Source organism: Palaemon carinicauda, unplaced genomic scaffold (assembly GCF_036898095.1).
Source record: "Palaemon carinicauda isolate YSFRI2023 unplaced genomic scaffold, ASM3689809v2 scaffold9, whole genome shotgun sequence".
Taxonomy (NCBI): Eukaryota; Metazoa; Arthropoda; class Malacostraca; order Decapoda; family Palaemonidae; genus Palaemon; species Palaemon carinicauda.
Genome location: NW_027172203.1, coordinates 732200 through 804288, shown reverse-complemented (window position 1 = coordinate 804288; position 72089 = coordinate 732200). Strand labels below are relative to the sequence as shown.

Below are 72089 nucleotides of genomic sequence, written 5' to 3'. Positions count from 1 at the left end.
CCATTATCGTCTAGCCCACGATTCCTCCGTTCTTATCTATCCCCCTCTCTGTCTTCCTGAACTCCCATCCAGTCTAGCTAGATCTCCTATTTACTCCATGATTTTTAGGCCTCTATAAAGGTCTTTGTATTCCTGCCATGGCTGACACCACTCTTCTGACCAATCATATCTCATCTATTCACTTTTCACAGGTCAAAACCAACTCCATCTTTTATTTTATCAAATGCCGTAATTTCATTTTATTATTTTTTTCAGCCCATTTTGGCTTCCATGGCTTTTTCTTTTTTAAAAGATCCCATCTTGGTCATGTACACTTCAATACAAGTTTCAACCATATTGGAAAGAGACGTCAAAAGTTTTCCACCTCAACATTCTCATCTATGTTCTCTTAAGCTTTCCTTCCTCTTAAAACATCTAAATTGAGTTACTGTACAGTACCTGTATTGTTACAATGTGTAATCACTTACAGTACTGTACATGGAAGTTAAACAAGCTCTTGTGTCCCTATTATTCTGATTAGGGTAATTATAATGTTGAAGACTCCAGCCTTACTGCCAGTTCAACAAAGCTCTCTACGGGAAACGTTTTGGTAAGGGGTTGAAAGTCTACCCGCAGCGGTTTTGAGACGGGGATCCCTAGAAATTACTTATTCCTACATTGTTTGCCCCTGTATGAGGATACCTGTACGTGTATGTAGTTAGGACCTCCGTAAGCCTGCGTAGCCTCCTTCAATACCTCCGAGTAGATAGTTTGATTCCTTGTGCTGATATCCTAGAGTGAAAAGAAAGACTTAGTGGTGCGTATTGCTTCTTATATTTGACTCCAGAGTTTTCGTGGTAACGTCCCTCATGTTTCATGCTCAGGGCTAAATTTATCAGTCATGAATTCATCAAGTTTTTAAACTTTCATATAATAAAGAAATTTAAAAAGAAATTTCCAGAAATGTTTCGAGCAAATATCTTTGGAATTTTAAGAAATATATATACCAAATATCTTTGGAATTTTAAAAGGTATTTCTAGCAAATATCTTTGGAATTTTTAGAAATATTTCAAGTAAATATCTTTGGAATTTTAAGAAATATTTCAAGTAAATATCTTTGGAATTTTTAGAAATATTTCAAGTAAATATCTTTGGAATTTCAAGAAATATTTCTTGCAAATATCTTTGAAACTTAGCCAAATTTATTTGAAAATAAATTAACAGAGTTGTATTTTGAAGGTTCGTTGCAATAAATTTATTCATTCATCATTGTTCCAACAACATTAGTAGTACAGTCTCCGTGTAGCCTACAGTTCTTGTATTTTCAGTACAGCGTAGTGTATCTGTTTATAATCCACCGTAGGTAGTAAGTAACTATAGTGTGTCTTGCAGGAGTCATTTTGGGTTGTAATATAGTCTGTAGCAGTATTCATCCAGGTCCCTATACCTCTATTAGTAGCTGCCTCTGAGTTTCCATATGTAGCTATTAGTCTTTTAACCTTGTATTATAACTATAGACTCTTCAAGATTAAATCTATGATTTACATAATAATTGTTTCTGACCATTGATCATTAACAGCTGATAAGCTCAAACCTATGATGTACATAATAACCATTTATTATCCTTGACTATTAACAGCTGATAAGTTCAAACCTATAATGTACATAATAACCATTTATTATCCTTGACTATTAACAGCTGATAAGCTCAAACCTATGATGCACATAATAACCATTTATTATCCTTGACTATTAACAGCTGATAAGTTTCAACCTATGATTTACATAATAACCACTGCTTCTCCTTGACAATTAACAACTGACATTCCAGAATAAATTGGCTGTAAACTGTGAGACGGTTATTGGCGGTTAAAGGTGACTCTGTCCGACTGGTCCGAGAGAGTTTTGTTCCTTCGTTCGCTTGACAATCTTAGTTGCTCTCGTTATATCTCGTAGAAGCCAGGGGGCTCATCCGTATTCAGTTCCTTAGGAGTAGTCCCTATCATTTTATCTCTCTGATTAGCTTACGAACTTCTAGATATTACAGCATGTCCAAAATCAGTTGCACCAGAATTGACATTCATTAGTAAACCAACATACGTTGGAATTCCAGTTCCACTGTTAAATCTGGCCCCGTTATTGCTTAGTAAAGACTGTGTAAGGACTCGTATAGCATCGCTACTTTCGTGTTATCGGGTTTATAGTCAAATCATATCTTAGATCGGGAAGTAGCTTATTCTTTTGTTTTCAAATGTGTACACACAACAGGCCAAGAACATAATGTACAGTTGCCTTGGTGCTCAAATTGATCAGAAGAGAGAGAGAGAGAGAGAGAGAGAGAGAGAGAGAGAGAGAGAGAGAGAGAGAGAGAGAGAGAGAGTGTGTGTGTGTGTGTATAATGTTTCTGGGAAATTGATGGATAAAATTGGTACAAATCTGCTCCGCGTGTCTTAGCTATTTTCGTTGTTTTCTTTATTACGATACATTGCATCTACACGAGGTCAAACTTCAATCAAGGCCATGTCCACATAGGTGCTAATTTGGTAGGTGCAGGTGGGACTAAGCTGAAGCTTGAATTTAAAAATGTATTTATCTTAATGTGATCATTAAGATGGAGGGTCAAAGGCACTGGTAGAATCAGTTTTGATGGAATCAAAGCATTTTAGATTTATGCATCTGTCCACTTCTGCCTGCAATATTTGAATCAATTTGTGCCAGTGTGCATAATGGCTCAGATATGGGTCTGCAGATTACATATTCACTCCTGTTTCGTTGTTATGACGACGATCTGAAAAATGATAGAGTACGGAAGTCGCTCGATGGTAAGTTAAAAACGACAACTTATATTCTAACAGGCAGGCAAAGTCTGTTAGATGTAGACTTAATATATAACCTTTGCTTGTTTGAATCATCTCATGGGCTGAAATTCCAGTCGGTTATGGGATGGTTTTTAAAAAGTCTATTCTCTTGACACTGTGCATTTCAGACTGATGAGTATGGAGCAAGAATTTCGTCACGAGCAAGAGATTATGTGGAAGGAGATGCAAGACAAAGATGCCCGAATAGACGCTCAGGCCAAAAAGATCGCTGCTTTAGATTGTGCCAATAGTAAATTAATCAAAACCATTGCCACCCTCGGCACCACCCCTCGGTAAGTGCACGGACGGGGGGGTTGTCGTTTCGGCGACCAGGAAAGTATTGCGGAGGAGTGCATGTACCTAGCTGTTAATATATGTAGGTTAAGGTTTTTAAGGAACTCATTCAAATCGTGTCATCATTACTATGTTTTTAACCCTTTCACCCCCAAAGGACGTACTGGTACGTTCTTGCAAAACACTGTTAATTAGATATTTTTACATATTTTTGATAATTTTATGAGAAACTTCAGGCATTTTCCAAAAGAATGAGACCAACCTGACCTCTCTAGGACAAAAATTAAGCTTTTTAGAGCAATTTAAAAAAATTATATAGCAAAATGTGCTCGAAATTTAACCTTATGGTGGGGGTAAAAGGGTTTTTGGCGTGGAATAATCCTGATGTACTGTATTGAAACATCTTGGCATCTAAAATAAAATAGTCTGTGTCATATAATATAGCAAATAACTGATGTTCAATTAAGATCAGCAATGACCACCAATCATAAACTAACTTGTAAGTGTCCCAGAAACTTTGTCGTGAGAAGCATGTTGGTGTAATCAAGTGTAAACATTGTATAATTCTTCTATTTAACTGATAAGTTGGGTTTATATTGATGAGAAAATATTTCATGGACTCAAAAAGTATGGGAGAATGTCCAGATTTTTTCGGTGGACTTTGTATTGAAATTTGAAGAATTTCGAACTCATAATATTTACACGTTTTCCCATTGCCTGGTTCCCACAGGTCGGAGGAAATGAAAGCCGACAATCACGACGATCTGAACGGCGATTCCTGCAACGCATCCGACACCTCCGACTACAAGAGCTCTTCGTGTTAACTTTTCTCTCTCCGATTCTTTTACTCGTTGTATTAGTGTTAAGTTGACATGTAAAATTCTCTGTGTGGACATCTCCGTATAATTCAGTTGGGCATTTAATTCCGTTCTTGCTTGCATACAGTAGTCGTCTGTCTCAGCCATTGCAGGCTTTTGTCTCTCGAGCCTGTACAGTATTTACCTCATGCACGTCCTAGTCCGGACCACATCTAGAAGACATTTTCTGGCTCACTTTTTGACATTCCTGTATATGAATATATTTTCTAGTCTCGTTGTACAGAATTTTGTCTCTTTTTTTTTTTATTTGAAGTTGATCCTTATATGTTTTGACTTCATTATGTTTAGTATGTTAATTGCAAGGTCCTGTTAGGAAGACAGTCACATTCTGTTCCCTTTTATCCTATATAAAACCAGTGTTTATTTAATCTTTTCTTTTTAACAACTACGTACTGGTTAGTCATTTTTAATCGGTAGATCGTAGGTGAACGAGGTTACGGTCAATTCGAGAAATTTCAAAATCGTTGAACAAATAAACAAATAATGGAAATCCAAAACATAGTAACCGTAGCACAGTATATTTCTGTTGGTATAAAGACATTTGTATGGTCTATATATATATACCGTTTACTGTACTTGGTTGTTCATAACTGTCAGGTTGTTTGATAATATGATGAAACTTTATACAGTTTATTTCTTTCTTTTTTTTTGTATAGTATTGCTGTTAGGTATAAAAACTGCCAACACCAAAGATTAGGTTAGACAAAAAAGTTTACATTTACTATGTGGTATATAACGGCAATTTCATAAACTCTGTGTATATTGACTTAGTTGTAAATACAGGTAGTGCTATTTTCTTTTTCTATTCTAGGCACATGTATACAAAAAAGACTAAATTAGGTACTGATCAATGTGTCAGTTATTTTGGTGCTTGTAAAGTACAGTACTGCAACACATCTATGAATAATAAATAAGCCAAAGGTAATTTTATGTACATTTCTTTGTAGTATTCACATCAAAATGTGGATAGTAACATTTGTACTAAACATGTACTGGATACAAGTCAAAATAAATTTCCAAGTCACTTGTACATTTGGTTTCATTTGCGATAAAACCTTTACGGAAAATGTCCAAGACCTGCTGATTTATACAATACTATTGAATGACTTTAGACGATGAAATGGCCAAGAAATTAAGGAGGGTTCAAATACTGTTTGACTTAATAGTACGTCAGCGAGTTAACCCTTTTACCCCCCAAAGGACGTACTGGTACGTTTCACAAAACTCATCCCTTTACCCCCATGGACGTACCAGTACGTCCTTGCAAAATACTGCTATTTACATTCTTTTTTGCATATTTTTTATAATTTTTTGAGAAACTTCAGGCATTTTCCATGAGAATGAGACCAACCTGACCTCTCTATGATGAAAATTAAGGCTGTTAGAGCAATTTAAAAAAATATATATACTGCAAAATGTGCTTGAAAAAACATAACCCCTCGGGGGTTAAGGGTTGGAAAGTTCCAAATAGCCTGGTGGTAAAAGGGTTAAGGCCAGTTTTGAATCATGAAGAAACCAACTGCTCACAGCCTCCTTAACTGTACCACAGGATCCTTCTATATCCTTGAATTCCAGTAAAAACCCAACGAGGATTCTTTACTTCCAGGTGGCAATTGCCTGAGGACGATTCCCAACTAACGACGTCGGTAATTATCTGATTCTTAACTCCACATTCCTGTGATTACTTGAGAATTCTTAACTTCCAACACTACTTTAACTGGAATCTGTATTACGTTGTTTTTTTCTCCGTTTATCTCACTTTTATCAATCGACTCTTGAGTCTAATGAAGATACAGTACCTTGGAGACTTCTGAAATTAATTGTACACTTTTTAGCCTCTTTTAGATATTCGATACCTTGTTTTCTGACATACAGTATTTATGTTTGGGTTTTATGTTTGACATTAATTTCTATTATTATTATTCTTCTCACTTATTTATTGGGAAGTTTCTTTTAATGATATTTCAAGAAGAAAGTGAAATCTATGTTTCTGTATCATTTGCATTTCATCCCGCATTGTCTCAAAATACCTTCAATGCATCTTTACATCAAGTTTACTCTTTCCCTGAAGGCTTCCATTGCTTAGCCTAGATTAACTGCTCCATTTATGTAAACGGTGCCACAGAAAGTCTACCAATGGGACAGTAAAGCCTGAAGGAGGGTGCATGTCACATACTAATAAGTACTCCCCTCTTTGTACGACTTGATTTAGACGTCTATTAGTACTACACAGTATTCTAGAAGCTTTATTCCAGCTGTGACCAAGCTGTGTATTAGTCTTCCTAATCAGGGAGTTGAATCGGTGAAACTTCAAAAGTTCAAACTCGCAGAAAATGTTTTCATGTTGAACAGGCTGACATAAATCTCTTATAGTTTATGTATAAAAGATGTACAGTATTTTAATTTTACTATTCTTAAAATATCTAATTTCAATTGTTCATTACTTCTCTTGTAGTTTATTTATTTCCTCATTTCCTTTCATAACTGGGTTTTCCTGATGAAGCCCTTGAGCTTATAACATCCTGCTTTTCCAACTAAGGTTGTAGCTTAGCAAGTAGTAATAATAATAATTATGAACATATTGCATTAGGGTTTGTGTTGTATTCTCAGCTTAGGTCATCATGTACAGTAGGACCCCGCCATACGACATTAATCCGTTCCGGAGTTGGTATCGTATGGTGAAAATGTCGTATGGCGGGCAATAGAATAGCTAATGCGTGCAAAACCCCAGGTAAAAACATTGAAAATTAGTATGTAACAAAATAGTATAGTAAACACTGTACTACAGTATACTTATATATAATATACATGTAATGTACAGTATATAATTAAATAACATGTACAGGATAAATAAAAGTTATATACTGTACAGTACTGTAAAGGAAAAATTAAATTTTATTTACCCTTGGAGTGACGTGACTTGAGCTGGTAGTGGGTGGAGGCAGAGGGGGGAGGAGACGGTAGATATAAAAACGTATCAATGCTAATTATGTTATGTACACTTAATAATAAATTTATTCTTACTATTAAACACTTAAAATTAAAAATGCTTTTTTTACTATTTTTGTCTTTTGAAATTTTTTGAAATTTTTTTTTTTAGAACTTAAAAAATTACTTTTTTTAGCTTTTTTGATAGAATCACTATTATCGTGTTTGCTTTCTGACACTTCTCTTTTGGAGAAATATCTATCCAAAGAAGCCTGTTTCTGACGATTCCTCAATATATTTCTAAAATGACTCGTACACTTGTCATTAACACTCTGCATAAGATGACTTGTGTGAAGTTTTTCTGGGTGTTTCTTTTCAATGAAACTCGTAAGGTTTTCATACCAACCGATAGCTTCCCTTATTTCTGCCGATGTCGTTTCTTCAGTCTCCCCAAGTCCTCGCCACCACTAGAGCTGTGCTCTTCTTGAATGATGGTCAACTGCATTGCCTCCAACTCCTTCAAGTCTTCAGTCGTAAGCTCCTCCCTGTGCTCCTCGATAAGGTTATGGACGTCAGCCTCATCGACAACAAGCCCCATGGACCTCCCGATTGAAATTATTTCCTCAACATCACCCTCAGGGGCAGGATCATCAATGGCCTCGTCTTCGGTTGAGGGATCGAAACCTTCAAAGTCTCGTTCTGCCACAACAGCTGGCCACAATTTCTTCCATGAAGAGTTCAAGGTGTGCTGTGAAACCTCATTCCAAGCTTTGTCGATCATCTTTAGGCATTGAACAATGACAAAATGCCCCTTCCAAAATTCACGGAGGGTGAGTTGAGTGCTTTCGGTCACTTCAAAGCATCTTTTGAACAGATGTTTCGTGTAAAGCTTCTTAAAGTTGGCAATCACTTGCTGGTCCATAGGCTGGAGGAGAGGGGGGTGGTGTTTGGTGGCAGATAGAGAACCTTAATGAAGGAGAAGTCAGGATGAATTATGTCCTCGAGGCCAGGAGGGTGAGCAGGGGTATTGTCCAGTACCAGGAGACATTTGAGAGGAAGATCGTTCTCTTCTAAAAAGTTCTTGACAGTAGGACCGAAGCAGACGTTTATCCACTCAATAAATATGGTCCTCGTGACCCAGGCCTTGGCATTAGACTTCCAAAATACCGAGAGCCTATCCTTCGTGATATAAGTGGTATACCAGTAGGGGCTTAATTTTTAAGTCCCCTCTGGCATTGCACAAAATGCGAGCGTAAGTCTGTCCTTCATCGGTTTATGGCCATGAAGTTTCATTTCTTCAGCTGTGATATATGTACGGCGGGGCATTTTCTTCCAGAAAAGGCCAGTTTCATCACAGTTAAACACTTGCTGAGGAATGTAGCCTTCCTTGGAAATTACGTTCTCAAACTTCTTGAGGAATTCTTCTGCTGCTTTCATGTCAGAACTGGCCGCCACTTCATGCCTGACTACTGAGTGAATACCAGTCCTCTTCCTAAAGCGATCAAACCACCCATGAGAAGCCTTGAACTCTTGGGGGGCTTGCTGCGACGTTCCTTTGCCTCCGCCGTCTCTCTGGGCTTCCACGAGATCGGCAAAGATGGCGCTCGCCTTGTGCGAAATTACCGATTGCGTGAGTGTATCACCAGCGATTTCCTTCTCTTTAATCCATAGAAGAAGGAGTCTGTCCATCTCGTCGTTGATTGAGGTCCTTCCACTGGCAAGGACAGTCATGCCTTTAGAAGACTTACTTGCATTAATGGCTTCCTTATTCTTGATAATTGTACCAATCATAGACTGGTTTCGGCCATGCATACTAGCGAGGGTAACGATGCGCATGCCTTCTTCATATTTCTTTATGATCTCCAGCTTCGTTTCCATAGTAATTATCTTCTTACTTCTCCCTTTAACATCACTAGCAATCTTGGGACCCATGGCTAACGAATTAAAAGTTGGAATTAAGCACTAAAATGCACAAAAAATACGATATCGCAAGCACTAACACTAAATCAAGTCTTTATGAAACGTACACGAGATTCTGAACTGAGCGCGCGTATAACAAAGAGAGAGAGAGAGAGAGGCAGCATCTCTCTCAGGCATTGTGGGAGGGATTTCGGCCAATAGCGTATCAGCATCTTAGTGACGCCATGACGCCGACTAATAGCAGACCAGCTTCTTAGTGACGTATGCAGTTACATATGAGCGTGGTGGTAAGCTAGTGACTCGCACAGTCGTACGCGTAGAAACCGCCAAGTTTGAGTTTTGGAATTCGATGCCGTAAGGTGGGGAAAATGTCTCAACGAGGGGACGAAAAAACATCGTATTCCATACCGTAAAGTGAAAAAAACGTAAGCTGGGGACGCCGTACCCCGGGGTACTACTGTTTATCTTTTTCTTGGCATTTTCAGTTAATAGTTTTTGCTATGTAAATAGTTTTTTTTTTTTGGTTATTATGGCCTGAAAAAGGCTTATTGGTTGGATCATTAACACTGTTCTTATATCATGGATGGTATTAAGAGAATTCCACAACTTTCCACAGCACTTTTCCTTACCAGGTATGTAACCTGGCATGTCTCAATGTATACGAGTATGTTAAGCCCATAAAAGAGGCTCTTCGGTAATTATGATCTAACTGGAAATTTGTCTGCTTCTGACTTGCAGAATCGTAGTAGAATGTTCTAACCTGCTTTGGGAGTGTCGGTTTTTCTACGAAGGCTGGAATGAACGGCGTGCAATGCTTTTGCAGTCAGCCCTCATTGTGAAACATGACCAGTACTCCTGGGTGTAGCTCACAGTTTAGCCTTGTTTTGGTCCTGGACGACACCTACTGTTAAGCCCTGATTTTTATTATTATTATTATTATTACTAGCCAAGCTACAACCCTAGTTGGAAAAGCAAGATGCTACAAGCCTAAGGGCTCCAACAGGGAAAAATAGCCCAGTGAGGAAAGGAAATCAGGAAATAAATAAATGAGAACAAATTAACAATAAATCATTCTAAAAACAGTAACAACGTTAAAACAGATATGTCATAAATAAACAATAAAAAGACTTGTCATCCTGGTCAACAGAAATATTTGCTCCAACTTTGAACTTTTGAAGTTCTACTGATTCAACTACCCGATTAGGAAGATCATTCCAAAATCTGATCAAAGATGGAATAAAACTTCTTGAATACTATGTAGTATTGAGCCTCATGATGGAGAAGGCCTGGCTATTAGAATTAACTGCCTGCCTAGTATTACGAACAGGATAGAATTGTCCAGGAAGATCTGAATGTAAAGGATGGTCAGAGTTATGAAAAATCTTATGCAACCTGTATAATGAACTAATTGAACGACGGTGCCAAAGATTAATATCTAGATCAGGAATAAGAAATTTAATGGACCGTAAGTTTCTGTCCAACAAATTAAGATGAGAATCAGCAGCTGAACATCAGACAGGAGAACAAAATTCAAAACAAGGTGGAATAAAAGAATTAAAACACTTCTTCAGAATAGATTGATCACCGAAAATCTTAAAAGACTTTCTCAATAAGCCAATTTTTTGTGCAATTGAAGAAGACACAGACCTAATGTGTTTCTCAAAAGTAAATTTGCTGTCGAGAATCACACCTAAAATTTCACGACTGGTTGGGTTTCATTGGTTAATTGTGAGACGCTATATTGGCTACGAGTGAACCATTCCGTTCCTCAGAACCATTCTGTGACTTTTCATGGTGGCTGTTTAATGTGTTCCGTAATGAACTTCAGAATCCTTATTTTGAGTTGGGGTAAAAAATTAAAATTGTTTTTGAAAAGCATTTTACAGTGATCACCTGCCAGCTGTTGTGATACTGTACTACCTATAGAGAGTTATTGGGTCCTTTGACAGGCCAGATAGAACTACATTGGATCCTTCTCTCTGGTTACGGCTCATTATTTCCTTTGCCTACACATACACCAAATAATCTGGCCTATGATTTACAAATTCTCCTTTTTCTTCACTCAAAGAATTAAAGGATTAACTACTGCAATGTAATTGTTCAGTGGCTACTTTCCTCTTGGTAAGAGTAGAAGAGACTCTTTAGCTATGGTAAGCAGCTCTTCTAGGAGAAGGACACTCCAAAACCAAACCTATGTTCTCTAGTCTTGTGTAGTGCCATAGTCTCTGTATGATAATCTTCCACTGTCTTGGGATAGAGTTCTCTTGCTTGTGTGCTCACTCAGGCACACAATATTCAGTCTTTTCCTTATTTCCTTTCCTCATTGGGCTATTATCCTTGTTGGAGCCCGTAGTATCAGAAGCCTCTGGGCTAAGAAGCTTATTATATAAGATCGCAAACTGATGTATTTGATGTTTAATTCATAGGTGATAATGATAACTCATTTTGGATCTTAAAATGTTTTAATGAAAATAAGAATAGACTCGAAAATACCAAATATGTGAACATTTTTAGCCTTTGAATAGAAAACGATTAAAATAAGATCTAAATGGAAATGAAATGCAATTAGATTATAGAAGAGAACTATTCCTCACAAATACAATTAATAAAATATTTGCAGAAACAAGAATAGAAAATTCAAAGAACGAGTAAGTTCCAATGTGGAGACATTGAAGGAAAGTTGACGACAGTTCTTGTGGTAACTCTAAATGCTGCAATTGACCATAGGGATTGTATTAAAGATACAGGTAAAAGATAGGGTGGAAAGAAGCAGTTATGACAACGAATGAAAAATGTATAACGGTCATTAACTGGCCTCCAGGAACAAAAGAAAACATTAAGATTGAATGAAAGGTAAGATAAGGTGCTATATGTGGACCCAAGTTATGCAGTATAGGGACTGACAAAGTGAATAGCATCAGTAGAAAAAATATGCAGTTGATAAGAAGGAAATATAATTCATATCTATTTTGACGTTGTTACTGTTTTTAAAATGATTTATTGTTAATTTATTCTCATCATTTATTTATTTCCTTATTTCCTTTCCTCACTGGGCTACTTTTTCCCTATTGGAGCCCCTGGGCTTATAGCATCTTGCTTCTCTAACTAGGATTGTAGCTTGGCTAGTAATAATAATAATAATTTGTAGATGATGATATGTTTCCCTCAGGAAGGAAAGATTAGAATGTAAGTAACTTTCATAGTTTGGAGATCCTGAAAAAATTCACCGTTAGTACCTATCCCTAAAAAATCAGATGTACTAATTATCAACAAAAGAGAAGAAAGAAAAGAGATTAAAGCAAAAGCGAAGAATTGTCCAGTAAGTATAGTAAGTAGAGTCGGTTCATAAGCTAAGTATCTGGGAGAATGGTACACAGAGAAAGGAAACAGAGAAATACAGGATAAATATGAAATGCTAAAAGGTCGTGTAAGTGGTCAAAGAAATATGTAAATCTAGAGACACTAAAAGAGTAGGAAAATTTTCATTAGAAGTCAGAATATATATATATATATATATATATATATATATATATATATATATATATATATATATATATATATATATATATATATATATATATGTATATATATATATATATATATATATATATATATATATATATATATATAGGCCTATACATATACATATACCAAGGCACTTCCCCCAATTTTGGGGGGTAGCCGACATCAAACAAATGAAACAAAAAAGGGGACCTCTCCTCTCAACATTCCTCCCAGCTTGACAAGGGACTCAACCGATTTCGGCTGGTACTGCTAGGGTGCCACAGCCCACCCTCCCCCGTTACCCACCACAGATGAAGCTTCATAACCTTAAATCCATATATATATGAAAGATTTGAAAAACCTACAATGAAAAATGATAAGAAATATGTAAGAACAACCATCAAATAGTTCACACTGGGGCATCATAGCAGGAATAAGGAATATGGACTGTAGTGTCTTGCAGAATAGAATATAAAAAATTAACACTCTTCCATAATAACATCATAAATTCTGATGGCAAGAAACTAGGCGCAGTCAGAAAGAAACAAGTCAGAGAGACAATTGAGGGTCAGTTGAAGAACCCTTCATGGAAAGTGTTGGAGTGGCAGCATTGAAGAAATTCGTTGTAGATATAAAATGAAAGTAGGAGAAATGATAATTTGTAAGGAAAATTACCTTTAAAAATATAGGAAATAATTATGGAAAAGATAGAGGAAACAATTTAAAAGAATATGATATATAGAAGAGAGTAACCCACAGCCTTTTATTTGAGAATTATATGTGGATAAGGCACCTACTAGTAATGAAAACCAGGTTAAATGTATTGAAAATAAAAGAAAATTCCAGTGGAATAGACATATAAAATATCTTTTTTACCAATGTATGAAAAGAGAACAGAACGTATCTTTTCATGGTCAAATACAGGAATACTAAAAGAACAAGACATTGAAGAGTGAAAATGTTGCAAGTTCATAGCAGAAAACTGGTAGAATATATGATGATATATTGCAAATGTTGGTTTTCAATTAGGAATATTACTTGAAATACAATTCTTATTGGTGTTTAGTCACCACTTATGGGTGAACATTTTTATCAACCATATATTTCTGTATTTATGAAGCCATTTAGCCTGTTATTTAAATATAATGTGTTGCCTGAATAGCTTTTTTAGACACGAAAAACCATTGAATTTCTTAATTGATATAGAAAGGGCATAAACACAATTGAGCAAAACCTGAAAACTACGGAATTATATAACTGAACAGTCTTAAACACATGAGTATTTAACTATGTAAAGGCTTAAACAGGGAACCATTCAACATATAAAAGTTTAAATATGCACAGAACCATGATTTTACAGTAGTATATCTGACAAAATATATATAAAAAAGTATAATTTATTTCATATAACACCCAAACATTAGCAAAGAAAGGTTCAATAGAATCTACCGAAGTCTGCCATAAAACGTTTTCTTTAAAAGAATCAAAATGTCAAAAATTCATTGTCAGACGTACGATAAAGATAGTTTCAAAATTCTAGATAACAAAATATCAAATTTTATTGATATGAAATTGATAGATATGTATATTTTACATCTTATACAAGAATTATTATTAAAAAACAATTCTAAACCGAGTTTCGTTTTTTATGTTTGACATTTGTACGATAACTTCTAATTTTCTTCAACCTGAAATGTCAAGAATTTATTGTCAGACGTACGGTAACAAAATGTTTCAAAATTCTAAATAACAAAATATCAGATTTTATTGATATAAAATTAATATAATATGAATATTATACATTTTATAAAAGAATTATTATAATTGCAAATCAATTATATACAGATTTTCGTATATTAGTTTTGACATTATACGATATCGAATGTCAAGAATTCATTGTCAGACGTACGATAACTAATAGTTTCAAAATCCTAAATAACACAATATCAGATTTTATCGATGTAGAATTAATATAAAATGTATATTTTACATTTTATAATAAAATTATTATAATTCAAAAGCATTTCTTTACCGAGTTTCGTTTATTAGTTTTGACATTGTATGAATGTACGATAACTTCTCATTTTCTCCAATCAGCTGCTGATGTAAACAAACATGGCGGCCTTCTTGAATCGCCCTCATGTTAATTCTTCGATTTTCGTCAATTCTTCGTTAATTCCTCCTTTATTATCGACAAAAGTAAGTTTACATTGCTAATGAATCTCTTTATTTTTGTTTATAGTTAATTAAATACGTTTTATAATGTACAAGTTCATTTTATGACAGGACCGGCTGAAGCCCTGGTAAATGTGTAGGAAAGCTCCGCGCTCGATTTAAAAGTTTCTAAAAGTAGAAAACGAAAGAAAACAGTAAATTAGAGCTACAGTTACCTTGAAACTGTGAGATAATCCTCCTACAACCACCTAACTCTTACACAGAAAATGTAAGCATAAACCTACTACTACAATTATGGGGGACCCCAGTGGGAAGCGGGGTTTTTGGGTGGGGGGAGGAGGAGAAAAGTGATTTTTCGGGGCACTACCGAACCTAATACAACTACCTACCCTACCCTGGGGGCCATGTACCCCTACCTAGGCCTACCGGGGGGGGGGGCCTCCGCCCCCCTTAAGGCCACATTGAGTTTCAGTTCAAACGAAACAAATTCAAATGAAAACGCCTTTTGCAAAAAAAGGAACACAAACTTCAAATTAGTCTCAATATCTAACTTTGCGTTTCCAAACCATGTACCTTTGAAACAAGACACGAAAAAATTGCACCTCCTCTTCCTTTTCCCACGAGTAACCACACTACAATCACACCGGAATGCTAATTTGTTGTAATCTATACGGCACACATTTTCACAATTAGGGCACTTTTTCTCTGCCAAAATCAAACCATGACGTTGAGCAAATGCAATTAGCAAATCAACTTTCCCTGAATAATGTACACAAAAATCCCCATAAGAAATAAAGCAATTGTCACAAGTGACACAGTCGGAACGGGATGAAGGTCCTGCTAATTGCTCCATACTTCACGGCAAAATGAGCTTTTCAGTTTGAAGGGAGATCCGAGACGTGCAAAAATATTCCTCCGCGGAACTAAACGTAAACTGTGGTAACTGGTGGAAAAATAGCAGGGATAAGTGAAGTAATAAGTGTCAGCATTGGCTAGATTTGTAAAAACCGCCATGATTGGTTTTCAAACAGTGTGACGTCAAGAAAACACCTGTTATTGGTTAGAATAGCATTGAGAACTAGTTTGCCATACGCAGTAAGGCGGTGAAACAGCTCATTTTAGCCAAGACATCACACAGTAAACAAAAACAAACACTTAGAAAAAATCCGAGTGAAACATAACTATACACACGAATATCTTCGTTAAATAGAAGCTGCTCATATATTGACTATTATATAAGCGTTCTATATGATATAATAGTGAATTGTAGGTGTTTAAATTCTTCAAGATCTTCCGCGGAGCTCTCCTACACATTTACCACATTCTATTATTATTATTATTACTATCCAAGCTACAACCCTAATTGGAAAAGCAAGATGGTATAAGCCCAGGGGCTCCAATAGGAAAAAATAGGCCGATGAGGAAAGGAAATAAGGAAATAAATAACTGAAGAGAACAAATTAACAATAAATCATTCAAAAAAAAAAAAGTAAACGTCAAAACAGATATGTCATATATAAACTATTAACAACGTCAAAAACAAATATGTCATAAATAAACTATAAAAAGACTCATGTCCGCCTGGTCAACAAAAAAGCATTTGCTCCAACTTTGAACTTTTGAAGTTCTACTGATTCAACCACCCGATTAGGAAGATCATTCCACAACTTGGTAACAGCTGGAATAAAACTTCTAGAGTACTGCGTAGTATTGAGTCTTATGATGGAGAAGGCCTGGCTATTAGAATTAACTGCCTGCCTAGTATTACGAGATCTGAATGTAAAGGATGGTCAGAGTTATGAAAAATCTTATGCAACATGCATAATGAACTAATTCTAGCAATGAAGTCGTGTTTAACCACTAGCAAAGCGAGCTTGCAGCAGAGTAAAAAACGGTAGAATTATAGATGTGGACGGGACAACATTTTGAACGAAAAATAGATTTTCTTGTTGTGAATAATGTGATTTCAATGAATATGTAATTAATTTCAACATAATTAAACCAAAATCCTGTTAGACTGTCGAAGAAGAAGGATATTTTTTAGAAATTTAATGTTTTTTCTTCGCCGTGCGATTGCTTCGCTCGCGGAAAAAGAATAACATGAAGCTCTTATGTAATGGCAAGCGGTACATGCTGAACTGTGCACGCTAAACCAATTGATTGTTATTTCCTAGGTAATGAAGTATTTATTTGCAATGAAAATAAGTGTCATTTTCAAAGAAAAGACGTTTTGCTATAGGAAACATAAGTTTTTTTGGGTAGAAAAGCATTTTCCATCCGTATCTATAATGAAACCACAAAATCTAATAAATCATTAGCTTGCTCAAGTAAGGAGGTATTTGTAGCACGATGGAGACTCGCGAACGACTCCAATAAAAATGGGATGGAAAGTCACGTTTTCTATGCGTCCAGGAGTCTGGGCGAACAAAAACTCCTGCTTTTCATTAATTTTACTCTGGTTTTGATTATGACGACAGGTGTTTTATGAATACTAAGTTTAAAAGATTGAGATGATCATTGGGTGTGAACTCGAGTGTCCAGATAATATTCTTCCCTTGAGTCAGACTTCTCAGATTTTCCAACACGACGAGTACAAAAAGAAGACTCTATCGGGAGACACAAGGTCTCCCTTCCTAGAAGAGTCCATAGTCCTTCTGTGTATGCTTTATGTCATTGATACTAATTTGTTTAAGCTTGTTAGTTTCCGCAAATTATTGTCATAAAAGACGTTCAAGACAATGGGGCCTTTGTCGGCAATACATTCCAAATGCGAAGAAAATGTGGATATCCATCCCATTTTCTAGACAGTCATTTGAAGCGCTTAAAACAGCCCTTACACGTACACTGAATAGTCTGGTGTGTTCCTTACTCATTCTCCTCTGTCCTCATACACCTGACAACACAGATTACTAAACAATTCTTCTTCACCCAAGGGGTTAACTACTGCACTGTTAATTGTTCAGTGGCTACTTTCCTCTTGGTAAGGGTAAAAGAAACTCTTTAGGTATGGTAAGCAGCTCCTCTAGGAGAAGGACACTCCAGAATTAAACGATTGTTCTCTAGTTTTGGGTAGTGCCTTAGCCTCGGTACCATGGTTAAAAAATATCTTTGGGGTAGAGTGTTCTTGTTTGAGGGTACACTCGGACACACTATTCTATCCTTAAACTTATTTCCTTTCCTCACTGGGCCATTTTCCCTGTTGCATCCCTCATAGGGCTTATTGCATCCCGCTTTTCCGACTGTAGCTTAGCTAGTAATAATAATTGGATAAAAGAACAGTTGAAGAAAAGATTAAAACCTTGAAAATGGAACTGTACCCATTTATATCATGACCTTGGATAACTGAAGATTAAAAATGAAATTGTTAAACATCCAGTAATTTAAACTTTAACATATGATATTTATGGCAATTTATCTTATTACATATGTAGCTAGATTATATTAGTGAATCTTTGGGAACACTGATCTCATTATTTATAGGCATTGCATGTACTGTATGGCTTGTGGTCTAGATTCTGGTCGTTTGACTTTACCCTGGGGATTGGATACGGGATTTTCACACTTTCAGTTTATTTGTATGATTCACAAAGTGATGGTTTTATTACCAGCAGTTTTTAATTTTATTTATCCTTTTTTCAGATATCACAGTAACTTGGATTGTTTAAGTGATTCTCGTCAGGTGATGTTCAAAGGGGAGTTTGAAAGTCTGAAGGCCATGAATGCGATGGGGATGCTGAAGTTCAGCATTCCACACACAGTCATAGACAACCCCACTGGTGGAGCTGTGCTATGCATGGAATACTTTGACATGCGCATTTTGAATTGACGGAGGGGAATGCTCGGAAAAAAGTTAGCCGAGTGAGTACTTTTTTCGTTTGAAACTTTAATTTTTCGTTATTTGTTCCGTGACTGGAATACAAACCTTGGCTTTTTATTTAGGGGCATTACTTTCTGCATAGCTGAAATGACAAGTCATTAAAATTTAGCGAGGGTTAACTACCCGTACCGCTAGTTAGTTGGGGCAGGGGGATGGTAGCTTGCTACCGCTCCCACTCATACACTGGTGATTTAGCTCACTTTGCTTTTGACTCGGATGGTGTACGATCGTTACCGTTCCTCATCCTTCGCCGTTATTTGGACTGGCATTAATTCTTTTTTGCTTTTTCGCAGTGTAAGTGTGTGTATGTGCAGTATTGACTTCTGCGAACATTCGCACCTGCCCTGGACTCGATGGCCGGCCCTGCGGAACCTATTTGTCGACCCTTTGTCCCGTCTGCAGAGGTCAATGGTGTGATAGCAACAACCAGTGTAGTGTGTGTTGGGAGTGGTCTGCCTCCCAGTGGGAGAGGTTTAGGCGATGGCAGAAGAAGAAGTCTAAGCGGGATATTTCTCCTTTGAAGTTTCCTTCGAACGGGGAAAAACCTAAGGCCTCTTCTTCCGTCTCCTGACCTTCCTCCGAAGCTCCTACTCGTTCAGTCTCTTCCGAGAGACCGTCGAATAGTAGCGTAGACCCTTTTAATTTCGGCCAACCCCGGTCCTCGAGAGATAGTGTTGCTTCCCCTAGCGAAGCTGCCTGACCTCTCCCCCCCGCGTGAGGCCTTGTCTATGTCTTCTGTGTTACAGGTGTGGTCGTCCTTGGGGCTTCTGGGACTGCCCTCCAAGGACTCCTTGCTGCAACTCATGGTTTGGGGTGCAAGTGTGCAGCCGTCGTCGACGACTTCGGAGGTAGATCCTCTTGCGCTTGTCGATGTCTTGGTGTCAGAGGTGTCTTCTGTGGTTTCTGCCAACTCCCCTGCCCCTCCAGACTGTCCAGCTGTTGCTGCCGACTTAGTTTCCCTCATTCCTGACCATCCTTCTAGGGGGGAAACTTAGTCCTACGTCTCTCTCCTGCGAGTGTTTCTCCCCCTCGGGGGAGTTCACTCATAGAGACTCCTCTTCGGAGGACTGCTGCTGCTCATGGTCAGCTTGCTGATCCAACAGCCCCTAGAGGGTGTCTCTGTCGCAGAGTTCGCACGCCGCTTCGCCTTACAGGTCGTCCTTCACCATCGGTGAAAAGGCACCTCTTCGGCACTTCAGCCTCGTCATCGCAGCCGTGCCCCACAGAGTAGTCTCCGCTTCAGTTGTCTCTTGGCCTTCGGCCTTTACCCGTTCCTGGACCTTCTCCCGACGACGCTGCTGCTAGTCCTCGACTTCGGTCCTGGACCCTTCTGTAGATCGTTCGCGATCTTCGTCTGTGGATATTCGACCTTCCAAAGGGCACATCCTTGTTCCTGTGCTACCTACTAGCAGACCTGCCGACCTACCATCACCGTTCCTGTTCCCGGTACAGCCTTCTGAGGCCCAACCTAAGTGTGCAGCTGCACGCCAATGCTCTTCAGCTCGCCAGCTCCCTCCAGTGCACCAGCGCTCACCAACATCTCGTCAGCGCCAGCCTGCTCTGTCACGCTTTACAGAGTGCCCATGCTCGTCAGCGCTCTACAACACTTTGGCGCGCGCCTTCACCTGCTCACCCTCAGTGCCTTCCAGCTCGCCAACGATCACCGGCGTAACAGAGCGCACCAAAACTTGAACGCTCTCCAAAATCTCAGCGCCTGCAACTTTGATCTCCTGCATGCCAACGCTCTCCTATACGGCAGCTACAGCCTGTGCTCCAGCGATCTCCTGCGTGCCAGTACTCTTCCTATGCACCAACGATCTCCTGCGGGTCATCACTCGCCCACGCGCGCCAATTCTTTCCTACACGCCAACAAACTCCCGCGCGTGCTCGCCAGATCTCGCCCGTGCGCACGCCAACACGCGCCCACGCTTCAACTCTCGCCTGCTGGCCCTCTCGCCCGCGAGCCAGCGCTCACCTGCACATCCGTGCAATAATCAGGAACAGTACATTGACAGGTCACCATCGCCTGATTCCCTTTCCCGCAAACGCCTTTCACCGCGTCCGCTGGGGAAAGGAGAACGGGCCTCTGCAGAAGGGTTCAGGATTCCAAAACTGCCTTCCTCTACGGCGGACGCACCTCAGCAGAGACTCCTCGTAGGGAACCTTTGGTCCCTATCCCTTCAGGGTATCTGTCAGACAGTGCGTCAGTCAGTCAACAGCCATGGTTCAGTGCTATAGTCAGAGCAGTGGTACAGGCCTTCAATCCTGCTCTGTCTGGCTACTCTTTGGAGCAGCCTATAGCTCCAACAGATCATTTGCAAGGAACGATGACTTCTTCCTCCCCCCTGAAGAGGAAAAGAGGAGTCTCAGATGCGGTCACTTCCTCGAGGGTAAAGCTGACTCCGGTTAGACCATCAAGGCCAGCTCCTCCTGCATCTTCCTCGGGATACTCCTCCACCTCACCTTTGCCAAGGGAGTCGCGTGAGGAAAGGACCTCCTCCCTTCCATCTTCGGAGGAAGCCTCCCCTCACACAGAGAGTTCCCCACTACCAATGGAAATCAGGAGGGACACGACATCTCGGCCTTCGATGCTGGAGTCCTACCTCCTTCCTAGGAAGGAGTCAAAAGACTCCAAGACTCTGCCAAAGTCCTCTTCTAGGACCACCAAGTCTACAGAGACAGCCTGTCACTCAAGGGATGTCCCGTGACCCACCCCGGGAAGATCTCTCGGTGGTGGAAGAAGGAGACTTCGCTGCAAGTCGGATGTCGGAAGGAGAGCAAAAAGAGTCAGAACATGCATTCTTGCAGGTTCTGACTCTCATAAGAGTTCTCAATGGGTTTACCAACCCAGAAATACCACCACATGAGGGCAAGGACACGGTCTTAGACCGTGTCTTTGGCACCCAGAAGCCCTCAAAGACCAGTGCAGCCTTGCCCTGGTCTCAAGGGCTGAAGGGTGCCAGGGCTAAGATTGGCCTACAGCTCACCGAATATGCCTCCTCCCATCGTTCCGGCTCTACCAATAAGCTTCTCCCATCTCCTCGTGTCCAACAGAGGAGGTATTTTGAAATTCAGGAGGAGCCTCGTCCAGCTCTTCCTCTCCACCACTCCTTGGAAGAGCTCACCAAGGGAATCTCTCTAGAGACACTCCAATCGACCGGTTTCTTTCTCGGCAACCGAGATCCTTAACCAGGAGAAGGTTCACGAAGTATGCCATGCAAGCTACTTCATGGCCACATGTCTGGTTAGGGACCTTGGGAATCCTGGTGCGAACTGAGGATTTCTCCAAGGAACGTACCAGGAAAGCAATGGAGACTTTCCTGCTCTCAGGCATTTGCACGATCGAGTTTCTCGCCCACCAAATTTCGAACTTGTGGGTGAATACCATCCTGAAACATCGGGAAGCGGCGTCTGAGAGGTTCTATCAACAAATACCTAAGGCTGAGATCGTTAGGCTCAGATATTCCTCTCTAGAGGGAGACCATCCATTCGAGCCTAAAGAAGTGGAAAATGCCGCTGAGAGATGGAGGAAGTCCCATCAGGACTCCCTCCTCCATTGGGCTTTGACTTCCATGCCCTATAAACCACTAGCTCCTCAGCCGTCCCATCCAACCAAGACCACGACGACCAAGACAGCAGTGAAGACTACGGTATCTAAGAAGCCTTTTCTTGCCAAGGACAGGAAAGGCACTAAGTCCTCCAGGGGAGGAAAATATCCTAGAGGGAGCAGCCAAGGCCGCAAATGCTAGGATAGGCACTCCCCCTGCTTGTCCTACATTAGGGGGATGCTTACAAAGTTGCTCGGACAGGGGAAGCAACTCTGGGCCGAACCCTGGACAATCTAGTAGGTTGGCCAGGGCACCAGCCACCCGTTGAGATACTACCGCTAGAGAGTTATGGGGTCTTTTGACTGGCCAGACAGTACTACATTGGATCCTCCTCTCTGGTTACGGTTCATTTTCCCTTTGCCTACATACACACTGAATAGTCTGGCTTATTCTTTACATATTCTCCTCTATCCTCATACACCTGACAACACAGATTACCAAACAATTCTTCATCACCCAAGGGGTTACTGCACTGTACTTGTTCAGTGCCACTTTCCTCTTGGTAAGGGTAGAAGAGACTCTTTAGCTATGGTAAGCAGCTCTTCTAGGAGAAGGACACTCCAAAATCAAACCACTGTTCTCTAGTCTTGGGTAGTGCCATAGCCTCTGTACCATGGCCTTTCACTGTCTTGGGTTAGAGTTCTCTTGCTTGAGGGTACACTCGAGCACACTCTCCTATCTTATTTCTCTTCCTCTTGTTTTGTTAAAGTTTTTATAGTTTATATAGGAGATATTTATTGTTGTTACTCTTCTTAGAATATTTTATTTTCCTTTTTTCCTTTCCGCACTGAGCTATTTTCCCTGTTGGAGCCCCTGGGCTTATAGCATACTGCTTTTCCAACTAGGGTTGTAGCTTAATAAGTAATAATAATAATAATAATTCGTCTAGGATATCGCGTCCCGTTCATAACATCTCTCCCTCCCCTGACCAGGAATCCAGTGTCTATAGACTCCTTTGCCATGGGATCAGCAGAGGGGCTGGCCCTTCGGGCAGAAGTGCAGACCCGGTTGAAGAAAGGCGCTCTCCAGGAGGTTCTCGACGGGTCTCCAGGCTTCTTCAGTCGACTTTCTTTTAAAAAAGGTGTCTGGAGACTGGAGACCAGTCATCGACCTCTCAGCTCTGAACAAGTTTGTCAAACAAACTCCTTTCAGCATGGAGGCTGCAGACACGGTCAGACTAGCGGTAAGACCACAGGACTTCATGTACACACTGGACCCAAAGGACGCGTACTTCCAGATCCCAGTCCATCCGTCTTCAAGGAAGTACTTGAGATTCAACCTAGACAACAGGAAATACCAGTTCAAGGTGCTGTGCTTCGGTCTTTCCACAGCACCTCCAGTTTTCACCAGAGTGTTTGTCTTGGTGTCATCTTGGGCACACAGGATTGGCATCCGTCTCCTTCGTTATCTGGACGACTGGCTAATCCTAGCAGACTCGGTGTTAACTCTTCTTCAACATCAAGACAAACTTCTGAGGCTTTGCCAAGATCTGGGGATTATGGTAAATCTCGAAAAGTCCTCCCTGCTTCCTACGCAGAGATTGGTATACCTAGGCATGATATTAGACACCAATCTCCACAAAGCTTTCCCATCAGACGACAGAATAGCAAGGCTGAGGAAGGTCGCAAGACCCTTTCTCAGACGAGTAAAACTTCCAGCCCAGACATGATTACGTCTCCTCGGTCATCTTTCATCACTGGCCCATCTAGTTCCCAACGGCCACCTCAGGATGAGATCTCTCCAGTGGCGACTCAAGTCCTGGTGGAATCAGACTCTTGATTCCAAGGACATCCGGATCGGCAGAACAGACGGACCTCGAGTGGTGGGTGGCAGACAAGAATCTACGATAGGGAGTGGATCTTCTCGTCCTCCCCCCGGATTAGATGCTGTTCTCTGACGCTTCAATAAAAAGGGGGGGCCCCTCAATTTCTGCACCACACGACCTCAGGCCTCTGGTCAGAGTAAGAAGAGTACCTCCACATAAGTCTCCTAGAGATGAAGGCTGTCTTTCTGGCCCTTCAACAGTTCTAACAGTTCCTGGCGGGCCACTCAGTGGTAGTGATGAGCGACAACACCACAGTAGTGGTTTACATCAACAAGCAAGGAGGTACTTTTTCGCAGCCCTTATCCCATCTAGCAGTAGAGATACTGAGATGGGCTGAGATCCACTCGATACCACTATCGGCACGATTGACTCCGGGCAAGAGGAATGTGCCCACCGATAACTTGAGAAGAGCATCTCAGATAGTTAGTACCGAGTGGTCTTTGGATCATCCAGTAGCCAACACATTCCTGACTTTGTGGGGTTCTCCGACGGTGGACCTCTTCGCAACAGCCCTGAACTTCAGGCTCCCGTTATACTGTTCCCCAGTCCCAGACCCCAAGGCTCTCTGGCAAGATGCATTCCAACAACAGTGGGACAACATCAATGTTTACGCCTTTCCTCTTTTTGTCTGATGAGGAGAGTACTCAACAAGGCCAGAACATCGGTCAACTTTTCAATGACCCTCATAGCCCCTTATGGCATCACAGGGAATGGTTTTCAGACATTCTTCAACTCCTAATGGAGTCTCCAAGAGAACTCCCTCCACGACACGATCTACTCAAACAGCCACATGCCAACATATTTCATAAAGCTGTAGCTTCGCTACGACTTCACGCCTGGAGACTATCCAGCATCTCCTCTCTCTGAGAGGATTTTCGCAACAACTTGCAATCAGGATGTCTGGACACCTGTGAAAGTCATCAGCAGCAGTCTACCAGGCAAAGTGGAAGGTCTTCTGTGGTTGGTGTCGTGGAAGGGGTATCTCTTCTCTCGATGCCACTATTCCAGCAATAGCGGAGTTCCTCGTATATTTGCAAGAAGAAAAGCACCTGTCAGTCTCGGTGGTAAAATGCTATCGCTCAGCCTTAAGCCTCGACTTTATACTTAACGGAATGGACATTTCTTCATCGCTAGAACTTTCCTTACTCATACGAAGTTTTGAACTTACCTGTCATCAGTCTGAAGTGAGACCTCCCCCATTGAACGTGGTTCGAGTTCTCAGGTCTCTTAAGAGACCTCCTTATGAACCATTACGTCAGGCAACAGATCGCCATCTAACTTGGAAGACGGTATTCCTGCTAGCTATGGCTTCGGCCAAGTAAATCAGTGAACTTCATGGTCTCGCATACGACATCGCCCATTCAAGGGGATAGGGAGAGGTAACGTTCAGCTTCGTCCCCGAGTTTATTGCTAAGACTCAGAACCCGGGAGTATCGGATCCAAGATTCGACTCCTGGATTTCAAGTCTCCGTACTGTAACAGATGACCCAGACCATCTCTTACTATGCCCAGTGAGGAGTTTTAGGCTGTACCTTTAGAGAACAGCCACAGCCCGTCCTCGTGTGCTTGCACCCTTCAGCACAGGAAGGACCAAGAGGAGGTGACACCAAGAACATAATCTCAGCATGGATCTGCAAGGTCATAGATCACTCATTGAATCCAGGCCCTCCTCCTTCACGTCTCCCCAGAGCTCATGATGTCAGGGGCGTAGCTACGTCCTGGCCTTCAAGAGGACTTCTCAGTGACGAAGGTTCTTCAGGCTGGGGTGTGGAAACGACAAACTACATTCACATCCCACTACCTGCAAGACGTGACCCACAGGAGAGACTATACGTTTTCTATCGGTCCTGTGGTGGCTGCACAACAGCTGTTATAATACCTCAAGCTCCTTATTTGACAAGTAGCAGAAGGTTGAGGGCACTGTTACCCAGTTTTAGTCTGCATGAATGGAAAGATTTGACTGGCTCTTATTCTTTTCTTCATCCTCCCCTCTCTTGGGGAAAGCAGCATCCTGGGTTCTCTGCACAAGCTGACCTCAAACCACTGTAGGTAAACCATGCTTCCTTGTGTACCTAGTATTAAAACTAATACTGATGCGTCCCCATACCCAGGCAAGGTGGTATTGGGAAAGTCTTGGTTACAAAAGTTTTTCCTACTAAAGACTCTGAATAACTTTACCTGGACGGTCACACTTCTATATATCTCAACGCACAGCTTGTGTAGGCCGCGGACCTTTCGTAGCAAGGTTTTAAAGAGGCGCAAGGACCCCTTATTTTTGAGTACTAACATACTCGGATAAGGAGCCCCGGGGTAAAAGCCAAAAAGCCAGATTGGCAGGGACGTCCACCCTTCCTAATGGGTGAGTCACCCCTAAATAAATAGCATAGGTTTGTATTCCAGTTACGGAACTAATGACAGATTCGTAGATAATTTGTATTTTTCCTAACGATACAAAACTTAGCTATTTATACAAACTTGCCCACCACCCCTATCCCCCTTGAAGTTCTAACTCCAAGTAAAGTGAGCTAAATCAATGGTGTGTGAGTGGGAGCGGTAGCAAGCTACCCCCCCCCCCTACCCATGCTAACTAGCGGTATGGGTGGTTAACCCTCGCTAAATTTTAATGGCTCGTCATTTCAGCTACACAGAAAGTAATACCCCTAAATAAATATCTAAGGTTTTTATTGTTAGTAAAAATACAAATTATCTACAAATTTGTCATTTTTCAGTCTTAAATAGTGTCATTGACTTTAATATATTTCATGAATGGGAATTGAGACTGAGATCTAGTGATAATTGATTTATTTTGAGTTGCACCAGCAGAGAATTCCACAGGTAATGCCATATCTATCAGGTGATAATCATGACCAGACATCAGCCATGAATGTAGAACACAGCTGACCAAAATGACATCAGATGTTGTGAGACACAAAACAAACCAGATCATTATTTCTAATCTATTTTGCATATCTTGTATGGAGAGGGACTCACAAGAAATGGTTTTTAGTTTATCTAAGGACATTGAGACAACATGAGTGTGGCTTGAGTTAATAAGTGTTTAAAGGTTTAAAGGTCGCTCATGAATGGCAGAGGCAAGGTACAGGACAATGTCCTAGAGACTGACCATATACGCTTATGATCAGCACCCAGAACCCCTCTCCATCGACATATGATAAATCTCAGAATGTCCACATTCGTTACTTGTTAAGGGATTGTATTGTTATTGTCATTGAATTCATATGGACAATGTAAATACATTTTTCCTGACTGCATGCAACTAATATTTTTAGTCTCTGTTTTACCATCAGTTGTACAGTAATCTATTATAAAAGGAATTTATTATTCTTTGTTTCAAGTGATAGAAACTTATGACGTTGGTTTGCAGTAAGACATTAGAGGAAGAGGGATATCCACTAATCTTGAGACAAACGTTAAGCTACATGACATTTTGGGCCGGCATTCTTGTCTCTATTTTGCAAATTAGAGAATTTAGAAGGACAGATGATATGGATATATAATTTGATTCCAGTAATTTTTTAGTAAAGGTTATGGATTGGTTGTGATATGACATTAATCCCACTTCAAGTTTGCCCTTTTGCCATGCCTGGGATATTGGTAGCGTGACATCCGAGTCTATCAAATATAAGAAATATAAAATGCCACAGTTTCAACCCTTAACTCTGTTGACAATCAGGGGAGATTGTTATTGCCAGTAAATGAAGTGAAACCTTCACCATATGAGTAAGTAGAGGAACAACTAAAGTCTTCTGGGGATGGCTGTATCTTTGCTTGTTTCAGTAAGACAAGCGAAACAGGGAAACTATTTCATGTTTAGATATAGATGGAGTAAGTTGACCAGGAACTAAGATGAAAATTTTAACTGTTGTTGCTGAGGGACCTGTTTATTAAGAGACCCCCAAATAATTCCTTTAATGTCATCAACTGTCTTGTGTTCTCTTGCTTGAGGGTACACTCAGGCATACTATTCCATCTAATTTCTCTTCCTCTTGTTTTGTTAAAGTTTTCATAGTTTATATAGGAAATATTTATCTTAATGTTGTTACTGTTCTTAAAATATTTAATTTTTCTTTGTTTCCTTTCCTCACTGGGCTATTTTCCCTGTTAGGGGCTCTGGGCTTATAGCATCCTGCTTTTCCAACTAGAGTTGTAGCTTTGCTAATAGTAGTAGTAGTAGTAGTAGTAGTAGTAGTAGTAGTAGTGGCAAAAGTTTCAGTAGACAGTCGTTCTCTTGTTTCCTTTCCTCACTGGACTATTTTCCATGTTAGAGCCCTTGGGCTTATAGTATCTTGCATTTCCAAGTAGGGCTGTAGCTTAGCTGATAATAATGATAATAATAATATTGCTCAATGGATAAAATATCTTCACTAAGACTTACTATTATTGCAACAAAAGTTAACCATGAGTTTGAGATGAAAATTTAAGTACAAACTCATGATATCAGTAACATCATAAGCAATTATCTTTAGGATGATTTAATTCTTATATAAGTATTTTAAAAGAATGAGATTTGTTTATGAATTTTTTTAAAGTATGTTATTGGACCTCTTACTACTGGGACAGTCTTAGATTTGATGGCACATTTAATACATTATTGGATTATGAAAATCAGATGAATTATCAGAAGAAGTGATATGTGACAGACTTGATTATATGAGGAATGATGATGATGATGATGAATTTCCAAATCTTCACCATCGAGGATATAACATGTTAGAGAATCTCTCTTGCAAGGTAAGATTAAAGAGCTGATGTTCACTCGTGTTCACTGTTAGAGGACGCTCCAAATTTAAAAGTATCCTTCCAGGTGGAGTTTCAGTGTTATTTTCTACAGCTGTCGATTCAACTGTTTTTAATTTAGAGGGACAAATATCTAAATCCCCTTGAGACTCACAGACTCGTTCGTACACTTGGCATTTTTATAAGTAGAGTTGACATCTTTTTATTGAACTAGTGGATCATCCAACAGGGAATAGAAGCTCCTCTTGTTAAGTGTTGGTAAAATTAGAAGAATTTCTCAGAAGGAGTTTTGTATATTGTATTTGATAGAGAAGACCATATAATGTACAGTGTATGAATATGACTCTGCTAACTTCCAATCCAAATTGGAAAAATTCTTTAATGTCCTGCAAAGGATCTTGCTATATAATTCACCCTGAGCTTCTTCCTTTGTATAGTACAGGGTCATCTTGCAAGAGGCTCTGCCAGGAAGCAGAAGTATTATTAACTTTTATAAAACATCTAGACTACATCTTCTGTCAGTCAGTGAAGTTAGATCCACTGAACAAAGATAAAGTAATTTACAAACATCTAAGATGTTTTCCAAACATCGATTGATGACCTTTGACGAGGTATCTTTGCATGGCGTTGCAAGTGAAAACTTTACTGCAACGAACGATTACTTATCATGCGTTTGCAATAGCGAGTCATTTAAAATCCATGCTGAAACATGACAGAGGTTGCGTAGCCTTGGTAAGCTTATAAAAGGCAATATAATAAGTTGTGGTTGCAGTCCAATACATAACTTGTAAGATGAGAACACTTTGTTATTGTTAATTATAAAAAAATGTTAAAATCTAAGGGTTTATGTAAAGTAGGAGTCAGATTAAATTGTAGGCGATGAAAATTGGCGAGTTCTTAATGAGTTCTTGAGTGAAGATAAAAAGTGATTACATTTAGAACGACTTCACGTGTTGGGTGAAACATCGTAATGCCCTGGGTAATCACAAGTGCCACTTCTTCAAGGAGGGCACTTGAAATAGTGTAAATAACTGTGAAACCGACATTGGATTTGATATATTTATTTCTACTTAATACACACTTTTAAGATTTAAGAGTCTCAAAAGGCAATTCAATGGTCTTCATATGCTATTCGTAATAGAAGCATCAATAAGACATTAGTAAACTATTGTTATAGATATCAAGGAGTACATTCACTATTTCAAGCAGGTGACTTCTTGGGGAACACAGCTAGTACTTATGAATGGGACTTCTGTATGTTCACCCTTTTTTCATGACATGCAAGGATATCTTATATTGAAATCATTCTCAATACTTCAAAAACTTTAAAGCAATCATTTTGTCTAAGAAAACCACAACATAACTTTGGAATTCACCTCAAAAATCCAAACTTAGTAAACCAGACAAAGTTCCTGTGCAGTGTTTAGACTCTGTATCATCATTGTCAAAGGGTTGTACTCTCACAAGTCGTGTCTGCAACTTTGTACACAATTATTTACTATCTCCTTTAGCTGTATGATTCTCTTAACATCTGCTGAAGTTGTTTTTAGAAATGCATTTTCTTAGTCTTGGTAAGAGTATCGCTTTGGTGTAAACAAGTCGCATAACAAACAGTTGCAGAAGATGGGCCAATCGTAGTTGATTTTACTCTACGGTATTTAAGAATCAGTAAAATTGAATGATGATATCCAGTAGGTCATTGGATCTTCAAAACCATTTGAAACTTTTGATTGGATTGTATAAGTTGTTTAAGTGATATCCTGGCGACATCCTGTGCCTCACAATCTCACGGCCTCTTTCTTTTATCCCAACCTGTCTTCAAAATGGAAGGGAAAATTTCCCCTTGGGATTTCAGTGAGGTTTGTAAGGAAATGCCAGAGGAGTAGATAAGTCCGTGCTTTGGACGATCGGATACTTTTTACACCTTGAGGGGTACTGTCGGAGGACTCTTGGGACGATAGCACCTCATTAGGAGGATTTTTATCATGTTTAGAAACATCTCAAGAACTGGGGACTTCACGTCAGTGCCAATAGTATCGTGAAATCTTTTTTATGCATAATAGAAAATGCCACTCAATTCTAACCACATTGTGTTCGGTTATTGTTGCGACATTTTTGGAATAGTAAAATGACAAAAGACTTATTCTTATTCATATTTTTAATACAGATTGTTGTTTGTTATTCTTATCAAGTTCACTAGCCTTTAGTTGAACTACAAGTGCTGATGACCACCATGTAACCACCAGTTAAGTATTGACTCATTATAAATTAAGAAAGAATTATATCTACTTGAATATTTACTTCGTTTAAGTGAAGTAAGAATCATATCTATGAAAGTATTTGTTTTTAATAAAAGTAAAGAATCGCATTTTCATAAGTATTTGCTTGGTACTTTATAAGTAAAGTAAGAATTGTGTCTTTATAAGTATTGAAAGTATTTACTTATTATAAGTAGAGTAGGAGTCATGTATGCTGCAGGGAAGTGCATAGAATTTAGAAATTAACCTTTATAAGACAAGCCTCATATTTAACAGGAAGGACACTTCTCTGAAGACCTCCAGTTTGCGACTCTTTTTCTAGGTGTTCTGGTACAATAAGGCAACAATGCGATATGCAATGTAGAGAGTTAGTGGCTCCCTCTAGTGTAAGATACCAGATAGGATAGCTCGGTACTTCTATCGTACATTGAGGAATGCATTCTTGAAAAAGCACTGCAGTATTATGTGATTGAAATATGTTTATATGTTTGGAATGTAAATATTTTTTTATATACAATATTTACAGATTTTTCATCTGTTTTTACCTAATGTGGTATTCTTGAATCCTATTTCTGTTGGGTAATAGCTATCCTTCCCGCAGACTCCATCTATACAACACCGAAGAAGGAAAATAGGCAGAATGGAACGACAGCCGTGTCGTCCGAAGTGAGGAGTGCCAGCAATGCATTTCAGAGTTTGGCTTCCACATTGACACCTGCTGTGGGTACCTCTCCCAAGATAACAGTTGGTGTGATGATTTGGTTGTAAGTATTATTAATTTTTTACTTTTTCTTGCTCATTTTATTAACCAGTACAGTTTGCAATTTGAGATAGCAGTCTTGTTTCTATTTGTATACTGTATTCTTTTCAAACAGGTATGTTGTTGAAGCTCTGTAAAACATATTAGTTTTCCTTTCATGGCTCCTAATGATAAAGTCAAAGACCACTGATTTATAAAAGGTTTTATTATCTTCTGGCTGCTCTTACTGACACATGAATCACTACATTATCAGTTTTCCTGGTTGTTGCAATTTAAAGGGAAATATTACAAGAGCCATCAGTTATTTATATTCTGTAACAGTAGCCCAGTCAAGATTACTATTTTGAATATGGTTTACATGTGAAATGAGTTCCCTCCTCTCTCTTCGATTCTCCCAAACTCATATTATTGTTAGGCTTTCTTGTATCGCGTTGGACCTTCTTACAGGTCAAGAAGACGCAACCTCCATGGCTAAACCTCTCCTGACCAACCGTTCTTTGTCCCTTTTTGTCCCATGTCAAAACTTCCCCCTTTTTGCAGTACCATTTGATTATTTCCTCTGCCAAAGAAGTTAAGTTTTTAATCCTTTATTGTTTTGGGTCATTAGTGTAGAGGTACTTTATGGAACAAGAATTCAACCAAATGTTTTCATAATTGACAACAATTGATAAGGATTTGGAATGCGATTAAAAAGTGATATTCTTGATACTAAAACAGCTGGAAAGGGGAATATGATTCACACTGATTTTGTTAAAATCAATGGTAACAGCTGAGCAGAGTTTGAGCGCAGTCTTTTAACTCCTTGAAGACATTAAGGCCATGTTTGGAGTTTCTCCTCTGGATTATAAAAGAGGACGGATAATTCATATATGTTTTGTATGTAGATCCATTTGACAGGAGTTATACATTAGATCCGTATCTCATCTCCCGTTTGCAGTAGATATTTCTGGATGACATCTGAATGTTCAATGAGTAGCTTCTTTATGATTAACCTGATCCTCCCATCAGGGCCATTTGAAATCTGCTGAATAAGTTATGTAGAAAACGGAACTTGAGTTGAACCAGGACAATTGATAGGCCTTAACCAGGTTTGTTGGTTTTAAGATAATAGCAGATGTTGCTTCAAATGTTTCATTTCACCATTATTGGAACATTGACCGTCTGTCTGCATGTCAGAAGCTACGTTGAATCTTTATCTTTGAAGGCAAACTTGCTTGAGGTTATGATTTCCTTGTTGTGAAATAGTGTCTGTTTGCTTGGAAGAGTCCACACGTCTCTTAAGATCACTTCTTCTCCTTCATCACCCAACTGCAGGCAAGGCCATGTACTAACCCTATGTAAACCAAGCAAGCCTTTCCAATAATAGTAGTTAAGATCTAGGAATAGCTGTCATTTTCTTTCCCACCGTTATCCCTACATTGTTCTCTAGTCTTGGATAGCGCCATAGCCTCTGTACCATGGTCTTCCACTGTCTTGGGTTAGAGTTCTATAGCTTGAGGGTACACTCGGGCACACTATTCTATCTAATTTCTCTTCCTCTTGTTTTGTTAAAGTATTTATAGTTTATATAGGAAATATTTATTTTAATGTTACTGTCCCTAAGATAGTTTATTTTTCCTTGTTTCCTTTCCTCACTGGGCTATTTTCCCTGTTGGGGCCCCTGGGCTTATAGCATCCTGCTTTTCCAACTAGGGTTGTAGCTTAGCAATTAATAATAATAATAATAATAATAAGGGGTCGGTTTCCTGATGCATCCTCTCCAATACCTTCTTTTAAAGGTATCTTCTCCCACCAAACCTCTTCTCTCCATATCATCCTTCACCTTATCTCATCTAGTTCTCTGCCTCCCTCTTGATCTCCTCCCCCTAACAGGTTCCTCCCAAGCCCTCCTCACTCTCTCCCCTCCATCCATCCTCACCACATGTCCATACCATCTCAGTTGACATTCTTATCACCTCTTATCTTTACTACACCTGCCATACTTCCGTGGTAGGATCTAATCAAGTAGGGAATATCTCCTTGATGCCTTCAGACTTTTGGGTGTATAGATACCGAAAATTCTTGATTCCCTTTAAAGTTATATAATGATCTCAGTGGCATTACTCTTATCTCGAAGCCCACATCTTGATGAAGAAAAGCCTTGATACTACTTAAAAATGGCCCATTCTTTATCCTATACATCCCCTGAATGTACAGTATAGCAGAAGTAAATTTGTTTGATATATTTATTTTTACTTCTTATTTCTTTGTTTTTATCATCTGGGTATTTTAGTCTCACAAGGCTTGCTGTACAGACTTGTTCCCTGTGAATTTTGGCTCATTTTGAATGATGGAATTGCTAGAATGCAAAGGTTCCTAGTTTATTTCCTTTGGTCTAAACTATTTCAATTAAATATTAATTACCATAAAAATTACTTGATATCTTAATTGATTCTTTACCATCAAGACAATGTTTATTCTTTGCCCTATGTTCAAACCCAGGATACAATATTGTTAATTGAATTATTATCATTCGTAGTATTATCATTATTGTTACTATCTAAGTTTGAAAAGCAGGCTATTTTCCCTGTTGGAGCCCTCGGGCTTATAGCATCCTGCTTTCCCATCTAGGGTTGTAGTTTAGCAAGTAATAATATTACTTGGAGTGGGAGTAGCTTCCTCGCTTACCCTTCAGTAACCACCTCGTTATGAATGTTAACCCTTCTACCCCCAGTGGACGTATTGGTACGTTTCACAAAACTCATCCCTTAACCCCCATGGACATACCGGTACGTCCTTACCAAAAACTGCTATCTGCATTTTTTTTTGCATATTTTTGATAACTTTATGAGAAACTTCAGGCATTTTCCAAAATAATGAGACCAACCTGACCTCTCCATGATGAAAATTAAGGCTGTCAGCGCAATCTAAAAAATAGATTTGTTCCGTAACCGAAATAAAAACCGCGCTATTTACATTGGGTTTACCTTTTAGCTATGTATGTATGTATGTACCTTTTAGCGTAGCTGAAATTACAAGCCAATAGTTTTTAACGTGGGTTAATTACCCCCGTGCTAGTTAGCGGGGGGTAGGGGAAGGGTAGCTTGCTACCCCTCCCCCCCCCACACACCGGTGATTTGCTTCACTTCACTTTTGGCTCCGGCGATGAACAGACGTGTCTGTCCATCGTCCTCATTGACAGCCTTTAATCTTTTTTCTGCTTTTTCTCTACAGCGTGTGTGTGTGTGTTAGAAGTTGACCACCTTTATTATTGCTATGCGTACGTGCCCTGGTATTGCCGGCCGCCCTTGTGGTACCTTTATGTCGGCCAGGGATACGGATCCTCACACCCTTTGCCCGCAGTGTCGAGGCCAACGGTGTGATCAGGAAAATATGTGTAGTGAGTGCAGGGAGTGGTCTGCCTCCCAGTGGGAGAGGTTTGGCCGCCGGCGTAAGAAGAAGACCAAGAGAGACCGTTCGCCTTCTGGGGTTGCCTTGAAGGAGGAAGGTTCTCGGGACTCTTCTTTCGTCGCCCAAACCTCCTCTGAAGCTCCCCCTCGTTCGGCTCCTAAGGAGAGTCGGCCGAGTGGTAGCGCAGGCCCTAGTTCTGTTTCCCGACCTTGGGTGGGGGGAGAGCGCGTCACCTCCCATAGCGGGGCGGTTCCCCCTCCTCCGGGGGAGGTTATTGATAATTCACTGTCTAATGATGATCTTTTACAGATTTGGGCTTCCCTGGGGCTTAAGGGCTTGCCCTCCAGGGTTGCCCTGATTGACCTTGTCCAGTTGGGGGCCGCCGGTGATAGCAGAGGTAGACCCTCTGTCTATCGTCGACGTCGTGGTGGCAGAGGCCTCCGATGGGGCGGGGCAATCCTCTGCAGGTGCAGTTGAGGATGTTGGTGATGACGGCTCTCCTCCCCCTTCCGTACATCCTTCGAAGGGGGAAGGGAGTTCTACGGGCTCGTCTGCTGTCCAGCTTCCCTCTAAGGGGAGTGCCTTGACTGAGACTCCCCTTCGGAGGACTGATGGTCCTGATGATCTTCCTCTTGGCCGCCTTCGCCGTAAGGCTCACCGTCTGCTGCGTCGCAAGGGCCTCCCATCCCCTTATAAGGGTGTTAAGAGGCGCCTTTTTGGATCTTCTTCCGAAGGGGACTCTCCTCGTCGTATTCAGCCTACAGCTCCAGCTTCTTTAGACCTCTCTGGGGATCGGTCTCCTACTCCTGCTAGAACTTCACCTTCTGGGGACCGCCCTCTTAATGAGAGAATGCCTTGATGAAGTCATTGAGCTTCAGCACGGCATTTCATTCCCGTGCTGAATCTTGGTGACGGGCAAGAGGGCTCTCGAACTTGGGGAAATTGCTCCCCCAGTTCGAATCTAAATTTCTCTCTTTCATCTTTTTCTTCCTCTTTATATGGCTTTAACCTTCTCCTAATATTATAAACTTTCCTTCATGTTGCTGTCCCAACCCTATGAGTAAAATTTCCCATATGTATGTGTATATATTTACATATATATGTGTGTTTTATTATTATTTTTTTTTTTCTCTTTTTATGGCATGGATGTTTCTACATCTGTTATTGCCACTTGGGCGGATGTTTCTACATCCAGTATTGCTGCCTGCTTTGATGAATGGGAAAGGTGTCACGGTTGGGAGGTGTTTGTGCTCAAAGCTATATGTGAGAGTATTGGATGATCTCAGCCATCCCGAAGATGGTTTGGACCTTTTTGGCAGAACTATTCTCAAGTGTTGGGTCTTCGGAATCCAGGGGGATCCAACGCTTGGGGTAGGACTCTCGGCTTTTGGCCAGAAGCTCGTCATTACAGATATGGGGAGGATGATTCCATAGTTTCTTGGTCTCAGTCCTAACAGGCGGGTTCAGCTTACACCTGTGCCTCTATATCTGTTTTGATGCTATCCTTCGGGTAGGGTATGGAGTGGACCATCTGGGAAGTATACTCTCACTGTGCCGGTAGTGGAGAGTGTAAATTTCCTTCCCAACATGTGATGCCTTAATGTTCTCAAGCAGGTAAATCAAACTTCAAAAAATCACTCTTCTCTCTTCTTTTTTATGATGGAATCTTGTGAAAATGACCCCACCTCCCCTGGATATGCTGACTCGCCCCCGGTACTGTTGACGACCTCTGGCAATTCATTTAAAGAAAACTCCGTTGACGACGTAGGAACTAAAAAGGACTATTCTTTAAACACTCGGAAAAAGGGTAATTTGGGCAACACAGGAAAATTGAATGTCCTGCACATTACCCAAATCCCATTAGAAACTAATTATGATATGCTACATAAAATATTTGAGTGTTATGGATTAATAAAAGAAATTAGAATGAAACTTCAAGATGATAATTGGGAATCTTGGTTATCATTTAATTGTCATGAGGAAGCATTTAATGCAAGCCGTAATATTGTTGATTATAAGTAGGTAATATGAGTGTTAAGGGTGCTCTGTTTGATGGGGCACCTAAAGATCTGGATGTTTACAGACCAGCAGACTGGGCTGATAAAGATATAGAGGCGGATATGCCATCCCAAAGAAAGCCAAAACCACCAATGTGGCTTCTTGCTCAATCTGTAGGAGGTACGGAAAATTATTTCAAGGTCTGCAAATTTCTTCAGAGGAAGGTAGGTACGATCGCACCAGGAGATATATCTCGATTTGGTAAGAAAAGTTACTTGATAAAGGCCAAGTCATACACACAGTCTGTTATACTGTCCAATTTGAAGACAGTAAATGATGATATAAAATTGGACCTCAAACCCCATCTAAACTTTAGCTATGGAAGGGGAGTGGTTTTTAATAGGGATCTGTATGAATTTACTGAAGAAGAGATATTGACTATGTGTCCTCTATCAGTGTGGAAAGTACATAAAGTACCTGGAACATCAATGATTGTTCTTACTTTCCAGGATGCCGATGTACCTTCCCACATAGACATAGAAAACTAAAGGATCAGAGTTCAACCTTTCAAGCAAAAGCCACTGCAATGTTATAATTGCTTTAAATTTGGACATCCCTCCAAAGTTTGCAATAGTGAAAGAATTTGTAATACTTGCTCCAATATTTACCATGGGGAATGTACATTTGAGGCAAGGTGCTTAAACTGCAACTCTAATCATAAATCTAATGATAGGAGCTGCCAGTTTTATAAGTTAGAAGAGGCTGCCCTCAATAAATCAATTATTGAACATGTAAGCGTGGGGCATGCCAAGAGATTATTAAATGAATCTAATACTTATGCAAAGACATTAAAAACAGGAGAAAAAGTTCCTCGGGAATCATCTCACCCACCTACTACTGTAGGTGGTTCTCGAAAAAGGAATTCACCATTTATTGATAAAGTGCTGCATAAGACAAGAACATCTCCTCCTAAAGATTTATCATTGAGTATCAACCAAAAGACATTGCCCACCACTATCAAACCTTTGTCCCCCATTACAAAGGATAGTACTAACCTCTCCCAGGCCATATCCTTGCCTGATTTAATGGAGTTTCCACCTGACACCAAGTTATCAGGTGTACCTGTAGTGGGGAAGGTACAAAAACCTGGTAACTCACAACCTACTAATCGTAAAAGAGAGAGACCTCCATCTCTCTCACCCCCTTCCATAAGAAATACTAGAATTATGACATCAAATAAATATGATGTTTTGTCTGTTGATGTTGCCGATCAACCAGAAGATAATTTAAATAAATCAGAAATTCAAGTTGAGGTCCACCATCCCCCTCAACAAATAGATAAAAAAGATACAAAGAAAAACACCAACGTAAAATCCAACATAACAAGACCACCTCTGAAGAAACCTACAGGTAATAATGTTAGATTAAAAACTGCTAATGGGAAGACCTCATCCAAGATGTCTTCCAGAAATAATCCATAGTTTTCTCCTCCATTTTGCAATGGAACTGTCAGGGTTTGAGGCCGAAATATGAAGAACTTAAGCTACTAATTCATGAGCATTCCCCCATAATTGTATGTCTACAGGAAAGTATGCTTGATTCTAACACACCCAGTCCTCGAGAGTATGTTAGCTATAGAACACCATATAATCAACAAGCAGGGAGCCATGGCGGAAGTCTCATGTACATTCGTCGAGATGTTCCCCAAATACCCATGTCTATACGTACAACCCTGCCGGCAGTTGTTGTACAAATTGATATAGGGAGAAAATACAGTATACAATATGCTCTCTGTACTTACCTCCAAATGATAATATTTTATATGATGATTTAGCAGAGGTCATTCAACAACTCCCTCAACCTTTTCTCTTACTGGGAGATATGAATGGTAGACATCCTTTATGGGGTGATATTTTAGCAAACACAAGGGGCAATATTATCTCATCAATTGTGGAGAATGAGGATGTGGGACTCCTTAATACAGGAGAGCCCACACACTTCCATGTTCAGACAGGTACTTTGTCATGCATTGACCTTTCAATTGCAAGCTCTAACTGCCTTCTTGATTTTGATTGGAGGACATTAGATGATTGGCATACTAGTGATCATGCACCAATCATTATAAACACCAACAAGGGTCCGCCTTTGCAAAGATCTCCACGTTGGAATCTAGACAAGGCAGACTGGGTTAAATTTTCCGAGCTAAGTGAAATCGAAGGGAGAGCAGAACAGTTTGAAAGTGTTGATGATGCCATAGACCTACTGAATGGAACTCTTCATACAGCAGGAGTCAATTCAATTCCCAAAACAACAGGGTTATTCAAACGACGACCAGTCCCGTGGTGGTCTTCAGAACTAACTGCACTCCACAGAGCCACAAGAAGATCTCTAACACGATTGCGTAGACGCAGAACTGATGAGAATTTAACTATGTACAAGAAATGTAGAGCACAGTTCCGTCGTGCCATGAAAGAAGCAAGGCGCCAGTCATGGATGTCTTTTGTTTCCTCCATTAACAGTAGAACACCACCATCTTCTGTGTGGAGGAAAGTAAAAAAGATAGCTGGCAAATTCACCCCCAACCCACCACCAGTGTTGAAGGTGAATGGCCAGTATGTAACTGAAGCAAATGAAGTTAGCAATGCTCTGGCTAATCATTTTTCAAATGTATCCAGCAAGTGTGAAGGAGCCCCTGGTCACCAGTATAGGAGCACTGAAGAAAAGAAAATTTTAAATTTTGCAACAAGAAGGGAAGAGTCGTATAATTCTCCTTTCACTGAAAGAGAATTTGATTCCGCACTTGCTCATTGCAACGATACAGCCCCTGGACCCGATGGAATTCCATATGCAATGATTAAACATGTACATTTTAATACAAAGCTATTTATTTTAAGCATTATTAATAGAATATGGCATGATCATAGTTACCCAAGTGTTTGGGAACTAGCCATTATTTTAGCCTTTTTAAAACCCGGTAAAGACAAGTTTTTAGCAGCAAACTATCGTCCTATTGCATTGACATCTTGTTTATGTAAAATCATGGAGAAGATGGTCAATGCAAGGCTGATATGGTACCTTGAAAAGAAAGGTATTTTATCACCGATTCAATGTGGATTCCGAAAAATGCACTCAACGACTGATGTGTTGATACGACTTGAGTCTTCTATTTGTGAAGCCTTTTCTTCCAAACAGCACCATGTTACAGTATTTTTTGACCTTGAAAAAGCATATGATACCACATGGAGATATGGTATTCTTAAAACCATTCATGAATTGGGATTGAGAGGAGAGCTGCCACTATTTATTCAGGCATTTCTTTCACGTAGAGTTTTTCAAGTGAGAGTGGGGGAAACTCTATCAGAGAGGAAGTGCCAGGAAGAAGGAGTTCCTCAGGGTAGTGTGCTGAGTGTAACCCTTTTTGCACTAGCAATTAATGGGATATCCTCAGCCATTCCCCAGGATGTTCTCTCAACATTATTTGTGGATGATCTCTCAATATCATTTGCTGGCACTAGAATGGCAATGGTTGAGAGAAAAATCCAACTCTCTATTGATAAAATTATCCAGTGGGCTGACATGAATGGATTTAAGTTCTCGACAAGTAAAACTACCATTGTCCATTTTTGTCGTATCCGGGGAGTACATCCAGACCCGGATATGTACATTAAAGGTCAACGGATACCATGTGTATCGGAAACCAAATTTTTAGGTTTGATATTTGACTGTAGACTTACATGGGTTTCTCACCTAAAAGCGCTAAAAGCTAAATGTGTTGAAGCTCTGAATATCTTGAAAGTATTGTCCCATACATCATGGGGGGCAGACCGCAATACTATTTTAAAATTATACAAGGCCTTGATTTTTTCCAAAATTAGTTATGGTTGTGAGGTATATTCTTCAGCCACCCCAAGCCGGTTAAAAATATTAGACTCGATACATCATGCAGGTATTAGATTGTCTACTGGAGCTTTTAAAACCTCGCCTATCCCAAGTCTCCTTGTTGATGCTGGAGAGTTACCTCTAGACCTTTACCGAATGTCTTCCATTCTTCGGTATTGGTTTAGATTGCAAAGACTCCCCAACTCTCTAGCCTTTCAGACTGCAAGCCTTATAAGACACGCATCATACTTTGAGTTGCACCCAAAATCTCCTCAACCTTATGGCTTTCGGGTGAAACGATTATTAAATAGTCTGGATATAATTAGAAGCAAGGTACTTCCATTCAAGGTATCATCAACGCCTCCATGGAAGTTACCAGAGATATCTTTTTGTAAATATTTTATTGGAGATAAGAAGAATATGTCAGACATAGAAGCCAGGTCTCTTTCTAATGAACATGTTAAAGAACATAGAGGATCAACTTTTATCTATACTGATGGCTCCAAATCTGATGCTGGCGTTGGATTTGGAGTACATAGTAATGGTTTTAATTGTAGAGGTGCACTTCCTCTGACCGCTTCCATATTTACTGCCGAACTGTATGGCATATTAACCGCTATTGAGAAAATAGCGTTGGAGAAGGAGGGTAATTTTACAATTTTTAGTGATGCAAGGAGTGTCCTTCAAGCTATGGAAGTTTTTAATTCTAATAACCCTCTAGTTTTAAAGATTTTAGAATGGCTTTTCCTTATTGGACGGAGAGGTATAACAGTTCAATTCTGTTGGGTTCCAGCACATGTAGGTGTGTCAGGGAATGAGAAGGCAGATTCACTGGCTAAGGAGGCTGCATCAGAGTTGCTGCCAAGAAGGTATCCCATTCCCTGTGATGATTTCTTACCTGACATCAAGAAATTGGTTTGCAATAAATGGCAACAGCAATGGGATAGTCAAGATGGCAATAAAATGCGAGAGATAACAAATGACATATCTCCTTGGAGGTATAATATGATGCCCCGAAAATGGGAGACGTCTCTTTGTCGTCTCCGTATTGGTCACACTCGGTTGACACACGAGTTTCTGCTGAAGGGCCAACACCAACCGTATTGTGACGACTGTGTAGTACCTCTAACAGTAAGGCATTTGTTGACTGAATGCCCCAATTATAACAACTTGCGGAATAGATATTTGTTTGAGGCTCGAGATGAGGGTGGCAGGTTCATCCTTGCCAAGATTCTTGGAAATGATGTGTCCTACCATGCAAGTGGCATTTTTAGATTTATTTCAGAAGCAGGTCTTCTGAAAAATATTTAACTTTTATGACATTCAACTTTTATGATTTTAATTGAATACTTTTATTTTTTATTTTATTTTATCTTTTATTTTTGTATACATAAATTAAATGTTACCGGCGTCAATGACCTCAGATGCCAGGATGCCTGAAAACTTTAAATCAATCAATCAACCAAGAAACCTCTGCGCACTTCGTCGGCCGTACGACAACGTACACCCTCTTCATCGGCACGCTGCCAGGAATTTCCTTCCCCCCCTCTCCCGGCGCCAGGACGATACTGCCTCTCGTTCTCGGCGCCGTGACGATTCCGTTTCCCTTTCGAAACGCCTGGACGTTACTGCCTCGTTTCTTAGGAAACAGGATGAATGCAATCTGCATTTTCAAGGCGACGACAGCCTGCATCTTCAGGACGCTTCCGTTTCTCGTCATCGTGACGATACTGCCTCTTGTCATCGTGACGGTACCGCTTCTCGTCATCGTGACGATACCGCTTCTCGCCGACTGGATGTTAGCGGCGCTCGGCGCCAGGATTCAAACAGCTCTCGCTGCCAGACTGCTGGCAGCCCAACTCTTCGAGATGTTATCCTTGAGCAGGACCTCGAAGATATTTCGGAAGAGGAAGAAAAACCTGCCGACTCTTCTAGCGATTACAAGGTTCTTTCTCGCTCTCTTTTGGAACTTTATGGGGAGGAATTTCAACCTTCGGCCCCTCGTTCTCCTCAGTCTCAATTTACCAGGAAGAAAGCTAGTAAGTCTTCAGCCTTCATCAAAATGAAACTTTCAATTTCGGCCAGGAAAGCTCTCGCTAAAGTGGATGATTGGATGAAGGAACGACAAGCTGTCAAGACCACCTTTTCTTTTCCACCGTCTCGGCTCGCTTCCAAGGCCGGTATGTGGTATGAGACAGGGGAACCTTTGGGGTTAGGAGTGCCTTCCTCCTCCCAAGGTGACTTCTCTTCCCTTGTGGACTCGGCAAGAAGGCATGCTTTAAACTCTGGCAAGGTAATGTGGTCCATGTCGGAGCTTGATCACCTCGTCAAGGGAATTTTCAGGGTTTTCGAGGTTTTCAGCTTCCTGGACTGGTCTCTCGGGACTCTGGCCAGGAAGTCTGAACTCCTGGAGGACACGAAGGACCTGACGAGTATCATGTCCTGCATGGACAAAGCTCTAAGGGATGGAGCTAATGAATTGGCTTCCCTTTTCTCAGCAGGGGTCTTAAAGAAGAGGGCCCTTTTGTGCTCCTTCACCTCTAGATCTGTGACTGTTGCCCAGAAGTCGGAGCTACTTTACGCCCCTTTTTCACGTCATCTTTTTCCTGAAGCTCTGGTCAGAGATGTCTCCCTTTCTCTGGCTCAGAAGGCTACTCAGGACCTTTTGTCTCGGTCGGCTAGAAAGACCTTACCTGTTGCTCCTGCTCCTCTGAAGAAGGAGGAGAAGAAGTTTCAACAGCCCTTTCGGGGCAGGATCTCCTCGAGAGCGGATTTTAGGGGGAGAAGACAAGAGTCAGGGCCAAGGACCATCAGGGGTGCGTTTAGGCCCCGGTCCAAAAAATGAGATGGAAGTCCTCCAGACACCAGTAGGGGCAAGACTGTCTCGTTTTTGGCAGTCTTGGAAAAGGAGAGGGGCGGACACCTGGTCCCTCTCAGTCGTCAAGGAAGGTTACAAGATCCCCTTTTTAAAGAAACCACCTCTCTCAGACTCTCCCCTGGCCTTAGTGGCTCAGTACACCGACGCGGGGAAACGAGAGGCTCTTCTGGAGCTAGTCGACCAGATGTTGGTCAAGGGAGCAATAGAGCCAGTTCAAGACCTCGCCTCCCCAGGCTTTTACAATCGCCTGTTTCTGGTTCCCAAGAACTCGGGTGGATGGAGACCAGTTCTAGATGTCAGCTCTCTGAACGCCTTCGTGGAGAAAACAAAGTTCTCCATGGAGACGACTCAGTCAGTGCTGGCTGCAGTTCGTCCAGGAGACTGGATGGTTTCTCTCGACCTGCAGAACGCTTATTTTCATGTCCCCATTCATCCGTCTTCGAGGAGATATCTGAGGTTTGTGTTCTAGGGCAAGTGCTTCCAGTTCAGGGCACTTTGCTTCGGTCTCAGCACAGCTCCCCAAGTTTTCACCAGACTAATGGCGAATGTGGCAGGCTGGTTACACCAGGAGGGGATAAGGGTCTCCTTCTATCTAGACGACTGGCCGATCCGGTCACAGTCGAAAGAAAAATGTCTGGAGGACCTAATGAAGACTTAAACGATCACTCAGGACCTGGGACTCATAGTCAACTGGGGGAAGTCTCAGACCGAGCCGAATCAGACTATTCTCTATTTGGGGATAGTTCTGAATTCAGTTCTTTTTCAGGCTTCTCCCTCCCAGGAGAGGCAGACCAGGTGCCTGGACAAAGTCAAAGACTTTTTGAGGAAGCAGGAATGCTCAGCGAAGGAGTGGATGAGTCTGCTGGGAACTCTATCCTCCCTGAAGCAGTTTGTCCCTTTGGGGAGACTGCACCTAAGGCCTCTGCAACACTTCCTCATAAAGGTTTGGAACAGAAAGATCCAGGAGGACACTTTTTCTTTTCCCATTCCGACAGAGATTAAGGATCTTTTAATGTGGTGGCTGGACCCAGCTCTGTTGGGAAAATGGATCTCCTTGTTCAAGAAGAACCCCGACCTAGTGTTATTCTCAGACGCGTCCGAGTCAGGCTGGGGAGCAACCCTAGGGAACAAAGAGGTCTCAGGTATTTGGGAAGGGAGTCAGGTCAGTTGGCATATCAACCTCGGTGTCGGGAAAGACTGTGGAGATCAATTCCGACAACACCACAGCTCTCGCGTACATAAGGAAGCAAGGGGGAACTCACTCCCTCTCTCTGTTCTCAACGCGAACGAGACCCAGCTGTTGACAAGGTTTGTTCAAGGGCAGACATGCTCAGCAGGAGGGGACAGGTCCTTCCTACAGAGTGGACACTCAACCCGCATGTCTGTCGGAGCCTCTGGAAGTTGTGGGGCAGACCAGTAATAGACCTTTTCGCCTCCGGTCTAAACAAGAGGATCCCCAACTACTTCTCCCTAGTCCCGGACGAGGAAGCTGTTGCAGTGGACGCCTTCTTGATGGATTGGACGGGGCTGGATATGTATGCCTTTCCCCCGTTCAAGATCATCAATCTGGTTGTCAGGAAGTTCGCTCTCCTTGATTCGGGACGAATGATCCTAGTGGCTCCATTCTGGCCTGCGAGGGAATGGTTCACCGAATTGGTAGGGTTACTGATGGACTTTCCAAGAAGACTCCCGGCAAGTCCAGATCTTCTCAGACAACCCCACTTCGAGAGATTTCACCAAAACCCCCTCGCTCTCAATCTGACTGCCTTCAGACTGTCGAGAAGCTCGTTAGATCTCGAGGCTTTTCGGCACAAGCGGCGAAAGCTATTGCCAGAGCAAGGAGGATCTCTTCACAAAGAGTCTACCTGTCAAAGTGGGAGACCTTTAGAGCTTGGTGCAGGAGACGCAAGGTTTCCTCGTCCTCTACCTCTCTAAGCCAGATTGCAGACTTTCTTTTGTACCTCAGGCAGGATGCTAAGCTGGCTGTATCTACCATTAAAGGATACAGGAGCATGCTCTCAACCGTCTTTAGGCATAGAGGCTTAGAGTTATCTCAGAATAAGGACTTGCAGGACCTCATTAGGTCTTTTGAGACAACGAAGCAGGTGCACTTAAGACCCCCTTCTTGGAACCTGGATGTGGTGCTTAAGTTTTTGTGCTCCAGGAAGTTTGAGCCTATCTCGCAAGCCTCTCTGCGAGATGTGACTGAGAAAACCCTCTTCCTTTTGACTCTAGCGACTGCCAGGAGGATCAGCGAGGTCCAGGCAATCGAGAAGCGTGTAGGCTTCACCCTAAATGTAGCGGTTTGTGCCTTGAGGTTCAACTTTCTCACCAAGAATGAGAACCCTTCGAAACCCTGGCCCAGGACTTTTGAAGTCCCTAAACTCACGAATCTAGTGAGTCAGGAACAGGAAAGCCTCCTTATGGTGTTCGGTGAAGGATCCTCAAAAACCCTTGTCAAAGAACGCTTTGTCCTTTTTCCTGAGGGAAACTATTAGGGAAGCCCACCTCTTTTGTGAGGAAGAAAACTTGCCCTGTTAAAAGTACGGGCTCACGAAGTAAGGGCCATTGCTGCTTCACTGGCATACCGGAAAAATATGTCAGTTAGGCAGATCATGGACGCAACGTTCTGGAGGAGCAATTCTGTCTTCGCTTCTCATTACCTCAGAGAGGTAAGAGTGGACTATGACAAGTGTTATACCTTGGGCCCATACGTAGCTGCGGCTTCTGTATTAGGCAAAGGAGTTACGACCCCCACTCAGCCTTAGTTTATGTACTTGTATATGGGTTTGTGTTTTTTATGGTTGTCTGAGGTCCTCGTTCTGTGGTACGGTTCCCTCAGTCCAGATAGATAGTTTATATCTATTTCTGCAAGGTTAGGTGGTTAGCTTTAGTAAGGTTGCAGGTTTTTATTATATGGGAAGGTAGTTTCTGAAGTCTAGTCAAGTTGTTGGTCCTACCCCTTTGACAGACTCGATTGAGTTGTTTGCAGCGTAGCAGGTCTACTCCTGGCTGAACACTCCTAAGGGAAAGCGACTCTAGAGGCAGTTACCTTTGAAGTCAGCTACCTTAGCAGGTAAGGAATCAAGGTGTTTGTTCTCCTACAACTCTTTTGTTGTTTCCCCAACTATGTTTTTCTGTCTGTTTCCCTCCTCCAAATGTGTGAATCAGCTATATATATATATAACTGCCAGGTAAGTACTATTCATAAAAATGGAGTTTTTATGATAAAACAAAGTTTTATGAATACTTACCTGGCATTTATATATATATATATTAAAGCCCACCCACCTCCCCTCAGGAGACGTCGGGCAAAGATAATCTGAGGAACAGAAAACGGGAATGATTCCAAGTACCACCCTGTAAGGGTTGTTTACCATCTAACCACACAACCACCACAAGGCGGTTGCCGTGATTTTCGATTAAATTCTGCCGCAGTCGAAGACTCTGCTATATATATATAACTGCCAGGTAAGTATTCATAAAACTTTGTTTTATCATAAAAACTCCATTTTTACTTAATACTCACTTTTAAGATTTAAGTCTCAAAAGGCAATTCAATAGCCTTCATATGCTATTCGTAATAGAAGCATCAATAAGACATTAGTAAACTATTGTTATAGATATCAAGGAGTACATTCACTATCTCAAGTAGGTGACTTCTTGGGGAACACAGCTAGTTCATATGAATGGGACTTCTGTATGTTCGCCCTTTTTCATGACATGCAAGGATATCTTATATTGAAATCATTCTCGATACTTTGAAAACTTTAAAGCAATCATTTTGTCTAAGAAAACCACAACATAACTTTGGAATTCACTTCAAGATTCTGAAGTAAGTAAACCAGACAAAGTTCCTGTGCAATGCTTAGACTCTGTATCATCATTGTCAAAGGGTTGTACTCTCACAAATCGTGTTAACGACTTTGTACACAATTATTTACTATCTCCTTCAGCTGTATGATTCTGTTAATATCCGCTGAAGCTGTTTTTAGAAATACATTTTCTTAGTCTTGGTAAGAGTATCGCTTTGGTATAAACAAGTCGCATAACAAACAATTGCAGAAGATGGTCCAAGCGTAGTTGATTTTATTCTACTGTATTTAAGAATCAGTAAAATTGAATGATGATATCCAGTAGGTCATTGGATCTTCAAAACCATTTGAAACTTTTGATTGGATTGTATAAGTTGTTTAAGTGATATCCTGGTGACATCCTGTGCCTCCCAACCTCACGGCCTCTTTCTTTTATCCCAATCTGTCTTCAAAATGGAAGACAAAATTTCCCCTCGGGATTTCAGTGAGGTTTGTAAGGAAATGCCTGGGGAGTAAAGAAGTCCGTGCTTTGAATGATCAGATACTTTTCACACCTTGAGGGGTACTGTCGGAGGACTCTTGGGACGATAGCACCTCGTGAGTATGATTTTTATCATGTTTAGAAACATCCCAAGCACTGGGGACTTCACGTCAGTGCCAATAGTATCGTGAAATCTTTTTTATGCATAATAGAAAATGCCACTCAACTCTAACCACATTTTGTTTGGTTATTGTTGCGACATTTTTGGAGTAAAATGACAAAAGACTTATTCTTATTCATACTTGTAATGAATATTATTGTTTGTTATTATTACCAAGTTCACTAGCCTCTAGTTGAACTAAAAGTGCTGATGACCACCATGTAACCACCAGTTAAGTATTGACTCATTATAAATTAAGAAAGAATTATATCTACTTGAATATTTATTTAGTTTAAGTAAAGTAAGAATCATATCTATGAAAGTATTTGTTTTTAATAAAAGAAAAGTAAGAATCGTATTTTCATAAGTATTTACTTGGTGCTGTATAAGTAAAATAAGAATTGTGTCTCTATAAGTATTTAAAGTATTTACTTATTATAAGTAGAGTAGGAGTCATGTATGCTGCAGGGAAGTGCATAGACTTTAGAAATTAACCTTTATAAGACAAGCCTCATATTTAACAGGAAGGACGCTTCTCTTAATACCTACAGTTTGCTGCTTTTTTTCTAGGTGTTCTGGTACAATAAGGCAACAATGCGATATACAATGCGGAGAGTAAGTGGCTCCCTCTAGTGAAGGATACCAGATAGGATAGCTCAGTACTTCTATCATATATCGAGGAATGCATTCTTGAAAAAACACTGCAGTATTACGTGATTGAAATGTGTTTAGATGTTTGGAATGTAAATATTTTTTATATACAATATTTACAGATTTTTCATCTATTTGTACTTAACCCTTTTACCCCCAGGCTCTTTGGAAATTTCCAACCCTTAACCCCCAAGGGGTTATTTTTTTCCCAGCACATTTTGCAGTATATTTTATTCAAATTGCTCTAACAGCCTTAATATTTGTCATAGAGAGGTCAGGTTGGTCTCATTCTCTTGGAAAATGCCTGAATTTTCTCAAAAAATTATCAAAAATCTGGAAAAAAAAAATTTATAGCACTTTTGCAAGGAGGTATCGGTACGTCCATGGGGGTAAAGGGATGGGTTTTGTGAAACGTACCAGTACGTCCTTTGGGGGTAAAAGGGTTAATGTGGCATTCTTGAATCCTATTTCTGTTGGGTGATAGCTATCCTTCCCGCAGACTCCATCTATACAAAATTGAAGAAGGGAAATAGGCAGAATGGAACGACAGCCGTGTCATCTAAAGCGAGGAGTGCCAGCAATGCATTTCAGAGTTTGGCTTCCACAATGACACCTGGTGTGGGTACCTCTCCCAAGATAACAGCAGATGTGATGATTTGGTTGTAAGTATTATTCATTTTTTACTTTTTCTTGCTCATTTTATTAACCAGTACAGTTTGCAATTTGAGATAGCAGTCCTATTTCTATTTGTATACTGTATTCTTTTCAAACAGGTATGTTGTTGAAGCTCTGTAAAACAGGAGTTTTCTTTCATGGCTCCTAATGATAAAGTTAAAGACCACTGATTTATAAAAGCTTTTATCATCTTCTGGCTGCTCTTACTGACACATGAATCACTACATTAATTATCAGTCTTCCTGGTTGTTGCAATTTCAAAGGAAATATTACAAGGTCTATCAATTATTTATGTTCTGTAACAGTAGCCCAGTCAAGATTACTATTTTGAATATGGTTTACATGTGAAATGAGTTCCCTCCTCTCTCTTCGATTCTCCCAAACTGATATCATTGTTAGGTTTTCTTGTATCCCCTTTGACCTTCTTACAGGTCAAGAAGAGGCAACCTCCATGGCTAAACCTCTCCTGACCAACCATTCCTTGTCCCTTTTTGCCCTGTGTCAAAACTTCCCCATTTTTGGAGTACCATTTGGCATTATTTCCTTTGCCAAAGTTATGTTTCTGGGCTCGAACCTGTGCCGCCCAGTGAATAAGCTCCATTTAAGCACTTATTCTTAGGTAATTTACTGCTAAATATACCAGAGAAAAAATGTAAAGGAGTGCTAGGTTAACTAGCTCGCTCACCTATTGGTGTCGGTATAAAATTGGGCGTATATTCCAGAGGTCCCGCACTATTTAGATTAATCCACGACAGAGAACCCCAATAGAGGAGAGCCGTTCAACCTCACTCGGTACTACTACAATGCATCCGCTCAGAACCCAACTCCTTTTAGCACAACGTTCAAAGTAACCCGCTTTTTTTCTGGTGCTCTCGCTTTTGGATATTTTCTAGTGAATTATGGCTTCTTCGTCGGTTTCCCAGGAGACACCGTCTAAGTTAAGTACCAAGCTGGATTTTACTGTGTTTTGAGCAACCTAGATCGTTTAATATTTATATTATAGGAGTTTATTCTCTTCGTTCATACCGATCTTGCTTGATTTCACTACAGTTGGTACTCCTGTTTTTGAGAGCTTTTAATTTTCACTTGCGGTGTTACTATGTGTATTATTTTTATTATCAAATATTATTTGTTATTGTGAATATTCATTATTTAGCGTTTAGAATCCTCGTGGTTCAAATTTTGGGCCGATATCATTTACGTATCGCTATGGCTGCCGACCGTGCTAAGGCGGCAATGTTATTTTAGCCATCAGGTGTGTCTTTTGTGATTTAATTATTTATGTTGCATGCCTTGCCCAAAAATTTTTAATGTGTTTATTCATATATTTAACGCTATTATTATTATTATAATGAATATTTGTGCCATTACTCCGTTTGATCTGTCTGATTGGGGATCGTCAGTTGGTAGCCCTGCTGCCTCGTATCACGTGATCCTCCCTCACGCTCCCCCTCTAGCTAGGTGGGAGGCTAGACTTCTCCCCCCTCCACTAAGGGACCGTTGCCTTCCCTCCTTTTAGAGGGGGTAGTTAAGTGTTTATGGACTTTGTCCTCCGGGTGGCCCGGCGGTTTAGTCTCTGTCTAGTCTGGTTGGCCACCGGTCTACAGAGTTGGATCCCGGTGTACCCTATTTTATATTCACTTTTCATTCTGGCTTATGTTATACGAAACCCTCCGGGTTCGATTGGCAGTTCTTAGTTACAGTTCCGCCCCCCTATTATTTTATAACATTTCCTATGATGATTATATATGACAGATCACTACCCCGGAGTCCCTAAAGGAATTGGTATTGAATATACCTTTATTTCCCGGCCCGGGGTCTACCCCACCCCGGGAAATCAGACACTATGTGTCTTAATTCCTTGTTTTTGCATCCTTTTTTATGCTCCCGGCTTGACCGGAATGGATGGCTATACTTTAGTTTCAAGTTAGACTTATGTTTAGGCCCGGGACCCCCGGTCCCGCCCCTATGTAAGAATATTATAGTTAAGCTCTAACCTTGCGTTAGACCTATGTTAGGCCCGGGTCCTCCGGACCCGCCCCTAAAAAAAAAAAAAAAAAAAAAAAAAAAAAAAAAAAAAAAAAAAAAAAATTTATTTTATTTTTTACAGTCTAATCTTGTGTTAGACCTATTTTAGGCCCTACTTAAAAGAATAGTATAGTTAAACTCTATTCTTGTGTTAGACCTATGTTAGGCCACTTATAGAATAGTAGTTAGGCTCTAATCTTGTGTTAGACCTATGTTAGGCCCGGGTCCTCCAGACCCGCCCCTAATTAAGAGAATTACAGTTTCTCATATACTATTCTTTTTACAGATGGTGCATTGTCTGACGCCGGCCTGTGCAGCTGTTCTGCACCAGCCTTGTGGCCACTCCGTCTGCCGATCTCACGCCCCTTGTGGGGTTCAACTGGAAGACGTTGTGGTATGGCACCCGGATAACTGTGTGATTTGCTTCGACCTCATCACTACCCTTGGTTCTGACTCGGTGAGTCCCGTTGGCTATATTGCCTTCTTATTTTATTTACTATTAGTAAGATATCTATGGTCTTGAAGGACCATTGGGAGTTTCCCTTTTATAATTCCCACTATTATTTCAGGCATCCCCGGAGCAAAAGTCTGCGGCTCGGGCCACACTGAAGGTGTGGGTTGGTGGTTTTGCCCGGAATGTAAAGTCTAAGCGGCCGTACGTCCTATCTGAGGACTACTGCACCATGGTTTACCCCAACGCCAAGTCTTCAGCTGCTGTGGCTAGGCATGTGGCAGCTCCCATCATTGCCCACATTGATGCCACTATAACGGGTCTCATCGACCCAGAGCAAGATCCATCGGACGCCCCCGGAGGTCTGGAGGACAATGTTGCCTCCATGAACCTGGACGTCGAACCAATGTTGCTAGACGAGCCGGATACAGGTAGGGTGGTAAGTGAGGCAGGTGTGTCCGGCGCTGAGATTCCTATCCTCAGCCCCGCTCTTTCTTCTTCTTCTGATCGCTCTTCCTTTCTTGGATTTTCTGGGGACCGTGATTCGTCTCAACGTTCATACCCGGTTCCCCCTAAGGATAAGTCTACTTCAAGGACCTTACCCAAAGCTCGCAAGCCTCACAAGACTTCTCATGGCTCTAAACCTGGTACAAACCCGTCTTCAAAGACCTCTGGTTCCTCCTCTAAGTCTCACGACCCGGGAGTTCCTTCCGCCCCTCCTGCTGCTAGCCCGGGCCTTTCCGAATCAGCTATGCTTCGCATCGTGTCGGAGATGCAGGAAAAGTTGGTTTCGGAGATGCAGTCGAGGATGGACACGATGTTCTCTAACTTCGGTCAGAGAATTGGGGCTTTAGAGCAAGGAGCTCCGGAGAGAGTCCAAAGCTCTCTCATACCGGATGCCTCTAAGCTCCCGCCGTTTGCCAAGAACAACCCCTGGCGGATGGCTCTTCATTCCCCGTTCTCAGACGGAATGTTGACTCTGGAGGGCCTTGGCACTCGCCCTCTAGAGGACTTTGAATTCTTTCCTCCGGGTCTGGCATTTCCATTTCATGGTTATGCCAGACTTACCGAGGAAGCTTTAGTCCGATTAGACAAGGTCCCCAAAGAGACGGTCATCTTCCCGAAGGAGCAAGCCCAATCTGTTTGGGCCAGATTTTTGAATGACATCGGCTGCACTAACACCATGCTGACGCCTCATAAAAGCTCCTTTACGATGTTCTTAATGGACAAGAACACCTTGACTCCATGCGTCAATAAGGTGGCAGAGCTTGCCTTTCAATATGCTCTGGAGGAGAAGCCCTTGCCTCCCATCCGAGAGGTGGATCCAATCTCCCTCCTTCTTCCCTCAGGTATTGAGTGTTGGGACAACGTCCATACCACCTTTACCTCCGGCAAGCTTGCAGCAGACTGTGCCTCAGTCTTGTTTAGTGAGAAGCTTCCCCGTCTCCCGGAATCTCTCATTAAACAGGAATATGATTCCCGCCTACGTGTGGGCCGTACTCTAAACCTGGCCACATCCACGGAGTCGATAGCCTTGACTTACGATACGGAGAGTATTTTTAAGTCTCTCAACAAGGCTACGCTACAGTCGTTATATTATGACTTATATGACTTTGCTACTGCTAAACGCAGATGTCGCAAGCATGTTCTAGCTGAGGCGACGATTAGGCATGAACCTAATAAACTCATCCGGTCCTCCTGTTGGGGTTCAAATCTCTTCCCCGAGGATCTCGTAGAGGAAGTCTTGGCGGAGGCCACTAGGGTTAATCAGAGCCTTAAAGCCCGTTGGGGTTTGACCCCTAAACGCAAGTATGACCCCGCAAATTATCAAGCCCGGGGTAGGAAGAAGCTTAGACCATATACCTCCACCCAGTTCAGGCAACAACAGAGTGCTTCATCCAACTTCCGGCTGCCTCTTCCTCCATCTTCTGTTGCCCCTGCACAGCCTTCCACCTCTCGGGCTCCTTCGGATGACTATGTCACCGTTCTGCTACCTAAGAGCCAGCTTTCTGGTGCCTCCGCCACTTCCCCTGCCTTTAACCAGTCCTACGAGGCTCATAGCTCTTCCCAGAGTTATGGTAGAGGTAGAGGCTACCACCGTGGCTCTAACCAGAACAAAGGCAGGGGAAGAGCCTTTCGCAGAGGAAAGAACTTCCGAGGCGGACGTGGAGGCAACTCCTCAAACCAATACTGAGGTGCAGCAGGTAGGGGGGAGGCTCTATGCCTTCCGCAACAAATGGAGGTTCAGTCCCTGGGCGTTCAGTATCATCTCCAAGGGACTAGGGTGGAGTTGGATTCAAGGACCTCCTCCTCCGAACAAATTTCGTCAACATTCCACTCCGGACCTGGTCGAATTTGTCCAGGAACTTTTACAAAAGAATGCCATACAAGAAACGAAACATCTGAAGTTTCAAGGTCGGCTGTTCAGTGTTCCGAAGAAGGATTCAGACAAGAGAAGAGTGATTCTAGATCTATCCCTTCTCAACTTGTCCATTCAATGCGACAAGTTTCGAATGCTTACCGTCTCGCAGGTGCGGACCTTACTTCCCCGTGGGGCCGTCACCACCTCTATCGATCTTACAGACGCCTACTATCACGTCCCGATAGCGAGACACTTCCGTCCGTACCTAGGCTTTCGCTTAGGGGACAAAAGTTACTCCTTCAAGGTGATGCCTTTCGGGCTCAACATTGCCCCAAGGATCTTCACAAAGCTAGCAGAAGTCGCTGTTCAGGAACTCAGGAATCAAGGGATTCAAGTAGTAGCCTATCTGGACGACTGGCTCATTTGGTCAGACACCTCCCAAAATTGCCTAAAAGCCACTCACAAAGTCATCCATTATCTTCAATCTCTAGGCTTCCAGATCAACTTCAAGAAGTCCCGTCTTCTTCCAAAATCGAAGTTCCAATGGCTCGGCCTGCAATGGGATCTTATATCTCATACTCTGTGTCTTCCCAGACCCAAGAGGTTAGAGATTGCAAGAAACACCAAACGCTTTCTCAAAGACAAAGTAAGTTCCAGACGGCTTCAAGAGAAGATTCTGGGTTCCCTTCAGTTTGCCTCAGTGACGGATCTTCTTCTGAAGGCAAAATTGAAAGATATCAATCGTGTCTGGCGTTCGAGGGCGAACCGGAAGCTCCGGGACAGGAAAGTCCGCCTTCCTCCCATTCTACGGGAAAGACTTCTTCCTTGGACAAGAGCAAACAGTCTGTCAAAGTCAGTTCCCCTTCGATTTCCGCCCCCGGAATTAATCATTCACACAGACGCATCCCTATCAGGTTGGGGCGGCTATTCTCAGCTCAAGAAAGTTCAAGGTCTTTGGACTCCCTTGTTCCGCCATTTTCACATCAATGTGCTAGAGGCCATGGCAGTTCTTCTAACCCTGAAACGTCTCGCTCTTCCCAAGAAACAACACCTTCGTCTGGTCCTCGACAGCGAAGTGGTGGTCCGCTGCCTCAACAGAGGCGGGTCAAAGTCAGGGCCTCTGAACCATGTTCTAATAGCCATATTCTCCCTAGCAGCCTCGAACCGTTGGCATCTTTCAGCTGTCCACCTGGCGGGAGTCCGGAATGTAGTGGCAGACGCCCTGTCCCGGACCTCCCCTCTAGAATCGGAATGGTCACTCGATCTAAAGTCATTTCGGTGGATTCTCTCTCAGGTTCCCGGTCTCCAAGTGGACCTCTTCGCCACGGAATCCAACCACAAATTGAGAGTATATGTGGCTCCCAATCTAGACCCTCAGGCTTACGCCACAGACGCCATGTCACAGAATTGGGACAACTGGGAAAAGATTTATCTCTTTCCCCCGGTGAATCTTTTGCTGAAAGTTCTAGACAAACTGAGATCCTTCAAGGGACAAGTAGCCTTGGTCGCACCCAACTGGCCCAAGAGCAACTGGTATCCTCTCCTGCGGGAGTTGAGACTATACCCTCACCCGATACCCAATCCGGTTCTGTCTCAGATAGTACAAACACGCGTTGTGTACGCTTTCTCAAACATTCAGAGCGCCCTAACTTTATGGACTTTATGAAGTTTGCGGCTATGCATGGTGCCAATATTGATCCTCAAAACACCTTGTTCCTAGAATCAGATAAACGGGATTCCACCATCCGTCAGTATGACTCTGCAGTTAAAAAGTTGGCAAAATTTTTAATAGACTCAGACGTGAACTGTATGAACTTGAACCTTACAGTCACTTTCTTTAGATCTTTATTAGAATCAGGTCTGGCAGCCAATACTATCACCACTATTAAATCGGCTCTGAAAAAGATCTTCCTAGTGGGTTTTAACATAGACTTAACCGACTCTTTGTTAGCTTCAATTCCGAAAGCTTGTGCCAGACTGAAACCGGTTACTCGTCCTACCCCGGTGACCTGGTTCCTTAATGACGTACTCAAATTGGCTTCTGATACCATTAACAGTTCTTGTGATTACATGCCCCTTCTCAGGAAAACACTTTTCCTAGTGAGCTTGGCTTCCGGGGCAAGAATTTCTGAATTGGCAGCCTTGTCGAGAGACCCGGGTCATATTGACTTTCTGCCTTCAGGAGAGGTCCTTATTTCTCCTAACAAATTCTTTTTGGCTAAGAATGAAGACCCTCAAAACAGATGGACCTCCTGGAAAATTGTTCCCCTCACGCAAGATCCGTCGCTGTGCCCTGTCACTACTCTTAGGTCTTATCTATCCCGGACCTCCTCTAACTCCTCGGGGCCTCTATTCGTTAGAGAACAAGGCGGTACCATTACTATTAAAGGGATCAGGCAACAAATTTTGTATTTTATTAAACAAGCTAACCCTGACTCTTTTCCTCTTGCACATGATATCAGGGCGGTTGCCACCTCGGTGAACTTCTTTCACCACATGAATTTTACAGACCTTTCCAGGTATACAGGGTGGAAATCACCGTCAGTGTTCAAGAAACACTACCTTAAACATTTGGAAGCCCTAAAATTTTCTACAGTAGCCGCAGGGAGCGTAGTTACTCCCGAGTAACTCACAGGTTAATGCCTTGACTCTTTATCTCTCCCTCTTACCTGCCTCATTTATACCCTATTGTATTCGTTGGTCTCGCACCTGAATACTGTTATTATATTTGTAAATTTTTATGCTCCTGAGTATCTGTATATATTATCACTCACGGCATTATTATACCTACCTTATTGGATTTATGTTCATATTTAAGATACCCTTATAATTGTTTTTTGGTACTCATCTCTGATTAAAGCATCCTGTATTTCTCTTACGCTTATGTTTTTTCCTTTATTTTGCAAGTTTGGTGACATTTTTCTCTTGTATAGATTCACTGGGCGGCACAGGTTCGAGCCCAGAAAAGGGATTTTGACGTAGGAAAAATCTATTTCTGGGCGAGGGACCTGTGCCGCCCAGTGAACCCTCCCAGCTCCTCTCCCTTGGAGTCCCCAAACTTTGGGTGCTAAGGAGTTGGGTTCTGAGCGGATGCATTGTAGTAGTACCGAGTGAGGTTGAACGGCTCTCCTCTATTGGGGTTCTCTGTCGTGGATTAATCTAAATAGTGCGGGACCTCTGGAATATACGCCCAATTTTATACCGACACCAATAGGTGAGCGAGCTAGTTAACCTAGCACTCCTTTACATTTTTTCTCTGGTATATTTAGCAGTAAATTACCTAAGAATAAGTGCTTAAATGGAGCTTATTCACTGGGCGGCACAGGTCCCTCGCCCAGAAATAGATTTTTCCTACGTCAAAATCCCTTTTTTAATCCTTTATTGTTTTGGGTCAATAGTGTAGAAGTTCTGTATGGCACAAGAATTCAACCAAATGTTTTCATAATTGACAACAATTGATAAGGATTTGGAATGCGATTAAAAAGTGATATTCTTGATACTAAAACACCGGTGGAAAGGAGAATATGATTCACACTGATTTTGTTGAAATCAATGATAACAGCTGAGCAGAGTTTGAGCGCAGTCTTTTAACCCTATCAAGACGTTAAGGCCATGTTTGGAGTTTCTCCTTCGGATTATTAAAGAGGACGGATAATTCAGATATGTTTTATATGTAGATCCATTTGACAGGAGTTATACATTAGATCCGTATCTCATCTCCCGTTTGCAGTAGATATTTCTGGATGACATCTGAATGGTCAATGAGTAGCTTCTTTATGATTAACCTGGTCCTCCTATCAGGGCCATTTGAAATCTGCTGAATAAGTTATGTAGAAAACTGAACTCGAGTTGAACAAGGACAATTGATAGGCCTTAACCAGGTTTGTTGGTTTTAAGATAATAGCAGATATTGCTTCAAATGTTTTATTCCACCATTATTGGAACATTGTCCGTCTGTCCGTCTGTCTGCATGTCAGAAGCTACGTTGAATCTTTATCTTTGAAGGCAAACTTGCTTGAGGTTATGATTTTCTTGTTGTGAAATAGTGTCTGTTTGCTTGGAAGAGTCCACACATCTCTTAAGATCACTTCTTCTCCTTCATCACCCAACTGCAGGCAAGGCCATATACTAACCCTATGTAAACCAAGCAAGCCTTGCCAATAATGGTAGTTCTGATCTGGGAATAGCTGTCATTTTCTTTCCCACCGTTATCCCTACATTGTTCTTTAGTCTTGGGTAGCGCCATAGCCTCTGTACCATGGTCTTCCACTGTCCCTAGCTTGAGGGTACACTCGGGCACACTATTCTATCTAATTTCTCTTCCTCTTGTTTTGTTAAAGTATTGATAGTTTATATAGGAAATATTTATTTTAATGTTACTGTCCTTAGGATATTTTATTTTTCCCTGTTTCCTTTCCTCACTGGGCTATTTTCCCTGTTGGGGCCCCTGGGCTTATAGCATCCTGCTTTTCCAACTAGGGTTGTAGCATAGCAATTGATAATAATAATAATAAGGGGTTGGTTTCCTGATGCAACCTCTCCAATGCCTTCTTTTAAAGGCATCACCTCCCACCAAACCTCTTCTCTCCATATCATCCTTCACCTTATCTCGTCATCTAATTCCCTGCCTCTGTCTCGATCTTCTCCCTCTAACATGTTCCTCCCAAGACCTTCTCACTCTCTCCCCTCCATCCATCCTCACCACATGCCCAAACCATCTCAGTTCTGACACACTTATCACCTCTAATCTTTACTACACCTGCCATACTTCCGTGGTAGGATCTAAATAAGTAGGGAATATCTCCTTGATGTCCTCAGACTTTTGGGTGTATAGATACCGAAAATACTTAATTCCTTTCAAAGTTGTATAATGATCTCTGTGGCATTATTCTATCACGATGCCCACATCTTGATGAAGAAAAGCCTTGATACTACTTAAAAATGGCCTATTCTTTATCCTATACATCCCCTGAATGTACAGTATAGCAGAAGTTAATTAGTTTGGTATATTTATTTTTACTTTTTATTTCTTTGTTTTTATCATCTGGGTATTTGAGTCTCACAAGAAGCTTGCTGTACAGACTTGTTTCCTGTGAATTTTGGCTCATTTTGAATGATGGAAAGGTTCCTAGTTTATTTCCTTTGGTCAAAACTACTTTGAATTAAATCTTAATAACCATAAAAATTACTTGATATCTTAATTGATTCTTTACCATCAAGATAATGTTTATTCTTTGCCCTGTGTTCAAACCCAGGATACAATATTGTTAATTGAATCATTATCATTCGTAGTATTATCATTATTGTTACTATCTAAGTTTGAAAAGCAGGCTATTTTCCCTGTTGGAGCCCTCGGGCTTATAGCATCCTGCTTTCCCAACCAGGGTTGTAGCTTAGCAAGTAATATTAATATTACTTGGAGTGGGGGTAGCTTCCTCGCTACCCTTCAGTAAGCACCTCGTTATGAATGTTAACCCTTCTACCCCCAATGGACGTACTGGTACGTTTCACAAAACTCATCCCTTTACCCCCATGGACATACCGGTACGTCCTTACCAAAAACTGCTATCTGCATTTTTTTTGCATATTTTTGATAACTTTATGAGAAACTTCAGGCATTTCACAAAATAATGAGACCAACCTGACCTCTCTATGACAAAAATTAAGGCTGTCAGCATAATCTAAAAAAAAGATATTGCAAAAGGTGCTTGAAAAAGAAAAATGCCTGGGGGTCAAGGGTTGGAAGGTTCCAAATGGCCTTGGGGGTAAAAGGGTTAATTAACAGCCCAAGTTCCAGCTAAGCTGAAAGCAGACTCCTATCAAAGGACTCAGATTTATATGGTCAGGAAAAATACAAATTACTTTTAGAATTTGTGATATTTTCTGTTGTATTTTCTATATAATAAAGCCAATGTTTTGCTTTTCATTATTTCTATTTTATGGTGCTGTATTTTCTGTTGTATTCTCTCTTTAATAAAAAATTTTTTTCAGCACACTACAGTATACTGTATATAACAATATGTCTGCTGTATGCATTACTTAAAGGTCACTTTTCTTCCTTCTACTCTACTTCCGTGTTCCCCCCTCCTTCCTTCTTTCTTGCTCTCCATCCTCACAACATTCCCTTCATGCTGCAGGTGCTGAATAGCCTCCCTGGGCCCTGTGCTGGGCCATCTGGCCCAAATTCATAAATCCCATGGAACCAGTATATCCTTTTTATTGTTACATTTTTAATTATGGTTTGTTCCAACACAGAGTACTTACCTAGAACTACTTTCTTAGGAGTTACTGGTAACTCTTTCCCAAACGACCAGAATTTTGTGTAGTTTACCCTATTCCCATTTTCTATGGGTGACCTCAGGCGGAGTGATACGCGCCTTGAGGCGACCCGGGGTCGGAGAGCGTGCTAGTTCAGGTCGTGCTCCTCAGTAAGTTTCTGGTCGCGGCGTGATTCACATCTCGCCGCGCTCTCTTACACCCAGTGCGACCCTTTGTGTCCCCGACCCTTTGTGTTCACCAGGTGGTTCCTGTGCCCGTATCCTTACCCCCTTTCCCTTGTGTCCCTGTGTCCCCGTTGCCCTGGGCCTGTGGCCGGTAAGTCTTGTGGGGCTTTCCTTTCGAAGCCCGAGGTTGACCCACACTCGTGTTGTTCGTCATGTAGGGGCAAAGTGTGCTCCCCTACCGCCACGTGTTCGGAGTGCGAGTCTTGGGGCGAGATCCAGTGGGTCCTTTATGGGACTAAGAAGAAGAAGTCGGCCAAGAAATCGCCCAAGAAAGCCACCGCGTCCTCTGCTTTGGTGTCTCCAGATGCCTCGTCGGAACGTGGCTCCCTTTCATCTTCCCCTACCCAGAGTAGGGGACGAGGTAAGTCCGTTGCGGGGAAGCGGCCCATTGTCCTTCCCCAGGAGTCTGAATTACCTGTGGGGGAAGCTACTGATGTGATACAGGCATGTGTGGGGCCTGAGGGAAGTGCGGGAGAGTGTGTGGGAGACGAAGTCCTGGTGCCCGCAGGGCCCGTCTCTACCAAAGACCCTATGTGAGGGAAGTCAGGTACTACCTCTTCTCCCCCATCTTGGGCATGTGTTTCAGGTACTTCGGCCACCAGGGGGGGGGGGGATGCCAAGAAAGGTCATTCGTCGAATTCGGACCCCGCCGTTTGGGATCTCCCTAGAACACCCTGCAGGTCGCCCTTCAGGCTAGAAGAAGAGTTTGACCATTGGATCGCCTGGAAGAACATTCCTCGGTCCACCCCAGCGCCCTCGGCGATGCTCCCGCCCGTCTTCCTGCAGCCTGCGGAACCAGAGATTCGTCATGGAGTTCCCCCCGCGGAATTGGACGTCTCAGGTGGTTCGGCTGATTCCCTCTACTCCTCCTCGTCTTCCTCGTCCGCAGATTCATCGTCATCAGAGGACGATACCAGGTACGCGAGAGGTCCAGGAAAAAGAAGAAGTCGCGCTCCCGTTCAAGACAGAAGAAGGAGGAGTCCAGGCCATCTAAGAAGAAGGCGAAGAGGAGTAAGTCGAAGGATTGGGTGAGTATCACGGTGCCCCGGAGCGAGCGGTTTAAGGTCACCACAGCCGCGGCCGCTTCCGGGTGGCTCCCTAGAGCCTCGTCCTCACCGTCTCTCCCCTCCTTCTCCACCTACGGATGAGAACCTCACCGAGGGAGGCCTTTCCAAGCTCCCCGTGATGCGCCTAATTTGACGAAGGCCTTCGCTGCCCCTACTCTGCGGAGGGAGGCGTGCCATCAGGTGGAAGGCGTTACGCCAGCCACGGGCTCCTTGGCTGACTTCATTGAGCTCCAAGGGCCCCCTACGGCCAGAGATATTCCCACGGATGCGAGGACGCCCGCAGGGCAAGGTAATCCCATGACGGATACCTTTGCTTCAGCGGATCCGCCCGTGACACGGGCAGGCCTGTCCAATGTTAACCCCCCCCACCGTCACCGATGATACTCGTGCGGAGGGACTGGTGACAGAGGCCCTGGTTGAGGGAGGAGAGTGCTCGTCCGATGACATCTCCTCCTACCGCAAGGTGTTGGCCCTCATAAAGCGGCACCATCGGCTGGATGAACCCATTCCCACCACTGAATAGGCCTGGCTCTCCGGACTTAGCAGGTTGGTGGAGAACCCTATACAGCAAAAGCCCTCCTTAGCTCTACCCTTAGCTCCTGACGTAAAGCTGGGTATGGAGCATATTGACAAATTCTTGGAAGGCCTGGCGGACGCCCCTAGGAGACAAAGTGCCTCGAAGCTGCTTCCAGGACTGAGGGCACAGAAGAGGTTTTACGTGCCGGAAGGTCGTCGGGGAAGACCCCGCGCAACGGAGACAGCCATCACCTCGTTGAACCAGGTTGCCGCTGAAGACAGAGCATCCACGGCCCCTGTGTGTTTTTCCCCTTCGGAGACCTCCATGATGGAGGACATGGCCCAGGACTTAGTTTACGTGTCCTCCTGGTTGGACTGGTGGGCCTGCACGTTGGATGGCTTTCAGTCCTCTCATGATTTGTCCCTACCAGAAAATCAAACCTTATTGAGAGAGCTGATTAGCTCAGGGGGCAAAGCCCTAAAATTCTTATCCTATCAATCCCTCTCCCAGGCTACCAATTGGGTCCTGAGGAAGAGAGACACTATTCTCAGCAAATTAGTGAGAAAACCCCCTGACCGGGAAGCAAGAAAATTGAGAAATTCGTCAATCTGGGACGAGGCAATCTTTCCCCTTGAGTTAGTGGACGAGATGATGGAACGGTTGAGGAAGATGAAGGACGTGGGAGACCATAGACCTCCCCCAATGAGGCGCCCACCTCACAGGAGACCCTCCGTGGACGCCCCTTACCCTTCCCGTTCATCCCCGGCCCAACCTAGAGGAGAACCCCCTTCGGCTCCCTGGCTGCAAACAACTCAGCCCCCCCGTAGAGGTACCACAGCACCCCAGTCTAACTTTAGACCGTCCTTCGGGAACTCAAGAAGAGGTCGGTCCGGACGCCCCTCCAGAAGGAGATAGGAGGCGAGGCCCCCTACTCCTACAGGAGCCTCAAGTAGGGGGATGCCTCAGACACTCTTGGCAAGCATGGCGGGATTACGGTGCGGATCCCTGGACGGTGACAATCCTGAGGGAAGGTTACAGGCTACCCTTCTTAGCAGAACCTCCCCCGCTTATTCCAGCCCTTCAGGCGGAGTGGTTGATACCCAAGGACCCCTTGAAACGGCAGCTCTGCAGGAACAAGTGTCGTCCATGATCTCCAAGGGAGCGTTGGAACTAGTCGAAGAGCCCGGCCTATGATTCTACAGCAGGCTCTTCCTGGTGGAGGCCGGTAATAGACCTGTCGGCCCTCAACAAGTTTGTGGCGAAAACCGAGTTCAAGGTGGACACTGCCAAGACAGTGTTGGCCGCCTTGAGGGAAGGGGACTTCATGATATCCCTGGACCTCAAGGACGCCTACTTCCAAATCCCCGTCCATCCCTCCAGCAGGAAGTTTCTCAGGATAAATTGGGATTCCCGAGTGCTACAATTCAAGACCGTTTGCTTCAAACTGTCGATGGCTCCTCAAGTGTTTACAAGAGTCTTCACGACGGTCTCCGTTTGGGCACACGAGCAGGGCATCCGTCTGATCCGGTACCTGGACGATTGGTTGCTTCTTTCAGCCTCAAAGGAAGAATTGATTGCAGGAACAGGGCGCGAGGTTACTTCGTCTCTGCGAGGAGTTGGGCATCATGGTCAACGTAGAGAAGTCCCAACTGATCCCCTCCACCAGGATGACCTACTTGGGGATGGTCCTGGACACCCGACTAGTGAGAGCCTTCCCCTCGTTGGAGAGATTGGAGAACCTAGTGCGAGTTCTGCAACCCTTTCTGTTGGACCAACCCAGGAGGGCCAAGGATTGGTAGAGGTTGCTGGGCCACCTAGTGTCCTTGGAATAGTTAGTGCCACAAGGGAGACTCAAACTTTGAGCGGTGCAGTGGGACCTGAAGGAACACTGGACCCAGGGGAGAAATCCCCACAAACTGGTTCCGGTCTCCCCAGAAACGAAGGTAGTCTTGCAGTGGTGGCACGACAGGAGGAATACCGAGATGGGGATGCCCTTCGCACCCGACCCTCCGGAAGTCCTATTGTTTGCGGATGCGTCGAAGGAAGGTTGGGGCGCTCACCTACTCGACCAATCGACAAAGGGAAAATGGTCGAGCGAGGAAGCAAAGCACCACATAAACGTGCTTGAGATGATGGCTGTGCTGAGGGCGAGTCAAGAATTTGTTCTTCTCCTCCGAGGAACACAGTGGCGTTGATGTGCGACAACGCCACATTAGTAGCCTACGTAAAGAAGAAAGGGGGTCTAAAGTCGAAAGAACTATGCTCGTTATCGACAGAACTTCGTGAATGGGCGGCAGAAGAAGGGATCGAGTTCACAGCAAGGTTCATCCCGGGAAAGAGGAACGTCCTGGCGGACGGCCTCAGCAGAGTAGGCCAGGTAATAGGGTCAGAGTGGACTCTACACCCAAAGATAGCTCAGTCGGTCATACTGAAGTGGGGTTCCCCAGTAGTAGACCTTTTCGCCACACGTCTGAACGCCCAACTCCCCGTGTTCTGTTCTCCAGTCCCAGATCCGTCAGCGGCGTTCGAGGACGCTTTCCAACACCCTTGGGACGGCCTCGATGTGTACGCCTTCCCCCCCTTCGGAATGATACGACAAGTCCTCAACAGAGTGAGGACTACAGCCAACCTTCAGATGACTTTGGTCGCGCCTTGGTGGCCGGAGAGGGAGTGGTTCGCAGACCTAAAAGAACTGGCCCTTCTTCCTCCTTGGCCGCTCCCGGACAGGCCAGACCTTCTTCGTCAACCCCACTTCCAAAGGTTTCACGAAAACCCTCGGTCCCTCCGCCTTCACGCGTGGAGGTTATCGAGCGGCTTCTGAAGAAAGATGGATTCTCATCGAGGACCGCGACGAGGATGTCGGGTTACTTAGGGCGGTCCTCTATCCCTGTCTACCAAGCGAAATGGGCAGTCTTCTCGAAATGGTGCGCTTCCCGGAATATCAAACCCTTGGGGGCCTCGATCCACGACTTGGCGGACTTCCTAGTGTATCTCGGGGACGATTTGGGCTCTTCCATTCCAGCAATAAAAGGAGTGAGGGCAGCGTTAGGTCAAGTCTTCCTCCTGAAGGGCATTGACTTGGGAACCTCCCGGCACATCTCGATGCTCATCAGAAGCTTTGAGCAGTCATGCCCCCCACAGGAGGTGAGGGTACCGCAGTGGGACCTAGCCATAGTACTCAAAGCCCTGTCAGAACCTCCCTTTGAGCCCCTCAAGGACATCCTGGATAAGGAGCTCACCCTCAAAACGGTCTTCCTCTTAGCCCTGGCTTCGGCGAAGAGGGTTAGTGAGCTGCACGGATTATCGTACGGGGTTGCACACTCTAAAGGATGGCGGGAGGCCTCGATTAGGTTCGTCTCTAACTTTGTGGCCAAAACGCAGAACCCAGCGTGTTGGGACCCTCGGTTCGAGGGCTTTTCGGTCCCAGCGATCCCTCAATCGGACAACCCTAAAGACTTACTCTTATGCCCGGTCAGAGCAGTAAGAAAATACCTTGAAAGGACTTCCAGACTCCGACCTGAGATCAAGAGTTTATTCGTCTCGACCGGTCAGGTGAAGAAACCAGTCTCCAAGAACTCAATCTCCTTTTGGTTACGACAGGTGATCAAGAGAGCTTACGATGCTTCGGGAACCCTTCTCCCAGGCAGGCCAAGGCCTCATGATATTAGGGGTCTAGGCACCTCCCTAGCGTTTGAGAAGAACATGGCCGTGGGCCAAATTCTGAAAGCGGATACCTGGTCCAGACAGTCCACTTTCACGGAACATTACCTGAAGGACTGCTCTAGGAAATCCTTGGACGGGTTCGCCCTTGGCCCAGTCATATCGGCCCTGCAAAAGATTTGAAGGTCATGGCCCTAGGGAAACCGGGGGTGGTAAGCCATGAGACACACGTTCATCCCTTACCTTTCCCCCTTATTATCCTTCCCCTTACCCTTAATCCCCGGCGTGGGCGTGACTCAAGAGGCCCTGGCGGCCAGGATATACGTCTTCAGCAAGGAATACGTCTCAGAAGTAATGGTACAGAGGTAAGCCAATTAGACACTAAAGTTAGTTTTTTGGGTAGTTTCCCCTATTTTCATTGTTTTCTAGTAGGGGTCATCGGAACCTAGTTCCCCTTCGAGGTTCCCTTTTTTCGCCCGCTCATGCTCCTAACCTTCAGACCCTAGTCCCTGCAGGACACTCCCTCCAGGACACTCCCTCCTCCTAAAGTTTAAGTCTCCTAAGAAAGTAGTTCTGGGTAAGTACTGTGTGTTGGAACAAATCACAAATTTTTAAGTAATTTGTATTTTTCCTAACATACTTACCTAGAACTACTTTCGGGTTATGGCCCGCCCATCCTTCCCCGAGGGTTCTGCAGGGTTGAGGAGAACCCTTTTTGCTACGAAACTTACTGAGGAGCACGACCTGAACTAGCACGCTCTCCGACCCCGGGTCGCCTCAGGGCGCGTATCACTCCGCCTGAGGTCACCCATAGAAAATGGGAATAGGGTAAACTACACAAAATTCTGGTCGGTTGGAAAAGAGTTACCAGTAACTCCTTAGAAAGTAGTTCTAGGTAAGTATGTTAGGAAAAATGCAAATAACTCAAAAATTTGTGATATTTTTAATTCACCACAGAGACGTTGAAATGTTAATGGAGATCATAGATGAATCCAGCCATGACAGACCAAGGAGGCAGCTGCCGATGACCTCGGATTACATAGCAGCACAGTCTGCCTTACCTGAACCTGGTCATGTCACATGGAGGACGACCCCAAGTCCAGACATCTTGCCATTGTGAACCTTAACAAGTCTGAGTACTTAAAAGATGCTTCTCATGTCATGCCGTCTCCTGTCTTTCCTCTGGCCTGCGTCAGTGTGAGTATCACCAGGTCGTCTTATGACTGTATTCAAACCTTACGCTTTCTAGAGCTCATGTTTCCATCTCATGTTAAGCATGAAGGTTGTTTGTTTGTTTGTTTGTTCCTACACAAATACAAACCTCATACTTCAACAGAAGTATACTTTCAGGGAAGGTGGTTGATACGGCTGTTTGAACTTCAATGAGGTGGAGGTAGTTACTGCTGGGTGGTGGGGAAGCCCCTCCCCGTCTGAGGGGCCACTGAGCCCATGCTTTGTTTTCAGCTGCTTTAGAGTACAGGTGAGCTTCTGTTTCTCTTTCTCTTAGATAATTTCGTTGGCAGATCATCGTGTGAGAGGAATGTTTGGAAGGAAGGATGGATTTGTAGTGGTTTCCTGATAACTGTGTGACAAGTGTCTGTTCAAACCTGCCAATATCCACATTCTTGTTTCTGTTCGACAGCATTCCTCTTTGCTTTTTATCCCCTCCTTTGTGTGGCCGATGACGTGTGATGACAAAGTATTCCTTGGAAGGTTGGCAATCCTTAGGCGTTGATGTGTACGTACGCAAGACTCCTCCTACTGTTTCTCTCCCTGTGGGATAGGCTGTGCAGCTGTAGGAGTTCCCTCGACTCCCTTCACTGGAGACCAAGAAGACGACAACTTAATGCAGAGGACTCACTTGCGAGCATCCACAAGCTTCCTTCTGAGAGCGCACCTTCGCTTTCTAGTAAGGACAGAGACTCCAGAGTTCACTTTATCACATTACGTAGGGTCCCTACAATACGTTTCAGATTGTACCACTGGCTAGATCCCACGTGCCGGTCCCCAAGCGAAAGAACCCTACATGTGTGCCAGATCACCAGTCACATAGGATATTCTTCCTCTAGATCCTACCAAGGAAGACTTCTATGTGAAAATCCAGGATGACTGGTCATTAGGAGTTGCGTGCTTGTGACTCCTGATGTTTCCATCCCCATGGAAGAGACAGTGAGGTACAGAAAGCTTTCTCTCCTCTTCCAGGACGATCTCACTTCTCGCTTCCTGGGAGAGAGAAGGAAGCCATGTGTGCCTCTGTTGCATTCAGTCAAATTCCTAGTGAAGCACTGTACCTCAACCAATTGCTTGTTACTTCACCCAAAGAATAAGACGTCTGATCAAAGTAGCTGTTAGTCTGTGGTGATATCTCTCTGAGTCCGCAAGGATGGTATATACCATAAACGTAGCCAGGTCTAAGCACTACAGGATATAGTTGTTTACACGCCTGTTACCAGCACTTCGTCTCGATGTTACTGTTCTTAAAATATTTTATTTTGATTGATTATTACTTCTCTTGTAGTTTGTTTATTTCTTTATTTCCATTCCTCACTGGGCTATTTTTCCTGTTGGAGCCCTTGGGCTTGTAGCATCCTGCTTTTCCAACTAGTGTTGTAGCTTAGCTAGTAATAATAGTAATAGCATGTAGATCTTATCATTGGAGGTATTCTTTTCCAGCACAAGGACATCCACAAATATACATGGACTTCACCAGCCATGTGTCAATTACAAAAATCAAATAGATCACATTGCCATTAATAAAGAGAGAAGGAGGTCTCAGAGAAATGTAAGAAGCTATAGAGGTGCAGATATTTGTAGTGATCACCAGCTCCTCATTGCCACACTGAAATTAAAACTGACAGCACCCAACAGAAAGGTAGATAGAATACCTAGATTTGATACAACTAAGCTTCTAGAAGAGGAGCACACCAGAAACATTTACAGTTGAATATAGGAATCGATTTGCAGTCTTAGAGCCTTTAAAAGATGAAGAGCTGACAATTAATGAAGAATGGCGTGATGTTAAGAACACATATTCCCAGTCATTCCGAAAGATGAAAGGAGTTTGCCTTCGCTGGTTCCTGGGTTAGTGGCCGAGACCCAGCTGCCCACGATACTAAGTTCAACTCCTCCTCCATCTCTTCTCTGGAGGCATCCAGGGGTCATGAGAGTTAGTCTCTCTCTCCTGCTGGTTTACTCTTGGTGTGGGTCTGTGTCCTCTCTCAAAGACTACAAGTTCCAGGTCTAAGGTCCAAAGTGTGTGTCTAGCTGACCGACTGAGAGAGAGAGCTTCCCTTGCCACCTGTCAGTAGTTGTAACTACCTTGTTAGATATTAAAGAATAACCCTCGCCTTGCTGAATCATACTTTATGTAAAGGACAAAGGTTTGTATAGTTAGGAGAAATACAAATTACTTAAAACTTTTGTGATGTTTCAGCTTGAGAGAAAATGTTAATATTATTTATGGTTACATAAAACCAAATAGAAATTATTAAAAGCTGGTATAGTATTATAAGAAGACTTGAAAATTTATTTGTATAAGAAATTCAGTGTCATCTCATTTTCCACAGGTATATAACTGAATTTACTTTACAGTTTATGGTCATATATAACTTGATAGTGCTCATTTCACTTATTGTGCATTTACAATTATACAAAGGTGAAAGTACCTTGACTGGAAAGACGTAATAGCACAGAGTTACATAATGTAATGTCCCTCGTTACGTCTGTTTAAAATACTGTACGTCATTTCTGACATCCAACTTACTTTGTTTTGTCTCACGTTACATCAATCTCCAAGTCAAGATAATTAAGTAGTGTACTTCAGATGGAAGCTTAATAATTTTGATGTCTTGTTTTTATAAAATGACAGCTGGTTCTAAGTACTTGTTCGTGTTCAGAACAAACATACAAACACAAATCCAACCGAAAATAACAAAAGTTAAAAGATATAGAAATAACGTAATGAAACAATACTGTATCATTTAATACGGTAAGCACAACGACGTTTGTCATAACCTGATATCTATTTCAGATGAAACCCGACTATTTGCTGACTTTTGCAGCTAAAAATCTTAGGCATGGGATTCAAGTTAGGCCAAAATATAACAAAATTAGACTTAATAACACCTTCCTAGAACCAATCAAGTTTGTAAGTTGAGGACCTATATAAGGAACCTTCTGAGTCACTTTATAGGAACCAATTAAGGACGTTGGGTGTGGTACTTTTGCAAACTCAAGCAAGAGTAAGTTGAGACTTATTCTCTTATATTAGGTGATTTTCAACCACTTTTGTAATATTGTGATTGGTTGTCTTCTATATTTGCTGTTATATGATTGAATAGATAACCATTAATATCGCTTAGTGGAATATTTGGCCCTTCCTCGGAATAGTAAGATTTGCAAATAGAAAAGCAGTTACTGTATAGGGTGATTTTGTCAACTCTTAAGATCTCAACTAATTGCCTCTGTCTGTTGTATCGTCTGATTATACTCAATGTATGATCAATGGGACTGTTACAGTAGAAACTTTTATGTATGCATTCTTAACTGCCTTTCATTTAGTAGTTATTACAATGTTTATGTAAATTACAAGGTTATTTTAGCATAACATTCTCTCTCTCTCTCTCTCTCTCTCTCTCTCTCTCTCTCTCTCTCTCTCTCTCTCTCTCTCTCTCTCTCTCTCTCTCTCAAGGAAAGTTGCATTTTAATCAAACATACAAACGATGCAATCTCTCTCTCTCTCTCTCTCTCTCTCTCTCTCTCTCTCTCTCTCTCTCTCTCTCTCTCTCTCTCTCTCAGCATGTAAATTCTTTTGATTTAAAAAGGGTTATCTAGCATTCAGTGGCTAACAAGTTAGTTTTTTCTTGCAGAAAAAGATCCATCGAAGATTTTCCTAAACCTAACCTGTGTATTTTATTAACCTATATTAGAGGAATTTTCAGCATCTGTTATATTTATAAAGTATTTTTATTGATATCAGAATTGTATTCAGAGTTGTGTATACACTAGAAAGCGACAGTAATATTGATCTTCTAGTGATTTGTTGAGGCTAATGAATGCAGTTGGCGGTACAGTCCTCTCCCGTTCCTTAGAGCCTTATCATTTGCCGTGTTCTTGCCAAGCCGTTTGGTTTCTTTAACTTGGTGTTGCCTTGATGTCCACCTTCCATTCAAGGAAAATATTAATAGCATAGAAGTATAATTGTTCGGTCTGTCTAGAACAATATCTAGTAAATTCTTTATTCATATTGAGTAAACTCTTCAATATCTCAATGTCTTTAGCATTATGAATGTTCTGTCGTCATCAATGTGTTCATCAACTTTGTAATACCAGTTGTATAATTATTCTCTCATATCTTTCAGGTACGCTTGCTCCTCTTTTACTTGATGGAAGGAGTGATATCACTCTCCAGTCACAAGTGGAATATTCGTAAGAACTATGCAGGAAGAAAATATGCGAGGGAGCCGGCCAGCCTTCATCTTTAGGACTAAATCTACCCTTCTTGGAAGAAAGATATATCAGTCAAGGATGGAAAATACATTCTTCAAATACCCTAGAATTACTGAGAAAGTTTTAAATATTAGATGTTTTGTTTAGTTGTATGGTAATATTCAGCTGGTTACTCCAAATCTCATTTATAAAGCCCATCTTTGTTTAATCACTGTCGGATACTTTACTGTATTTGGTTCAGCACTGTTGTAAGCATCTGGTCTTCAGATTTAGACCCTCTATTTGTTTACCTCGAACTTTGCCTCATTGAAAAGTTTTTTAATATTTTTCTTAGACAATCGTGAATCTTCAACTAAACAATGGTCATAGCATCAGTTCGTATGCCCCTAACAGTTGCAACACTTTCCTCAACTTTCTAACTTCTCTTACTCTGTCTTGTTCAAGTTGTCTTCCCACATTTGAGAACAGATCCTTCAGCTCATCATAGGAGATCACAGAGATGA

At 42.3% G+C, this 72089-nt stretch overlaps 1 protein-coding gene and 1 long non-coding RNA gene across 4 annotated transcripts in view; both read left to right on the top strand.

Annotated features, from left to right (window-relative positions):
* LOC137637642 (ras GTPase-activating protein raskol-like) overlaps positions 1-5040 on the top strand; it is a 27196-nt gene extending 22156 nt beyond the window's left edge. For 2 of the 3 annotated variants that reach the window (XM_068369794.1, XM_068369792.1), the window contains 2 exons: positions 2967-3131; positions 3863-5040. In XM_068369794.1, the coding sequence (XP_068225895.1) occupies positions 2967-3131; positions 3863-3956 (259 nt within the window). In that variant the 3' untranslated portion in view covers positions 3957-5040. The remainder of the gene's footprint in view (positions 1-2966; positions 3132-3862) is intronic. The other variant, XM_068369793.1, reaches the window with a different exon arrangement.
* Positions 5041-14445: 9405 nt separating this feature from the next.
* On the top strand, positions 14446-67331 carry LOC137637645 (uncharacterized). Its single transcript, XR_011043738.1, has 4 exons — positions 14446-14561; positions 18177-18395; positions 31465-31627; positions 67096-67331. It is a non-coding gene; the product is annotated as an uncharacterized lncRNA (long non-coding RNA).
* The last annotated feature ends 4758 nt before the right edge of the window (positions 67332-72089 follow it).